The sequence below is a fragment of the Hordeum vulgare genome, chromosome 3H (assembly GCF_904849725.1).
Source record: "Hordeum vulgare subsp. vulgare chromosome 3H, MorexV3_pseudomolecules_assembly, whole genome shotgun sequence".
NCBI lineage: Eukaryota > Viridiplantae > Streptophyta > Magnoliopsida > Poales > Poaceae > Hordeum > Hordeum vulgare.
Genome location: NC_058520.1, coordinates 433,196,412 through 433,268,500, shown reverse-complemented (window position 1 = coordinate 433,268,500; position 72,089 = coordinate 433,196,412).

Sequence of the window (72,089 nt, the reverse complement as noted above, 5' to 3'; positions counted from 1 at the left end):
TTGATATGGATCCTCATCCACTAGCTAATCTCTTTAAGAGACCCACTTATGTGGAACGAATTGCTAGTGAGTTGAGTGCACTTGACTATCTTTATGGAGTTTTGCTTGAGATGCGTGAATCTGAAAATTGTGAGGAAGAAATTTATGAAGTGATTCACGAGGGCTCCTTGAATGAAAAGCATGATTGCAATGGTTTCACTATAAATCCTATTAGTGACAATCATGCTAAAAATATGAAAAACCCTAAGCTTGGGGACGCTAGTTTTGCTTTGACTAGTACTTATTGCAATAATCATGATTGGGGTGATGATCTTTCTTATGATCTTGAAATTTTGTTTAAACCTCATGATGAATATGATATTTGCAATAATATTGAAAGTGGGTTTGGAGAAGTCATGACTTTAGTTGATGATAATCCCACTATTTTTGAAGAGCGTCAACTTTGCATGCATGTGGATCATGAAAAGAATATCCTATGTCATAGTTACATTGTTGAATTTGAATATGATCCTACATGTAATTGCTATGAGAGAAGAAAATATTTTGGTAGAAACTTTCATGTTACCAAATTACCTCTCGTCATGTGGAGATTGCTATTGTCTCTTTCTTCTTCCTTGCATATGGCAACTATTGATTGTCTTGACAATCTGTTTTACTATAAAATGCCAATGCGTAGGAAGTATGTTATACTTAGATGTGGTTTTCACATGCTTTAGGATGCTCTCATTGTGCTTCAATTCTTGTCTTTTGTGAGAGCATCATTGAATGCCTAACTAAGGGCGTTAAACAATAGCGCTTGTTGGGAGGCAACCCAACGAATCTATCATTTTTCTTTCTGTTTTTTGTTTTCCACACTTTCATAATTCTGTTATGATTGTGTTTTTTGTGTTTATTTTTGTGTTTGTGCCAAGCAAAACCATTATGATTAGTCTTGGAGATGATCGTTTTGTCATGCTGGAAAAGACAGAAACTTTCTGCTCACGAAAAGAATTTTCATTTTTTTCTATAAGAGCTTTTGAGTTGATTATTTCTGCTGCTGATTTCTACGCAAATTCTTCAGACTGTCGTAATTTTTCAGAATTTTTGGAGTAACAGAAGTATACCAAATATACAGATTGCTACAGACTGGTATGTTGTTAACAAATTCTGTTTTTGTTGTGTTGGTTGCTTATTTTGATGAAACTATGGATAGTATCGGGGGGTATTAGCCATGTAAGATTGAAAATATAGTAACCCAACATCAGTACAAGTAGAATTTAAGTTTGCTACAGTACCTAAGGAAGTGGTGGTTTGCTTTCTCATACTAATGTTATCACGAGTTTCTGTTTAAGTTTCATGTTGTGAAGTTTTCAAGTTTTGGGTGATGTTCTTATGGACAAAGAGATAAAGAGTGGCAAGAGCTCAAGCTTGGGGATGCCCAAGGCACCCCAAGATATTCAAGGATGTCGTAAAAGCCTAAGCTTGGGGATGCCCCGGGAAGGCATCCCCTCTCTGGTCTTCAATCCATCGGTAACGTTACTTGGGGCTATATTTTTATTCACCACATGTTATGTGTTTTTGCTTGGAGCGTCTTGTATCGTAGGAGTCTTTGATTTTTTTTTGTCACAATCATCCTTGCTGCACACCTAGAGAGAGATACATGCACTCACCGTGATTTTGTCGAGCTTCACTTATATCTTTTGGTAGACAATTCAGCTCACATCTGCTTCACTTATATCTTTTGAGCTAGATACTTTTGCTCTGTGTGCTTCACTTATATCTTTTAGAGCACAGCGGTGCGTGGCTTGGTAGTTGATCTATGCTTTGAAAGTAGTCTCAAAAGGGGTAGTTATCCAAAGGGATACGAAAACTTCCACCTTCATGTGCATTGAATAGTTAGAGAAGTTTGATTCATCTCAATTAGTTTTGAGTTGTGGTTATGGTAATATTGAAGTTATGCTAGTAAGGTGTTGAGGATCTAGAAATACTTGTGTTGAAGTTAGTGATTCCTGTAGCATGCACGTGTGGTGAACCGCTATGTGATGAAATCTGAGCATGATTAGTCTATTGATTGTCATCCTTTGCGTGGCGGTCGGGATCGCGCGATGGTTTATACCAACCAACCCTTCCCCTAGGAGTATGCGTTGAATGCTTTGTTTCGATTACAAATAAAAATTTTGCAACAAGTATATGATTTCTTCATGACTAATGTTGAGTCCATGGTTTATGCACTTTCACCTTCCACCGTCACTATCTTCTTAGTGCCGTGCAACTTTTGCCGGTGCACAAAACCAGCCATTGGCCTCCCTCAAAACAGCCACTATACCTACCTACTATGGCTTTTTCAAAGTCATTCCGAGATATATTGACATGCAACTACCACCATGACATGTGCCATCACGTCTACATTGACATTGTATGATCGTAAGATAGCTAGCATGATGTTTCCATTAATGTCTATGCCATGCTAGATCATTGCCACGGTACACTACCGAAGGCATTCCACATAGAGTCATAGTTGCTCTAAGTTTTGAGTTGAAAGTGTGATGATCATCATTGATGGAGCATTGTCCCATGTGAGGAAATAAAAGAGGCCAAAGATTCCCACCAAAAAAGAGAGGCCAAAGAGCCCACCAAAAAAAACAGAAAAATGAGAGAAGGGACAATGCTACCACTTTTTCCACACTTGTGCATATTAAGCACCATGATCTTCATGATTGAGAGTCTCTCGTTTTGTCACCACCATATAGCTAGTGGGAAATTTTCATTATATAACTTGGCTTGTATATTCCAATGATAGGCTTCCTCAAAATTGCCTTAGGTCTTCGTGAGCAAGCAAGTTGGATGCACACCCACTAGTTTTCTTTAAGAACTTTCACATACTCGTAGCTCTTGTGCATCATTTATATGGCAATCCCTACTCATTCACATTGATATTTATTGATGAGCATCTCCACAGCTCATTGATATGCCTAGTTAATGTGATCATCTTCTCCTTGTTTTTCTTGCAACCTCCACCACACTCCACACCATCTATAGTGCTATAACCATGGCTCACGCTCATGTATTGCGTGAGAGTTGAAAAGATTTGAGAAAGTAAAGGTGTGAAATAATTACTTGGCCAATACCGGGGTTGTGCATGATTTAAATTCGTTGTGCAATGATCATAGAGCATAGCCAGACTATATGCTTTTGTAGGGATAACTTCCTTTTGGCCTTGTTATTTTGAAAGTTCAAGATTACCTTGCTAGTTTGCTTGAATTATTATTGTTTCCACGTCAATAGCAAACTATTGTTTTGAATCTAATGGATCTGAACATTCATGTCACATAAGAGGAGTTACAAAGGACATATATGCTAGGTAGCATGAAAGCATCAAAAATTCATTCTTTATCACTTCCCTACTCGAGGACGAGCAGGTGTTAAGCTTGGGGATGCTTGATACGTCTCAAATGTATCTATAATTTTTGATGGTTTTCATGTTGTTATCTTGTCATCTTTGGATGTTTTATGTACCTTTTATATCTTTTTTTGGGACTAACTTATTAATTCAGTGCCAAGTGCCAGTTCCTGTTTTTTCTGTGTTTTTGGCTCTTTTCAGATCTGATTTTGGAACGGAGTCCAAATGGAATAAAATACCCAAAATGATTTTTCCCAAAAGAAAGAAGATGAGGGGGCTTGTCGACCAAGCCAGGAGGGCTACAAGGAGCCCACAAGCTCCCACTCCGCCACCAGGGGGAGGCGGCGGTGGGCAGGCTTGTGGCCTCCCTAGCGCCCCGTGACCTAGATCTTGCGCCTATATATTCCCCAAAAATCAAAAGAAAAAAAATCAAGGGAGCCTCGAAAATACTTTTCCACCGCCGCAAGCTTCCGTTTCCGCGAGATCTCATCTGGAGACCCTTCCCGGCACCCTGCCGGAGGGGACTTTGGAGTTGGAGGGCTTCTTTATCATCATCATCGCCCCTCCAATGACTTGTGAGTAGTTCACTTCAGACCTACGGGTCCGTAGTTAGTATCTAGATGGCTTCTTCTCTCTCTTCAATCTTTAATACAAAGTTCTCCATGATCTTTATGCAGATCTATCCGATGTAATCTTCTTTGGCGGTGTGTTTGTCGAGATCCGATGAATTGTGGATTTGTGATTACATAATCTATGATATATATTTGAGTCTTTGCTGATTTCTTATATGCATGATTTGATATCCTTGTAAGTCTCTCCAAGTCTTGGATTTTGTTTGGCCAACTAGATATATGATTCTTGCAATGGGAGAAGTGCTTGGTTTTGGGTTCTTACCATGTGGTGACCTTTCCCAGTGACAATAGGGGCAGCAAGGCATGCATTGAGTAGTTGCCATCAAGGGTAACAAGGTGGGCTCTGTCGTTGATATGAGATTGTCCATTTACATCATGTCATCTTGCTTAAGGCGTTACTCTGTTCTTTTGGACTTAATACACTAGATGCATGCTGGATAGCGGTCGACATGTGGAGTAATAGTAGTAGCTGCAGAAAGTATCGGTCTACTTGTTTTGGACGTGATGCCTATAGATTTAATCATTGCCATAGATGACGTCACGACTTTGCGCGGTTCTATCAATTGCTCAACAGTAATTTGTTCACCCACCGTCTACTTGCTTTCATGAGAGAAGCCACTAGTAAACACTACGGCCCCCGGGTCTATTCACATCTATCATTTACACTTTCGCTTTTACTTTGCTTTGTTACTTTGTTGCTTTCAGTTCTCACTTGGTGAACAATCTATAAGGGATTGACAACCCCTTCATAGCGTTGGGAGCAAGCTTTTTGTGTTTGTGCAGGCTCTTGTCATACTCCTCCACTGGATCGATACCTTGGTTCTCAAACTGAGGAAAATACTTACCACCGCTACGCTACAACACCCTTTCCGCTTCGAGGGATACCAACACAAGGCTCCAAGGCCACGGAGGAAATCCTTTGCATATTTGCCTAGGAAGTCCTTTAAGGCGTAGCCGTAGCAGAAGGATTCCTGGTGCCGTCGACACACCTCTTTCTGGCGCCATTGGAAGGTCTTTTGTTGCATTAGCAAACTCCCACTTAAATCGACATCCCTCCAGTCATCTAAGTGATACATGATCCATGTTGACTAACCGGTGTCCGATCATCACGTGAGATGGACTAGTCATCATGGTGAGCAACTTCATGCTGATCGTATTCAACCATACGACTCATGTTCGACCTTTCGGTCTCTTGTATTCGAGGTCATGTTTGTACATGCTAAGCTCATCGAGTCAACCTAGGTGTTTCGCGTGTGTAAACTGGCTTACACCCGTCATATGTGAACGTTAGAATCTATCACACCCGATCATCACGTGGTGCTTTGAGCCAACGATCCTTCACAACGGTGCACACTTAGGGGAATACGTTCTCGAAATTTTAAGCGGGATCATCTTATTATGCTACCGTCGTTCTAAGCAATAAGATGAAAGACATGATAAACATCACAATGCAATCATATAGTGACATGATATGGCCATTATCATCTTTGCTCTTTCGATATCCATCTTCAGGCATCGCATGATCATCATTGTCACCGGCGTGACACCATGATCTCCATCATCATGATCTACATCATCGTGTCTCCGTGAATTCGTCACGCCAACTACTACTATCTCTACTACTATAGCTAACCGTTAGCAATGAAGTAAAAGTAGTAAGCACATGGCGTTGCATCTCATACAATAAATTAAGACAACTCCTATGGCTCCTGTCGGTTGTCATACTCATCGACATGCAAGTCGTGAAACCTATTACAATAACATGATCATCTCATACATCATACATGCAACATCACAACTTTGGCCATATCACATCACATGTCAAACCCTGCAAAAACAAGTTAGACGTCCTCTAATTGTTGTTGCAAGTTTTACGTGGCTGATTTGGGTTTCTAGCAAGAACGCCTTCTTACCTACATGAAAGCCACAACAATGATATGCCAAAGCTATTTACCCTTCATAAGGACCCTTTTCATCAAATCCGATCCTAGTAGAGTAGGAGAGACAGACACCCGCTAGCCAACTTTATGCACGGTGTGCATGTCTGTCGGTGGAACCAGTCTCACGTAAGCGTACGTGTATGGTCGGTCGGGGCCGCTTCATCCCACAATACCGCCAGAAAATAATAAGACTAGTAGTGGCAAGCAATTGACAAATCATCGCCCACAACCTTTTGTGTTCTACTCATGCATAGAATCTACGCATAGAAAACCTGGCTCGGATGCCACTGATGGGTAACGTAGCATAAATTCAAAAAACTTCCTACGCATATTCAGATCTTCCGATGGAGAGGCCAGCAACGAGAGAGGAGCGAGTGAATCTTCATACCTTTGAAGATCGCTAAGCGGAAGCGTTTCTAGAACGTGGTTGATGGCGTCGTACTCGCGGCGATTCAGATCGCGGTGTGATTCCGATCTAGTGTCGAACCACGGCACCTCTGCGTTCAACACACGTGCAGCCCGGTGACGTCTCCCGCACCTTGATCCAGCAAGGAGGAGGGAGAGGTTGGGGAAGCTCTCCGGCAGCATGACGGCGTGGTGTCGATGGAGAGACGAGGTCTCCCGGCAGGGCTTCGCCAAGCACCATAGGAGGAGGAGGAAGGAGGGGAGCAGGGCTGCGCCGAGGGGAGAAGAAACCGTGTGCAAAACAGCCCCAAACCCCTCTCTCTTTGTAGGAGGAGGGGAGGGGGGTGCCACCCCTAGGTTGTCCCCCCTAGGTGGTGTGGCAGCCCCCCAGATGGGAGGTGTGGCGGCTAGGGCACGGGGAGGAGGTGGCGCACCCCTTAGGTGGGCCTTAGGCCCACTAGCGCGAGGGTTCCCCCCCCCCTTCTCTCCCTCCTGCGCCTTGGGCCTCTTGTGGGAGGAGAACCAGCCCACTTTGGGTTGGTTGCCCTCCCCCTTATGGCCCATGCTACCTCTGGGGCCTGGTGGCCCCTCCCGGTGGACCCCCGGGACCATTTCCGGTGGTCCCGGTACGCTACCGGTGACGCCCGAAACATTTCCGGTGTCCAAAACCATCCATCCTATATATCAATCTTTACCTCCGGACCATTCTGGAGCTCCTCATACCGTCCAGGATCTCATACGGGACTTCGAACAACTTTCGGTAAGCTCGTATAACATTTCCCTATAACCCTAGCGTCATCGAACCTTAAGTGTGTAGACCCTACGGGTTCGGGAAGCATGCAGACATGACCGAGATGCTCTCCGGCCAATAACCATCAGCGGGATCTGGATACCCATGGTGGCTCCCACACGTTCCACGATGATCTCATCGGATGAACCACGATGTCAAGGATTCAATCAATCCCGTATACAATTCCCATTGTGTGTCGGTATAGAACTTGCCCGAGATTCGATCGTCGGTATACCTATACCTTGTTCAATCTCGTTACCGTTAAGTCTCTTTACTCGTTCTGTAGCAAGTCATCCTGTGACTAACTCCTTAGTCACATTGAGCTCATGATGATGTTCTACCAAGTGGGCCTAGAGATACCTCTCCATCACACGGAGTGACAAATCCCGATCTCGATTCGTGCCAACCCAACATACACTTTCAGAGGTACCCGTAGTGCACCTTTATAGTCACCCAGTTACGTTGTGACGTTTGATACACCCAAAGAACTCCTACGGTATCCGGGAGTTGCACAATCTCACGGTCGAAGGAAAAGACACTTGACATTAGAAAAGCTTTAGCATACGAACAATATGATCTAGTGCTATGCTTAGGATTGGGTCTTGTCCATCAAATCATTCTCGCAATGATGTGATCCCATTATCAATGACATCTAATGTCCATGATCGGGAAACCATGATCATCTATTGATCAACGAGCCAGCCAACTAGAGGCTTGCTAGGGACACATTGTGATCTATTTATTCACAAATGTATTACTGTTTCCTGTTAATACAATTATAGCATGAACAATAGACGATTATCATGAACAAGGAAATATGATAATAACCATTTTATTATTGCCTCTAGGGCATATTTCCAACAGATATATGACAAGAAACAATATGGCTATCACAAAGTAAAGTGCATAAGTAAAGGGTTCGGGTAAGAGATAACCGAGGCACGTGGAATCTCTGATGTATCCCAAAGTTCACACCCTTGCGGATGCTAATCTCTGTTGGAGCGGTGTGGTGGCACAATGCTCCCCAAGATGCCGCTAAGGCCACCGTAATCTCCTCACGCCCTCGCACAACGCAAGATGTCGTGATTCCACTAAGAGACCCTTGAGGGTGGTCACCGAACCCGTACAAATGGTAACCCTTGGGGGCGGTCACTGGTACCCGTACAAATTGCTCGGGGCAATCTCCACAACCTTTGGAGAACCCGACGATTGCCCGGAGCTTTACACCATAATGATTGAGCTCCGAGACACCACCAAGCTTCTAGGACGCCAAAGCATCCACAAAGAGCAATCTCTAGGGTACTAAGTACCAAAGGGTAATAAGCTTCTCAACTTCTCACTTCCACGTATCACTGTGGAGAACTCAAACCGATGCAACTAATGCAATGGCAAGAACACACGAAGTGGTCAAGTCCCTCACACTCAAATCCCTCCACAACAACAAAAGCTATGGAGAAATATGAGAGGAAGAACAAGGGGCTCACAAAGAACTCCAAGATCTAGATCCAAGGGGTTCCCCTCACACAGAGGAGAAAGAGATTGCTGGAGATGTGGATCTAGATCTCCTCTCTCTTTTCCCTCAAGAACTAGCAAGAATCATTGGAGGGATTGAGAGTTAGCAAGCTCTAAGAAGTTCAACAATGGGGGAAGAACACAAGCTCAACGGATAGATAAGACCAAGGGGGAAGAAGACCGTTACCCCCACTTACAGCTCGCGCACAACGGTACTACCACTGGCAAGGCGCGGTACTACCGCTGCCTCTAGAAGTACTACAGTTGGCTAGGAGCGGTACTACCGCTAGCGAGGATCGGTACTACCGCTTGGCCACGGTAGTAAGGATATTACCGTCGGGCCTACCACTGCTTCGAAAAGTATTCGCAAAAGGTTCGACGAAGTACAGTCACTCGGAGAGAGGTACTACTGTCACGAAGCGGTACTACCGCCCACCCGGAGCGGTACTACCGCTTGGCACAAGCGGTACTACCGCTCGCCACTGAAACAGCCATAACTTTCATATACGAGCTCCGAATCGAGCAAACCCAAGCTTGTTGTTTTCAGGACGACAAGAGCTATCAAAACAGCAAAGAGATGAGAGACCATGCAGATAATAAAATGCCAATGATATAGAGATGTGAGACCTCTATGAATGAGGAACCGGCAAAAACTCCAACATCGAAAACATCATAGAAGATGCATATGGACTCCATTTTCAATGAACTCGAGCTTGTCATGAAGATGACCATAAGCTCTAAAACTCACAAAAAGAAACACCAAACAAGAACCAAGAAGTATGATGCAAGGATGCAAATGGTTTGAGCTCTCAACGAACGATACGATCGAGCTACTCACTTGAGGGCCCCCCTTGACGGTACGACAATCTATCCTAAAACAGAAAACCTATAGAGGGCAAACCTATACCTTGCACCTCGTCCTCTTGAGCTAGATGACGATGATCTTGGCTTCCTCAAGATGGACCACCTTCTTGATTGCGTTGGGTTGATGAAGACTAGTTGATTACTCCCCCATGCACAACATGGGTGAGCCACTCTTCAGCATATCTTCACAAGCCCATTGCCACCACAATGGACGGCAAGCTTCAAGCATGATATCTTCGTGCTGATCCACTTGAACTTGCACACCGCAATCTTGATGACGATCACCACTTGACGTCATCCTTCATGGGTTGTATGAGATCTTCCTCTAGACGCAAGCCCATGGAAACACACCTAACCCCACATAGAACTCTCACAAAGACCATGGGTTAGTATAATGGACAATGCTTACCATACCATGGGATCACTTGATCCCTCTCGGTACATCTTGTACGCTTTGTGTGTTGATCATCTTGATTTACTCTTTGTCTGACGATCTTGATCAACCTTGTGTCTCTATGACCATTCTTTGGATAATACCTTGAATACCACCTTGGTCATCATATAAACTCCTTGAACCCAACAGATGGACTTCAAGAAGTGCCTATGGACAAATCCTATAAATATAACTTAAGGCAACCATTAGTCCATAGGGATTGTCATCAATTACCAAAAGCACATATGGAGAAATATGCTCTAACACATGGTCTCTTGGAACGATCTGCTAACCTCATCCTCAGAAGGCGAATCAATCAAACAATATGGTAAGTCCTCTAACTAAGGCAAAAGCTCGCCGCCGCCGTCAAGCTTCGTCGCTCGCCATGCTCCAGCTAGGGTTAGTGTTCATATATAGAAATTTGTAGTGAACTGCCACCATTCCTCGTAGGCACCTACCACCATTCGCTATTCTGAATGGAGCGGGCTTGCTACAGAACCGTGTGCTAGATGTGCCCACCTAGAAGTGTGTGACAAGCTTGTGGCTTTCGAATATGTCGATAGTGGCAGGAGGTTCCTAGGTTGTGCTAAGAAGGTTAGTAGCATTTCTGCCTAAATGTTGACACTGAAGTCTGAATTTTAATAGGTAACTCTGCATTTTGACACCTAACTTTGCATTTTGACAGCTAACTTATTTACTCTGCATTTATATCTTTAAGTTTGTAGGAAGGATCAAAATGCAACTATGTGTAGTGGGTTGATGATGAGTGGCTTCCTCAACTCAAGATGGCTTTATGTGCCATTTGGGACATGTATGAAGATGAGAAGAGGCTGAGGCTCAGGCAAAATACTGCTAGTGCAGAAGAAAACTTGAAGATGTTGAAAGAGAAGGAAAAAAATGGGAAATATTTGAGTTTTTTCAAGGTTGATTTTGTTAAGATGGTTGCTGACAAGGAGCAGGCATTGGAACACATAGGCAGCACACAGATTGCACTCTATGACCTAAAGGAAGAGTTTGAGAAGAAGAAGATTTGTGACAAGTATACCAAAAACATTCATTAGGTGGATAGGGCCAAGGCAGAGAAAGAGAGGGACTTGATGAAGCATGAGAAGGACCTGATGAAGCAAGAGAAGGATAATTTTGTGTTAGAGCGGGATAAGTTAAAGAAAGAGAAGAAGGAGTTGGAGTACACTGTTGGTGATCTCTTCAAACATAAAGAGAGCACCAAGTGCAATAAAAGGAAGATGAAGAAGATCCTTGATGCATTTGAGTGATGCATTGATGTTGTATTGCTCACATAATTTGTATTAGCTTTAATTACATTAACCTGAGGTGATTTATGTGTGAACTTCAAGGTCTTTGATCTTATTTATGTAATGGATTATGGATTATGGCTTATGTGTGAACTTCAAGGTTTCATGAACTGAAGTATGTGTTAAGTTTAATTCGGTATAGTTTAATTTGTGATGGAACTAAAGGTTATTGTTATAGTTTAACTGAATTCTGGAATTGACACTGTTTTGGTTTACTGAGTGCACATATGGTCCAAAACAAAGAACTTTAGAGATAATTGGAGCACATAGGATTAAACTATAGGAATTCATAGCTTAGTTGATAACTTCAGCTAACAGGTAAACCAAAATACTTTAGTTCTTCTGTGTTGATAACTTGTAGATAACTTATATGCTGAATTCTATAACTAATCATCATACCTAACTGCCGCCTTCTTCAATTCTTCAGCCCAGCATCTTCAGATGTGCTGCATATTCAGTTCTTCAGTTGCTTCAAACTCTTTAAGCGGCACACCTCCCCTGCAATAGGCTTCTGCACGGATTTCCTCCTCTTCTTCTTAACATCCACCACACCTTGGTCCTCGTCAACCTCCATCTTGACGATGTTGGGCACGCCTGGCAGTGCCTCCACATCAATTGGGAGCTCTTTGTCTCCCTCTTTGGCTTCGGCGTTGTGCGCAAACATGAGCACCTCCTGCTCCTCTCTGTGCATTTCCTGCACCTCCTCCTCTCTAGATTGGTGCGAGTAGTAGTAGGAGGAGTCGTCTTCAAAGGAGGGGGAGTACAGGTCATCAGACCAGTCCTTGGGGTCGAGCGTCTCCGGCTGGAAACGATCCTAGTAGGCAGTGTTGACGGACGTAGGAACGGCGAGAACGACTTGCTGGGCACGCTCCGCCGTGGATTCAACATGGTGCTGGTACGGCTGCGGCGTGGTGGCGGAACGATACATCCACCAACTAGCCCGCTGGTTGTGATCATCCAACTGCATCTCCCGCGTTGCGAACCGCCGGATCACAGCCTACTGAATTGCTCTTCCTCATCGCCATGGATCTCATTCAATGCTTGTTTTCTAGCCCTAGCAAGCTTCCATCTGTTAGGTCTAACATTCAACTCCTTGGTGATCGTCCTTGAAAAGGTACGAAGTGACATATTCTAGTCATCTCTCAACTCATCTATGAAATACTTGCACAGGAATTTAGCTGTCACTGACCTTAACTTCCATTTCTTTTGACACGTATGATTTCCATTATAACTCTTGATCAAAAATCCCCCTGTCATGTTGCCATCGCCAGCTTTCAGAAACCATGGGCAACCTCTTTCTCAAACTTCCTCAATTCTTATCTTGTCATTCTTGATCTTCTTGATCTGCACTCTATTCCTAACTGAATATGCAGCAATAGCATGTCTCAGCTCCACAACATCAGCAAATATCATCCTTACTTTGAAGACAGGGGAAACCATGTCAACCTTTGCATTGAAAGATTTAAATTTGTACTTTAGTTGCTCTTATTCCTCAATGGATAGGTTAAGATCTTCATCCTGAGGTAAATAGTGAGGCTCCCCATCTTGTTCCTCTTCCACTGCTTCTTCGTGAACATCAAAGTCAATGTTTTCGTCATACAGGTCATCACCCATGTAAGTGCATCTAGTGCCCCTTAGTGATTTTTGTGGTTTGAAGACTTATAGGTTAAGTACCTAATGTGTTCTTGAGTGTACACAGGATCTATAAGTCGCCGATGAGTTTGAAATATTCGATGAATATCAACCCCTAAAAATGTATATCTTCGGTTGAAGAAATTGGTTTGAAGCTGAAGAATTTACGATGAAATTGATATTCCTCATGAAGATATTGAAATTGAGGAAGTCGGTGTGTCCTGAAGAAAATCAATCTGAAGACTTTGAAGCATGAAGATTTATTCTTTCTGTTTTGTTTTCTTCACACTTGAGTAATAGGAACACCGTACTGTTAAAGGGGATCAAGGTAACACATTGGAATGAATTTCCTCATGATGCTCAACCCAAGCCTAATCCTACCAAAAGCCTCAAGTGAGGAATATGAGAGACATGAGGACTCTCACAGTTGAGGGTCCCGACCGTTATCGATAGCCACGCAACATCATTGGTCTTATCCACACCAACGGTCATATTATTTAAGGGCATTAATGTCAAATCATGTCGGGATGCTCCCAGGCTATAAATAGCCGCCCCCCACAACCATTAGCTGGTTGGCTGCTCCGTTAGAAACTGACACTTGTCATAAGAGCAACCCAAATTACTCACAGTCTTCGAGAGTAATTCATCAGTGAGGAAATACCCCAAACACCAAACCACAAACCGAAAACCAAGTGATTGAGCATCACTAAAGAAGTTGTTCCTGTGTGGGACTGAAGCCATTTACCTTTGAGGACTGTGCATCCTCGAGACGGTTAGGCGTCATGGTTTAGAGCAATCCAGCAGTCAATTGTGGATCGCCAGGTGACCAAGTTTGTGAGGGTTTGGAAGTCTGTCCTGAAGACTTACCACGAGTGTTGGGCGAGGACTGTGTGTTCTTAGCCCAAGCAGAATATGGTAGGGATTGTGTGTCCCGGGACTGTGTGTCCTTTGGTTTCAATACCAAGCCCTCCAAACCAGATGTACAACTGTCACAGCAGTTGGAACTGGGTCATCAACCACTGTCTTCACTGTGAAACGGGTTCTATTTCCTCAACTATTTATATTCCTCAGATTGTGTGTTGATGATTTTCACTGTCACTGTTTGAAGAATTTGCTGAAGACTTTCTCTGAAACTCCTCAACCCCAAATTCTTCACGTGAGTTAATCCTCATATGTTTTCTGCGTGCCTGCGTACTGTGCAAACTGTTTTTATATTCTTCATCGTGAAAAACTGTTGTAGTGATACTTTGCACTCCTAATCCTTTGTTGTTTCCGCTGTAAGTTAGTCATCAGTGAGGAATTTCCTCAAAAGGAATTTCCTCAGTGATGAAATTGTAAAAATCTCCTATTCACCCCCCCCCCTCTAGTCGATATAACACACTTTCAATTGGTATCAGAGCAAGGTACTCCCTTGTTCTGTGTGATTTTGGTTTAACCACCTGGAGTTTTAGTTATGTCGACTGCAGGCATGATTAAGGTTACTCCAGCTTGTCCTACTTTCGAAGGAAAGGACTTTCCCTTCTAGAATACCAAGATGCAGATGCATCTACAAGCTATTGACAACGATCTCTGGTATATTGTGGAACATGGCGTCCCTATCATCTTTGCTACTATCTCTGCCGCTGATGTGAAGAAATTCAAGCAACTTGATTCTCAAGCGAAGACTATGATCCGTGGCCATATGAGCAAGGGCCAGTATGGCAGAGTGAGTGCTTTGGGCTCAGCGAAACTTATCTGGGAAAGGCTGTCCAAAGTTAATGAAGGAGTATCAACCCAGCGTGATTCTCGTGTTGATGTTCTTCTCAATCTCTTCAATCGCTTCAAGAGGTTTGACAATGAAAGCTGCCAAGATACCTTTGATCGCCTCACTGACATATCAAATGAACTGCAAGCACTGGGAGCTCGAGACATTACTGATCACGAAGTTGTGAAGAAACTGTTAAGATCTTTGGATTCTTCATTTGATACTTTAGTTCTTATGATTCAAGAAAGACCAGACTACAAGATGCTTGATCCAGCTGATATACTCGAAAGACTCAATACTCATGAATTCCAACAAGAAGAAAAGAGAGATCTATATGGACCAAGCTATTCTAGACCACGTGCTCTGAAGGCCAAAGCAATTTGCTCATCTGAAGAAGAAGACTCGGATGGTAGCATTGGTGATCCTGAAGAATTAGGACAGGAGCTTGCAATGCTCGTGAGGAAATTCCATAGGTTTACACGACGTGGCCAGTTCTATAAATCTTCAAGAAGAGATCTGAGGAAATCAGAATCTTCATCTGAGGACTACAAGAAAAGAACCTGCAAACAAATGCAAGAAATCAGGTCACTACATTGTTGATTGTCCTCGTTGGGGAAAGGAATCAAAGAATAAGAAATACAAGGATAAAAGTGCTGATGACTCGAAGAAAAATAAGAAACCTTCAAAATCCTCATCTTCAAAGTCCTCATCGCACAAGAAGACTAGTTTCAGAAAGGCTCGGGCACTTATTGGCAAGGAAATGGATTCCAAGGCAGAATCTGAGGAATGTGATGAGGAGGAGGGTTCTGATGAAGAATCGGAATATTCAACCTTGAAGAATATGTGACAGGCTAGTCTTGCACTTGCAACCACATTCGTCAGCAAGTCAATCTTCAACCTTGAAGAAAATGATAACACCATCCACACTGATGACTATGCTGATGACATCGCTCCAACCTATTTCTTCATGGCAAAAAGTTCAAAGGTAACGAGTGATGCCTCCTCCTCTAATTCAAGTAAGTGTGAACCTGATGATTATAAAAAACCCAGTTAGAGTAAACTTGCTATCATTGCCACTAAACAACAAACTGCCCTGGAAAAGCTTCAGAAACTGCTAGATAGAAGTGATGATTTGTTGAATGATGAAATGAATCTTACCCAAATCCTCACTGAAGATATGAAAAGTCTTCAGTCCAGATTTGATAATCTTCAAGATCGTCATGTAACACTCCTCACTGATCATGAGAAACTTTCCTATGAATTTCTTCAAAGGAAGCTTGATCTTGAGAAGCTGAGGATTTCTCATGATGATCTTCGTATGGAAAATGATTCATTACTAGCTCAACAGATCAGTGTTGCTCAAGCTGAATTCATTCCTCCATGTCTTCAATGCATCGAACGTGAAACTCCTAATTCTTCACCAGAATCATCAAATGCTTCATTTGCTACAAATTCTTCAACTCCTCCTATAGTGTCAAATTCCTCACTTGAGGAAAACACAAATGTCACTGATGAAAATGTAGGGCTGAAGGAATTGTATGTGAGAGGCATTGATACGTCTCAAACGTATCTATAATTTTTGATGGTTTCACGCTGTTATCTTGTCTTCTTTGTATGTTTTATGTATCTTTTTATGTCTCTTTTGGGGACTAACTTATAGATTCAGTGCCAAGTGTCAGTTCCTGTTTTTCTGTGTTTTTGACTCTTTTCAGATCTAATTTTGGAATGGAGTCCAAACGGAATAAAATCCCCGAAATGATTTTTTCCCGAACGAAAGAAGACCACGGAGCCTTTGGGCCAAGCCAGGTGGGCCCCAAGGAGCCCGCAATTTTGCACCATGCCACCAGGGGGGAGGCGGCGGTGGGCAAGCTTGTGGCTTCCCTGGCCGCCCCCTGACCTAGATCTTGCGCCTATATATTCCCAAATATTCCGCAAAAAAACAAGAGATCCTCGAAAATACTTTTCCGCTGCCGCAAGCTTCCGTTTCCGCGAGATCTCATCTGGAGACCCTTCCCGACGCCCTGCCGGAGGGGACTTTGGAGTTGCAGGGCTTCTTCATCATCATCATCGCCCCTCCAATGACTCGTGAGTGGTTCACTTCAGACCTACGGGTCCGTAGTTAGTAGCTAGATGGCTTCTTCTCTCTCTTGGATCTTCAACACAAAGTTCTCCATGATCTTCATGGAGATCTATCCGATGTAATCTTCTTTTGCGGTGTGTTTGTCGAGATCCGATGAATTGTGGACTTGTGATCAGATTATCTATGATATATATTTGAGTCTTTGCTGATTTCTTATATGCATGATTTTATATCCTTGTAAGTATCTCTGAGTCTTGGGTTTTGTTTGGCCAACTAGATCTATGATTCTTGCAATGGGAGAAGTGCTTGGTTTGGGGTTCTGCCATGTGGTGACCTTTCCCAGTGACAATAGGGCAACAAGGCACACATCAAGCAGTTGCCATCAAGGGTAAAAATATGGGGGTTTTATCATTGGTTTGAGATTATCCCTCTACATCATGTCATCTTGCTTAAGACGTTATTTTCTTATGGACTTAATACACTAGGTGCATGCTGGATAGCGGTCGACGTGTGGAGTAATAGTATTAGATGGAGACAGTATCGGTCTACTTGTTTCGGACGTGATGCCTATAGAAATAATCATTGCATAGATATCGTCACGACTCTGCACAGTTCTATCAATTGCTCGACAATAATTTGTTCACCCACCGTCTACTTGCTTTCATGAGAGAAGCCACTAGTAAACACTATGGCCCCCGGGTTTATTCACATCCATCGTTTACAACTCCGATTTTACTTTGCTTTGTTACTTTGTTGCTTTCAGTTCTCACTTGGCGAACAATCTATAAGGGATTGACAACCCCTTCATAGCGTTGGGTGCAAGCTTTTGTGTTTGTGCAGGATCTTCAGATACTCTTCCGCCGCATTGATACCTTGGTTCTCAAACTGAGGGAAATACTTATCGTCGTACATCACCCTTTCCGCTTCGAGGGATACCAACGCAAAGCTCCAAGGCCACGAGGGAAATCCTTCGCATACTTTCCTAGGAAGTCCCTGCTGCTACAGAAAGATCAAGCCAAGTATTCTCCCGTCGACGCGCCTATCTCTGGCGCCGTTGGAAGGTCTTTGGTGCAGTAGCAGAAGTATTTCTGGCACCATTGCCAGGGATACACAGCAATCATCAGAAGTATTTCTGGCGTCGTTGCCGGGGAGGAGAAATCAAGTTCTATCCAAGTAGGTCTCACAAACTCTTCTCTGGCATTTACTTTTGTTGCCAGTTGCCTCTCGTTTTCCTCTCCCCCACTTCACATTTGTCGTTTCCATTCGCCTTTCTCCTTCGCCGTTTTCTTATGCCCTTGTCGTTTTCCTTTGCTGGTTTCTTGCTTGATTGTGTGCTTGTTTGTTTGTTGAAGACATCATGTCTGAAAACACCAAACTTTGCGACTTCTCGAGCACTAATAATAATAATTTTATTAGTACTCCGATTGCTCCCGCCACTAGTGCGGAATCGTATGAAATCACCGCAGCTTTGCTGAATCTTGTTATGAAAGAGCAATTCTCTAGCCTTCCTACTGAAGATGCCGCATCCCATCTCAATACCTTCATTGAGCTTTGTGATATGCAAAAGAAAAGAGATGTGGATAATGACGTGATTAAGTTGAAACTTTTTCCTTTCTCGTTGCGAGATCGTGCAAAAACTTGGTTTTCTTCTTTGCCTAAAAATAGTATCGATTTTTGGGATAGGTGCAAAGATGCTTACATATCCAAGTATTTTCCGCTGGCTAAGATCATCTCCTTACGTAATGATATCATGAATTTCAAGCAACTTGATCATGAACACGTTGCACAATCTTGGGAGAGGATGAAGCTTATGATTAGAAATTGTCCCGCTCATGGCTTGAGTTTGTGCATGATTATACAAATCTTTTACACTGGCTTGAATTTTGCTTCTCGCAATATCTTGGACTCCGCCTCAGGTGGAACGTTCATGGAAATCACATTAGGAGACGCTACAAAACTCCTAGAAAATATCATGACCAACTACTCTCAATGGCACAATGAATGGTCGCCTGCTAGCAAAAAGGTGCACGCTGTAGAAGAGATTAACTCGCTTAGTGCTAAGATGGACGAGTTGATGAATTTGGTTGCTAGTAGAAACGCTACCGTACATCCTAATGACATGCCACTATCTTCTTTGATTGAGAGTAGCAACACTAGTTTGGACGTGAATTTTGTTGGTAGGAACAATTTTGGCAACAACAATGCTTTTAGAGGAAACTATGCTCCTAGGCCTTTTCCTAGTAACTCCTCTAACAATTATGGCAATTCCTACGGCAACACTTATGGAAATCATAACAAATTACCCTCTGATCTAGAGAGTAATATCAAAGAGTTCATCAACTCTCAAAAGATTTTCAATGCATCCATAGAGGAAAAACTACTCAAAATAGATGATTTGGCTAAGAGCGTTGATAGGATGTCTTGTGATATTGATGCTTTGAAAGTTAGATGCGCTCCTCCCAAGATCAACTTGGATGAATCTTAGAAAGCTATGCGTATCTCCATGAATGAGAGCAAAGAAAGAACCGCCCAATTCGCGCTAGACATGAATGGTTTGAAAGGGTGCGTTCTAGTGATGCAAACCATGAAGATCTTAAAGTGCTTGGTGTGTCTCCTCTTGAATCTTAGTTTTCGCGTGTCAAACCTACTTATGGAGGGTCTGGATATGAATCCACTTTGGTTGAAAAACGCCCCTATGATTCGGAGTCCACCTATCTTGATGATAAAGGTGTGGAGAGTGGAGTAGAAGAAGTCAAAGGGAAGCTCGAACTAGAAGTCTCGATACCTAGAAAACTTCATGATGAGTGGGAACCTACTAACAAAATCAAGATCAAAAACTATGAGTGCAATGCTTTGCGTGATTTGGGTGCTAGTGTTTCCGCGATTCCAAAGTCTTTATGTTATATTCTTGGTTTTCATGAGATTGAAGTGTGTTCTCTTAATTTGCATCTTGCGGATTCTACTGTCAAGAAGTCCATGGGGAGGATCGTTGATGTTCTTATTGTTGCAAATAAGAACTATGTACCCGTGGATTTCATTGTACTTGACATAGATTGCAATCCTTCATATCCCATTATTCTTGGTAGACCTTTCCTAAGGACTATTGGTGTTATCATCGATATGAAGGAAGGGAATATTAGATTTCAATTTCCCTTAAAAAAGGGCATGGAGCACTTTCCTAGAAAGAAAATAAGATTGCCTTATGAATCAATGATCACGCTACCTATGGTTTGAGCACCAAAGATGACTATACGTGATTCCATCACTTTCGCCTAGCTAAGAGCGTTTAACAAAAGCGCTTGTTGGGAGGCAACCCAACGAATCTATCCTTTTTATTTCTGTTTTGTGTTTTTCACACTTTCATCATTCTGTTATGATTGTGTTTTTTGTGTTTCTTTTTGCGTTTGTGCCAAGCAAAACCGTTATGATTAGTCTTGAGGATGATCGTTTGGTCATGCTGGGAAAGACAGAAATGTTCTGCTCATGAAAAGAATTTTCATTTTGTTTCTGTAAGATATTTTGAGTTGATTCTTTTTTCTACTGATTGCTACTCAAATTCTTAAGACGTTCGTAATTGTTCAGAATTTTGTTAAGTACCAGAGGTATACGAAACATACAGATTGCTACAGACTGGTCTGCTGTTAACAGATTCTGTTTTTTGTTGTGTTGGTTGCTTATTTTGATGAAACTATGGATAGTATCGGGGGGTATTAGCCATGGAAGATTGAAAGTACAGTAACGCAACATCAGCACAAGTAGAATTTAAGTTTGCTACACTACCTAAGTGTCACGCCCAAGATGCGGCCCTATCCTCAATTAGGCATGAAGGCCTCGTCAGGGATAGAAGCGCATCTCGTCGTGTCGCAAGAATGGATATCGTCACAAGTACATGTACTGAAAAGAAGAGATATATAATAGAATTGGCTTACACTTGCCACAAGCTACATCAGAGTCACATCAGTACATTACATAAACATCATGAAGAAGAGCAGGGTCCGACTACGGACAAAAACAAACGACAAAAGAAGAACGACGTCCATCCTTGCTATCCCAGGCTGCCGGCCTGGAACCCATCCTAGATCGATGAAGAAGAAGAAGAAGCAACTCCAAATGAACAATCAACTCGCTCGCGTCAAGTAACCTTTACCTGTACCTGCAACTGGTGTCGTAGTAATCTGTGAGCCACAGGGGACTCAACAATCTCATTTCCAAAGGTATCAAGACTAGCAAAGCTTAATGGGTGAGATATGGTTAAGTGGTGAGGTTGCAGCAGCGGCTAAGCATACATTTGGTGGCTAAACTTACGAGTACAAGAAATAAGAGGGGGAATATCTACGCATAACGGACGTGAACTACTGATGATCTAATGAATGATCCTGAACACCTACCTACGTCAGACATAACCCCACCGTGTCCTCGATCGGAGAAAGAACTCACGAAAGAGACAGTCACGGTTACGCACACAGTTGGCATATTTTAATTAAATTACTTCAAGTTATCTAGAACCAGTGTTAAACAAAGTTTCCACGTTGCCACATAACCACGGGCACGGCTTTCCGAAAGATTTAACCCTGCAGGGGTGCTCCAACTAGTCCATCACAAATTACCACAAGCCGCATAGAAATCCTCAATCACGAAGCTCGCGATCTCGTCGGATTCCCCAGTGGAAAACCTCAGCTCTGAGATTACCCAAAGCATCACCGGAATCCCGATGCACGAGATATATCGTCAAAGGTAAAACTAATCTAGCAAGGCCACCCGGTGTGTCGACGAACCCGATAGGAGCCGCGTATCTCGTTCTCAGGACACACCGTCTATGCAAAGTGGATGGGAACCAAACCTCGAGTTGCCCCGTGATGGCACCGCCAACTGCTAGGTGGGTGGACCAACACTCATGAGGAGCACTGGCCCGGGGGTTGATTAAATATCCTCGGGTTAATTACTCCCTATGCAGTTCATTAGTTATTAGGCAAATGTAGTACCAAAGTTGGGCCTTGCCAGACCAGCTTTAATCTAAAACGAATTATCAAGGGGGTCCCCATAACAACCCCGATCGTGTTAGCAGCGCTCATTTATGGAACATAACACCGGTAGCCGAAAACTAAGGGGGCAAAGGTGGAACAAACACCAGGCTAGAAAAGGCCCAGCCTTCCACCTTTTACCAAGTATATAGGTGCATTAAATTAAACATCATTTAAATATGGTGATATGACAAGGAACCCATGTTATCACATGGAAGCATCTGCACCTGCAACTAGCAACGCTAACAACATGGTTAAGCAAGCAGTAACATAGCCAATCAGTGGTTTGCTAGGTCGAACGGGTTGAAGGTAATCATGGCATTGTTGAGAGGCTGATATTTAACAAGTGGTAGGCAACGAGACATAAACGATAGAAGCGGTAAAACTAGCATGGCTATGATAGTAATGGTATATGGGGAAATGGTCATCTTGCCTGAGATCCCGCTTGGAAGAAGAATGACTCTGTGAAGTAGATGAACCAACGTAGTTGAACGGGTCCTCACATTCCGACACGATTGAGGAACTCTATCGAGACGGAACAAAACGGAAACAAACATCAACACAAATATTCACCACACGATGCACAACATGATGCACAACCTAATATGATGCATGAACAGATCAAAATGCAAGGGATGGCATGGCAATTCACCTCACACAAACTCTACACATTAATTGAAGCTCGATATGCAATGGGTTGCATATTGTCGAAACTCCACGATTAAATTATTTAATTCACTCCCGATTATTTTACACGGCAATATTAAGTGTGGTTAACATGGCAAGGGGTGAAGCGATGATCCTACATGGCATCCTAGTCGGTTAACACGAGGGGCTTAGAACGGACGCTACGGCACAAGAGACATGCAACACAAGATTATATGCCATGAATGCGTCATGCATGCGAGTTCAAACAACACGGGCAAGAAGAGAAGACGCATATGTCGCCACGGCGAGCGAAAGGGGAACTATGGTGGCAAGACGGTAACGAAGCCACGACAACGTTCCCATCCCAATACTCGACGAGATATCGTGCCAACGTACTCGAAGCGCGTGCGTGACATGCCAAGTATGATGGGGTGATCCACGGTTACCGGGTTCCCATGTGTCGGGGCACGACAAAAGAGAAATAACGTGCAGCTAACATGGCCTATACAAAACGGACGACAGCACACTCATACAACAATGCGTGCCTCGAAAAATAATAAAATAGCGGCAGGGAAATATATGCATGGCCGAATTACAACATAATGTATGGGGCCAGAATTGTATCAAGCCCGAGGGCTGAGTGTGTGTGTGTTCAAAAAGAAAAAGCAACATGGCATAAATTTGAGTGTTAGGCATTGCACCCAAGACCACCTGGATGGAATACACAACACAAACCAGCTAGCCTAGCTTCAAGTGTGGGAACAAATAGGCCATGGTTAAACCTGAAACAGAAACTAACCTGCTACTCTAAAGGCACTCACAAAAAATGCATTGATGGGGATTTGATCCCGCGAACTCCACAAGCAAGACTGTGATATCTGGGACTCGAACCTGCAACCACGTGGTTAAACAAGGGTGGAGCTAACCACCCTGCTACAATATCTGTTCATGATGAAACATAACGGCGATACTAAATAACCTGAACTGCAACTGATTTAGGAATACAAAAGCTACACAGGTCTCACAGCGGGGAACAGAGAAGCGGCCATGGCGCGGGGGTGCTTGCTCCAGCCGGTCCCGGCGCGGCTCCTCGCGGCAGGGATGGGCCGATCCGGCCTTGGGGAACCACATTCGGCCAGAGGGGGAGCTCTATGGCAGCGATGGCCCCTGCCCGTGGCCCTGGGGTTCCCTGGACCCGCGAATCCGCGGGGATGCTGGGATGGCGCGAGGTGCGATGCCTTGGCCGGCCACGGGGGTTCGTGTGAGAGGAGAGAAGGCTGCAGGCGGGGCGTAGCACGGTCGGAGCTCACTTCCATGGCAACACCTGCACAAAGAACATGGGGAGGGAGAGAGCTTAGACGAGAGGAGTGGAGAGACAGGAGGAGGAAGAGAAGCGAGGGCCCTGGCCTGGTGGTGTCCGTCGGCGGCGTCGTCGACTTGGCACAGCAGGTCGCCGACAGAAGACGGGATCAGAGGCTCCATGGGGTTGGCGACGAGGCGCTGCAGCTGCGGGAGGAGCGTGAGGTCAAGGCATCGGGAGCGGGGCTCTTGCTCGCCTCTGGTGCGTGTACGTGCGTGCAAACGGCGGCGCTGTCGGGACGAGGGGGAGGGAATCGGGACAGGGGGAGGATGCGGCACTGAGGAGACGAGGAGGGGATTGGGCGAGCCTGCTCCTTTCGCTAGGGCTAGAGGGGGCAGGCTGGGTCTTGGACCGGCTCGGGCGAGGCTAGGCTTCTCACTCTCCCGAAGAAAAAATAAATAACAAAAGCCGATTTTAATAAGAATAAAAATACCACAACCAAAAGAAAAGTTTTTTTTAACCAAAACAAAAATACTTTTGGGGCTCCTTAAAACATGCTCCAACTATAAAAATTAGTTGGGCATTTTTTAAACAAATAAAAATGCAACCTTTTTTTAAGAATTAATATAAAACCCTTTTCCTTTAAAGAATAAAATAAGAGCTCTTTAAAGAAGAAAAGAAAATGAGATGTTTTAGAAAAAAATAAACAAAAGGGAAAAATAAAGGAAACCCAAGGGGTGGCCCTCACATTTAATAAAAGGGTTTTAAAAGAAGACGCTCTTTTTAGAAGGGTTAAAACGGAAACTTTAGCAAACCGCAAAAACGAAATAAGAGGGGAGAGGGGAGTAAAGGTTTTAGGTCCTCGGTGCAAAATCGTTTAGCGGTGGCTCTCACGCACGCATTCTAATCACGCCAACAAACGACGTCACACTCACAAAGCACTAACACCCAACAACACGGAGCAACAAGCAACACCGACAAAACACAGTTGACATGATGCCATGCATGATGCGACGATGCAAACTAAATGACGATGCAACAAATAAAACTTATCACACGACAGAAACGGAAATAAAGGGGGAATCTTCTGGGGCGCCGGTCTCGGGCTGTCACAACTCTCCTACACTACAAGAGGATCTCGCCCCGAGATCCAAGAATGAAAGGGGGAGAGGGTGAGAAAGAAGAACAGGTAAAAACTTAGTCGCTTCTTTGACAAACGAGTGAAACCAACGATCCTTGAAGGTTGCAAAGAGATGAGGAACGATATGAGAAAGGGGAAAGAATTCACGGAAAATTTCGACAGCACTTCGGTAGGAAAATGGGGCAAAAAAATTCGATAAGAAGAGAGAATTAGACAATATACATAACAAACAACTAAATATAACAAGGGAACACCATGAGCTTGACAGAACAACATAATAGACCGAAAAGAGCAACATCACAAAGCCTCCGGAACAAGAGAATATGAACTAGCTCAAGCGGAAGAAGATAATGAAGAAAAGAATGACAACTACCATCACAATAGAATTGAGGAGCCTCCGGGCAGAAGAATAGACATAGTAGTTGGAAAACCAACAACGAAAATAACAAGATAGTAGTGGGCTTAAGAAAATCATCTCAACATCTATGAGGTGACAACCAACCACTAAAAGAAACAAGGATAGATTGGGAGCAACAATATATGAACACTTCTTTCACCAAGAGGATAAATTGAGAACTAGGATCAATGATAAACACCATAATAGCCACAACCCTAAGTAAAAAGCTTTAGGTAAAGTATAAACCAAGATAGCTCAATGAAGAAACCATGAGTTAAGAATAATCTCATGATCAAAGGATTGATGGATTTAATTATCTCATTCTTGAAAGAAAATCTCTTCGAGACTCCTACACTAACAAGACTGCTATAATACCACCTCAAAGGATAAAGGAGAACAAACGCACATATAAATGCAAGAGAAATGATACTTGAGGTTCTCCAACAAGAATCTTGAAGAACACTTCAGAATGAATGAAATCTTGACGAACCACCAAGAAGGACCTCTGTATACAAATTAATGATGCAACGATATGAAGGTAGAAAAGAATAAGATTATGACCTTGCCAAAATTTAAATGAAGCCTGACAAAGAGATACTTAAAAGAACTTGGAACTCCGGAAAAGAAAGATAGGCACTTGAGAAAAGAATTGATGTCATGAACCACTCCGGAAGAAGAATTGAAATCATTATGAAACAGGAGTAAGAATTATGTCATGCTTATCCTTCATCAAATTAAATTGATGACAAGCAACGGATCTAGCATACAACTTATTCCTCTTGAAAGAAACTTGAAGAGAGAGATAGGTAAGCACCACTTGAAGTATAATTGAAAGAAGCACCGGTAAGAATTCACATTGAATGGGAAAACCAAGAATTAATGGAGATACATGAGAATGAAGAGATCATGATCCACCTGAAAGAAAACTTGAACAAGGCGCCGGAATAAACAAGAGACGAACGAAGAGACAACAATGGAGAAGAATTGAGGATGAAAGCTGAAAGCTGAGAACGAAGAATCTTCTAAAATGATGGCCTTCGGAGGATCGAGAACTGAAAACAACTCAGAAAAACACCGGATAGCAAGAAAGGGATACCCACGATTGACAACAATTAAGATTATAACACAAAGCTGAAATGAAGAATATGCAAGAGAATGGACCAAGATTCGAGAGAAACACTCCTTCGGTCTTGAAAGAAGAGAATGATGAGAAGAACACCACCAAGAATTAATGAGACACTCCGAAATAAAGAAGAATGAAATGTTGAGCCAATATGAGAATTAATTCAAATAGATCTTGAAGAAGTAATATGACTGATGAAATCCATACTTACGTCATAGCTGGAAAGAATTAATGATCTCCGGGAAAAGATTAAAAGAGCGAGGAATGATCATGGGAAAGAACCTGTGGGTTATGGGGCCACTTAAAGAAATCACCGTTAGAAAAGATTGCTGAGAAGAGAGATATTGCACCGATAAAAAGAAAACTAGATGAGGTAGAGAACCTCGAAATAATTAAAAGAATTGAAAACACGAAACTCAGAGATATCTTCAACACTCTGGATAGAAAAGAGAGGAATAAATAACAAGACAGGCTCATAAAAATTCCCAACATAGGAAAGAATAACAAGGATGAATAGGATATAATGAACACGGATAGCTGAATTAAATTCACCGGAAAAGATAACACGATTGAATAAAGATGAACACGAAGCTCCTGAGAATCTTCACAATAAATCACCGGCTACGAAAGGAAGAAGAGATAGCGGAACCACAATGAAATGAATGCGCTTGGATGAAATCCAATCACCAAAGAAAAAGGGCGGGAGGGCGGGGTAAAACAAAGTCGACTTGGGACAGATGAGATGAACTCCGGATGAAAGGAATTGATAAGACAATTGATAGAGCAAAAGAATTAATACTCTCATAAAAATATGAGAACACCTCTTAGAAAAGATCTGAAATCACCACTTGACATCGAAGCAAGTTGAATTACCCTATTCAACGAAACAAAGGTGCGGCTTGCAATTAGCCAGAACAAACTCATGATAAAGATTTCGTCCGATATTTTCGTGGACAGGATCGCACGGGCTCGATTTTACAGTAGCCATCAAATGCAAGGCAGTGCACCCGACATACGAAGCGTCCCCGAGTCGTAGCAAACTACAAGGACTCTTTAAGACACAACGTGTACCGCTGTAAGTCGATCGTGAACAAACGAATCCACTAGATGTCGAACCCCAACCTAACATCATGCATTTGTTGGAAGATTCTCCTATAAGCAACTACTTGAATTCCCACCTATGAATTCCTGAAATATCTGGTCATGCAATCTGGTACACGGATACAAGGAGTAATATCACACAACTCCTATACTAACCCGTCACTTGTATCACATCCGTCAACACACGACCAGAATCTCGGACCTTCATCTACAACAGACCCTCATGATCACAACGATACAAAGTATGGCAGTACTCCCAAACAATCTGCACCAGTACTGGGGACATCGGGGTTATCTCGCCACTACTCATATTGAAGCAATAACGAACATCCTTCATTCTGAGATACTAAGAAATCTGAATGATAACGATGTGCTCAAGAATACCCTGGAGCTCAACTCCCCTGAAACTCAAAGCAGATAGGAGGCACCAAGACAGAACTCCGTTACATCGGCATCATATAGATTCGAAAAATATCCGCGTGATCCTAAAAAAAGTTTGAGTGAGAAGAGGAGTAGAATAAATTATTACGTCACGATTCCTCACCAGAGCATAGAAGAGGAGAAAAAAGAATCCTACTCTCCGATATATAACTAGACTCAAAGCAGTTTTTCACTAGACTCGACTCGGCCAAGTTCGATCAATCAAGGGGCTCCTAGGTCGGTACTGCTCTGCTACCAACTTGTCACGCCCAAGATGCGACCCTATCCTCAATTAGGCACGAAGGCCTCGTCAGGGATAGAAGCGCATCTCGTCGTCTCGCAAGAATGGATATCGCCACAAGTACATGTACTGAAAAGAAGAGATATATAATAGAATTGGCTTACACTCGCCACAAGCTACATCAGAGTCACATCAGTACATTACATAAACATCATGAAGAAGAGCAGGGTCCGACTACGGACGAAAACAAACGACAAAAGAAGAACAACGTCCATCCTTGCTATCCCAGGCTGCCGGCCTAGAACCCATCCTAGATCGATGAAGAAGAAGAAGAAGAAGAAGCAACTCCAAATGAACAATCAACTCACTCGCGTCAAGTAACCTTTACCTGTACCTGCAACTGGTGTTGTAGTAATCTGTGAGCCATAGGAGACTCAGCAATCTCATTTCCAAAGGTATCAAGACTAACAAAGCTTAATGGGTGAGATATGGTTAAGTGGTGAGGTTGCAGCAGCGGCTAAGCATACATTTGGTGGCTAAACTTACAAGTACAAGAAATAAGAGGGGGAAGATCTACGCATAACGGACGTGAACTACTGATGATCAAATGAATGATCCTGAACACCTACCTACGTCAGACACAACCCCACCATGTCGTCGATCGAAGAAAGAACTCACGAAAGAGACAGTCACGGTTACGCAGACAGTTGCCATAATTTAATTAAATTACTTCAAGTTATCTAGAACCAGTGTTACACAAAGTTTCCACGTTGCCACATAACCGCGGGTACGGCTTTCCGAAAGATTTAACCCTGCAGGGGTGCTCCAACTAGTACATCACAAATTACCACAAGCCGCATAGAAATCCTCAATCACGAAGCTCGCGATCTCGTCGGATTCCCCAGTGAAAAACCTCAACTCTGAGATTACCCAAAGCATCACCGGAATCCCGATGCACAAGATATCTCATCAAAGGTAAAACTAATCCAGCAAGGCCACCCGGTGTGTCGACGAACCCGATAGGAGTCGCGTATCTCGTTCTCAGGACACACTGTCTATGCAAAGTGGACGGGAACCAAACCTCGAGTTGCCTCGTGGTGGCACCGCTGACTGCTAGGTGGGTGGACCAACACTCATGAGGAGCACTGGCCCGGGGGTTGATTAAATATCCTCGGGTTAATTACTCCCTATGAAGTTCATTAGTTATTAGGCAAATGTAGTACCAAAGTTGGGCCTTGCCAGACCAGCTTTAATCTAAAACGAATTATCAAGGGGGTCCCCATAACAACCCCGATCGTGTTAGGAGCGCTCATTTATGGAACATAACACCGGTAGCCGAAAACTAAGGGGGCAAAGGTGGAACAAAACACAAGGCTAGAACAGGCCGAGCCTTCCACCTTTTACCAAGTATATAGGTGCATTAAATTAAATAGCATTTAAATATGGTGATATGACAAGGAACCCATGTTATCACATGGAAGCATCTGCACCTGCAACTAGCAACGCTAACAACATTGTAAAGCAAGCAGTAACATAGCCAATCAGTGGTTTGCTAGGTCGAATTGGTTGAAGGTAATCATGGCATTGTTGAGAGGATGATATTTAACAACTGGAAGGCAACGGGACATAAACGATAGAAGCGGTAAAACTAGCATGGCAACGATCGTAATGTTATCTGGGGAAATGGTCATCTTGCCTCAGATCCTGCTTGGAAGAAGAATGACTCTGTGAAGCAGACGAACAAACGTAGTTGAACGGGTCCTCACATTCCGACACGCTTGCGGAACTCTATCGATACGGAACAAACCGGAAACAAACATCAACACAAATATTCACCACACGATGCACAACATGATGCACAACCTAATATGATGCATGAACAGATCAAAATGCAAGGGATGGCATGGCAATTCACCTCACACAAACTCTACACATTAAGTGAAGCTCGATATGCAATGGGTTGCATATCAACGAAACTCCACGATTAAATTATTTAATTCACTCCGGATTATTTTACACGGCAATATTAAGTGTGGTTAACATGGCAAGGGGTGAAGCGATGATCCTACATGGCATCCTTGTCGGTTAACACGAGGGGCTTAGAACGGACGCTACGGCACAAGAGACATGCAACACAAGATTATATGCCATGAATTCGTCATCCATGCGAGTTCAAACAACACGGGCAAGAAGAGAAGACGCATATGTCGCCACGGCGAGCAAAAGGGGAACTATGGTGGCAAGACGGTAACGAAGCCACGACAACGTTCCTATCCCGATACTCAACGAGATATCGTGCCAACGTACTCGAAGCGCGTGCGTGACATGCCAAGAATGATGGGGTGATCCACGGTTACCGGGTTCCCATGTGTCGGGGCACGACAAAAGAGAAATAACGTGCAACTAACATGGCCTATACGAAACGGACGACAGCACACTCATACAACAATGCGTGCCTCGAAAAATAATAAAATCGCGGCAGGGAAATATATGCATGGCCGAATTACGACATAATGTATAGGGCCAGAATTGTATCAAGCCCGAGGGATGAGTGTGTGTGTGTGTGCAAAAAGAAAAAGCAACATGGCATAAATTTGAGTGTTGGGCATTGCACCCAAGACCTCCTGGATGGAATACACAACACAAACCAGCTACTCTAGCTTCAAGTGTGGGAACAAATAGGCCACGGTTAAACCTGAAACAGAGACTAACCTGCTACTCTAAAGGCACTGACAATAAAAAATGTTGTGATGGGGATTTGATCCCGCAAACTCCACAAGCAAGACTGTGATATCTGGGACTCGAACCCGCAACCTCGTGGTTAAACAAGGGTGGAGCTAACCACCCTGCTACAATATCTGTTCATGACGAAACATAACGGTGATACTAAATAACCTGAACTGCAACTGATTTAGGAATACAAAAGCTACACAGGTCTCACAGCAGGGAACAGAGAAGCGGCCATGGCGTGGGGGTGCTTGCTCCAGCCGGTCCCGGCGCAGCTCCTCGCGGCGGGGATGGGTCGACCCAGCCTTGGGGAACCACATCCGGCCAAAGGGGGAGCTCTATGGCAGCGATGGCCCCTGCCCATGGCCCTGGGGTTCCCTGGACCCGCGAATTCTCAGGGATGCTGGGATGGCGCGAGGTGCGACGCCTTGGCCGGCCACGGGGGTTCGTGTGAGAGGAGAGAAGGCTGCAGGCGGGGCGCAGCACGGTCGGAGCTCACTTCCATGGCAACACCTGCCCAAAGAACATGGGGAGGGAGAGAGCTTAGACGAGAGGAGTGGAGAGATAGGAGGAGGAAGAGAAGCGAGGGCCCTGGCCTGGTGGTGTTCGTCGGTGGCGGCGTCGACTTGGCGCAGCAGGTCACCGACAGAAGACGGGATCAGAGGCTCCATGGGGTTGGCGACGAGGCGCTGCAGCTGCGGGAGGAGCGTGAGGTCAAGGCCTCGGGAGAGGGGCTCTCGCTCGCCTCTGGTGCGTGTACGTGCGTGCAAACGGCAGGGCTGTCGGGGCGAGGGGGAGGGAATCGAGACAGGGGGAGGATGCGGCGCTGAGGAGACGAGGAGGAGATCGGGCAAGCGTGCTCCTGTCGCTAGGGCTAGCGGGGGCAGGCTGGGCCTTGGGCCAGCTCGGGCGAGGCTAGGCTTCTCACTCTCCCAAAGAATAAATAAATAACAAAAGCCGGTTTTAATAAGAATAAAAATACCACAACCAAAAGAAAAGTTTTTTTTAGCCAAAACAAAAATACTTTTGGGGCTCCTTAAAACATGCTCCAACTATAAAAACTTAGTTGGGCATTTTTTAAACAAATAAAAATGAAACCTTTTTTTAAGAATTAATATAAAACCCTTTTCCTTTAAAGAATAAAATAAGAGCTCTTTAAAGAAGAAAAGAAAATGAGACGTTTTAGAAAAAAATAAACAAAAGGGAAAAATAAAGGAAACCCAAGGGGTGGCCCTCACATTTAATAAAAGGGTTTTAAAAGAAGACGCTCTTTTCTTAGAAGGGTTAAAACGGGAACTTTAGCAAACCGCAAAAACGAAATGAGAGGGGAGAGGGGAGTAAAGGTTTTAGGTCCTTGGTGCAAAAGGGTTTAGCGGTGGCTCTCACGCACGTATTCTCATCACGCCAACAAACGACGTCACACTCACAAAGCACTAACACCCAACAACACGGAGCAACAAGCAACACCGACAAAACACAGTTGACATGATGCCATGCATGATGCGATGATGCAAACTAAATGACGATTCAACAAATAAAACTAATCAAACGACGGAAACGGAAATAAAGGGGGAATCTTCTGGGGAGTCGGTCTCGGGCTGTGACACTAAGGAAGTGGTGGTTTGCTTTCTTGTACTAATGTTATCACGAGTTTCTGTTTAAGTTTCCCATTGTGAAGTTTTCAAGTTTTGGGTGAAGTTCTTATGGACGAAAAGATAAAGAGTGGCAAGAGCTCAAGCTTGGGGATGCCCAAGGCACCCCAAGAGATTCAAGGATGCCGTAAAAGCCTAACCTTGGGGATGCCCCGGGAAGGCATCCCCTCTCCCGTCTTCAATCCATCGGTAACGTTACTTGGGGCTATATTTTTATTCACCACATGTTATGTGTTTCTGCTTGGAGCGTCTTGTATCGTAGGAGTCTTTTATTTTTGTTGTGTCACAATCATCCTTGCTGCACGCCTAGAGAGAGAGACATGCACACACCGTGATCTTGTCGAGCTTACCTTATATCTTTTGGTAGACAATTCAGCTCACCTGTGCTTCACTTATATCTTTTGAGCTAGATACGTTTGCTCTATGTGGTTCACTTATATCTTTTAGAGCACAGCGGTGCGTGGCTTGGTAGTTGATCTATGCTTTAAAACTAGTCTCAAAAGGGGTAGTTATCCAAAGGGATACGAAAACTTCCTCCTTCATGTGCATTGAATAGTTAGAGAAGTTTGATTCATCTCAATTAGTTTTGAGTTGTGGTTATGGTAATATTGAAGTCATGCTAGTAAGGTGTTGTGGATCTAGAAATACTTGTGTTGAAGTTAGTGATTCCCGTAGCATGCACGTATGGTGAACCGCTATGTGATGAAATCTGAGCATGATTAGTCTATTGATTGTCATCCTTTGCGTGGCAGTCGGGATCGTGCGATGGTTTATACCTACCAACCCTTCCCCTAGGAGTATGCGTTGAATGCTTTGTTTCGATTACTAATAAAACTTTTGCAACAAGTATATGAGTTCTTCATGACTAATGTTGAGTCCATGGTTTAGATGCACTTTCACCTTCCACCATCACTATCTTCTTAGTGTCGTGCAACTTTCACCGGTGCACAAACCCCACCATTAGCCTTCCTCAAAACAGCCACCATACCTACCTACTATGGCTTTTTCAAAGTCATTCCGAGATATATTGCCATGAAACTACCACCATGATATGTGCCACCATGTCTACATTGCCTTTGCATGATCGTAAGATAGCTAGCATGATGTTTCCATTGATGTATATGCCATGCTAGATCATTGCCACGGTACACTACCGAAGGCATTCCATATAGAGTCATAGTTGCTCTAAGTTTTGAGCTGAAAGTGTGATGATCATAATTATTGGAGCATTGTCCCAAGTGAGTAAATAAAAGAGGCCAAAGAAGCCCATAAAAAAAGAGGGCAAAGAACCCACCAAAAAAAATGAATATGAGAGAAAAAGAGAGAAGGGACAATGCTACCACTTTTTCCACACTTGTGCATTTTGAGCACCATGATATTCATGATTGAGAGTCTCTCGTTTTGTCACCACCATATAGCTAGTGGGAAATTTTCATTATATAACTTGGCTTGTATATTCCAATGATAGGCTTCCTCAAAATTGCCTTAGGTCTTCGTGAGCAAGCAAGTTGGATGCACACCCACTACTTCTCTTTAAGATCTTTCACATACTTGTAGCTCTAGTGCATCATTTGTATGGCAATCCCTACTCATTCACATTGATATCTATTGATGAGCATCTCCACAGCTCATTGATATGCCTAGTTAATGTGACTATCTTCTCCTTTTTTGTCTTGCAACCTCCACCACATTCCACACCATCTATAGTGCTATAACTATGGCTCACGCTCATGTATTGCGTGAGAGTTGAAAATGTTTGAGAAAGTAAAGCTGTGAAACAATTACTTGGCCAATAACGAGGTTGTGCATGATTAAAATTCGTCGTGCAGTGATGATAGAGCATAGCCAGACTATATGCTTTTGTAGGGATAACTTTCTTTTGCCCTTGTTATTTTGAAAGTTCATGATTACTTTGCTAGTTTGCTTGAATTATTATTGTTTCCACGTCAATCGTAAACTATTGTTTTGAATCTACTGGATCTGAACATTCACGTCACATAAGAGGAATTACAAAGGACACCTATGCTAGGTAGCATGAAAGCATCAAAAATTCAGTCTTATCACTTCCCTACTCGAGGACGAGCAGGAGTTAAGCTTGGGGATGCTTGATACGTCTCAAACGTATCTATAATTTTTGATGGTTCCACGTTGTTATCTTGTCTTCTTTGTATGTTTTATGTATCTTTTTGTATATTTTTTGGGGACTAACTTATTGATTCAGTGCCAGTTCCTGTTTTTCCGTGTTTTTGACTCTTTTCAGATCTGATTTTGGAACGGAGTCCAATTGGAATAAACTCCCCGAAATGTTTTTTTCCCGAACGAAAGAAGACCAGGGAGCCTTTGGGCCAAGCCAGGTGGGCCCCAGGGAGCCCACAAGCTTGCACCACGCCACCAGGGGGAGGCGGCGGTGCGCAAGCTTGTGGCTTCCCTGGCCGCCCCCTGACCTAGATCTTGTGCCTATATATTCCCAAATATTCCGCAAAAAATCAGGGGTGCCTCGAAAATACTTTTCCGCCGCCGCAAGCTTCCGTTTACGTGAGATCTCATCTAGAGAGCCTTCCCGGAGCCCGGTCGGAGGGGACTTTGGAGGTGGAGGGCTTCTTCATCATCATCATCGCCCCTCCAATGACTCGTGAGTAGTTCACTTCAGACCTACGGGTCCGTAGTTAGTAGCTAGATGGATTCTTCTCTCTCTTGGATCTTCAATACAAAGTTCTCCATGATTTTCATGGAGATCTATCCGATGTAATCTTCTTTGGCGGTGTGTTTGTCGAGATCCGATGAATTGTGGACTTGTGATCAGATTATCTATGATATATATTTGAGTCTTTGCTGATTTCTTATATGCATGATTTGATATCCTTGTAAGTCTCTCCGAGTCTTGGGTTTTTTTTGGCCAACTAGATCTATGATTCTTGCAATGGGAGAAGTGCTTGGTTTTGGGTTCTGCCATGTGGTGATCTTTCCCAGTGACAGTGGGGGCAGCAAGGCACACATCAAGCAGTTGCCATCAAGGGTAAAAAGATGGGGGTTTTATCATTGGTTTCAGATTATCCCTCTACATCATGTCATCTTGCTTAAGGCGTTACCCTGTTCTTATGGACTTAATACACTAGATGCATGCTGGATAGCGGTCGACGTGTGGAGTAATAGTAGTAGATGCAGACAGTATCGGTCTACTTGTTTCGGACGTGATGCCTATAGAAATAATCATTGCATAGATATCGTCACGACTCTGCACAGTTCTATCAATTGCTCGACAGTAATTTTTTCACCCACCGTGTACTAGCTTTCATGAGAGAAGCCACTAGTAAACACCACGGCCCCCGGTTCTATTCACATCCATCGTTTACAACTTCGATTTTACTTTGCTTTGTTACTTTGTTGCTTTGAGTTCTCACTTGGCGAACAATCTATAAGGGATTGACAACCCCTTCATAGCGTTGGGTGCAAGCTTTTGTGTTTGTGTAGGATCTTGAGATACTCTTCCGCCGGATTGATACCTTGGTTCTCAAACTAAGGGAAATACTTACCGTCGCTGTGCTACATCACCCTTTCCGCTTCAAGGGAACACCAACGCAAAGCTCCAAGGCCACGGGGGAAGTCCCTGCCGCTACAGAAGGATCAAGCCAAGTATTCTCTCGTCGACGCGCCTATCTCTGGCGCCGTTGGAAGGTCTTTGGTGTAGTAGTAGAAGAATTTCTGGCACAATTGCCAGGGATACACAGCAATCATCATGTAGCGACCCGACTCAAGACGAGTCAAGCCTGTGTGTTTCTGTGCCATCTCTGGATCAGTATGCTGGCACACACAGTACATCAATGTATATATCAAAGTGCAATCACATGTAAATAGCGTAAAACTGATATATACCTTAATTATTTCAGCGGAAGCAGTCAAGGGAGTGGAGTCCCAATAAACACCAACAGCAAGTTGAGTGTAGACCGTAACCCTGAATCGTACTCTTACTCGTCGAAGAAAAATATCTGCAACATAAGACGTTGCAGCCGTGTAGGTTAGCATATTTAATATGCCGACAAGTCGCATAAGAGAGGGGTGAAAAGTAATCATCTATACTATATGCATATATGGCAGGTGGGGTTGTAAGTTTTAGCGTAAAGCAATTTTTTCTCCTACAACAAGAGAGGGCTAAAAGCAAAATGTTACTACTTTGCTGGTTGTTAATGAGATGGTTTCGCCAACCAGTTCTCGTACCCGAGTTGTCAATAATTACCCTCATCAAATATATCTATAATGGTGTTGAGAAATCCAGATAACTTCAGTTCCTTTGGCTCAAGTTGTCCATGACCGTGGACACGGCTAATCGATTAGGTTTGAGTACTCTGCAGAGTTTTGCACACGTTCCCCACAAGATTTGATCGCCTCCGTGTATGTCCTCGCACTTCAGGGTGTTTGAAGACCGGATGATCAAAACATGGTCTTTCAACGGGTCCCTCTGAATCCCTGTCGGTGCCCATCCAATCCTACCGTTCTTCTACATCTGCTAGCACCGCCTGTCGAAAGTCGCCGCGTTGTCCAACCAAGCCAGAGCCCATAATGACTTGTGGATGTGCTGGTAAGCCTTGGGTCTTGAATATATTCGTCCGTCTCTTTGAGCCTGGGTGAAGCTTTCCGCAGGATGTCATGGCCATCCCCAGCATCCCGGGTCATCCACTGGGTTCTCTAGGGAGCCGATCAACCGTCCTTCACCCATAGTTGCATTGCGTCCTGAGGTCTTGAAAATCTTGTCTTAACCGGTCTTGATTATTTAATCAACCTCGCATCACTCGTGTTATGCACTCAACCGAAATCTCGTCTACTCAAGCATAGCAATATGAAATTTGTCGTCCCGGGGCCAAGTATCGGGGTTGTTCTGTGCATGCCACATGATACTACAACCTTTACTAAAATTTCCAAGTACCTAAGCAACATGAAATTGGGCATAGAAAGGTAGAACTACGATGCATAAAACATAGGTGATAGTATGATCAAAATGACTTGCCTGGTGATGTTGACGAAGAAGAATTTCTCGACAAATAACTTGATAGACTACTCATCACTCTCCGATGAAATCTATATAACAAACATATCATTCACATAAGCACTCATACTAGCAATCATTCTAGTAATCAAAACAAAGGAGAGAGCGAATAGGAATCCGAAGGAAACTTCAAATAAGACTAGGGAGTCTTCTACTACGTCAAACACAAAATAGTTTTTGTCTAACCGAAAATAATAACAAGGAACTAAGATATAAATTTAACTAAGATAAAATAAAGTATTTTTCACAAAACTATTTGAAAGTATTTCCAAACGGGATTTGAAACAGTGGGGAAACCAATTGCAAGTTATTACGGAACTAGAATTGATTTCATGATAACAAATAAATATAAAATCAAAACTTGTTGCAAACCTACTGTTTAACTAACAGAAAATAAACATAACCTTTCTGAAATATAAAAGAAAATAATTTAAAACAATTTACAGAAAATGAAATAGCCATAGTCCTAAAAAGAGGTGAAACAGAAATTGTTTCACAAGAAACCATAAGCTAAAATACTCAAACAAATCTGACATTTCTACCACTGATAAATAAGATCACTAGTGATCAGTAGCAAAAAGAATCAAATTAAAAGCTATTTTTAAACTCCTGGAATAAGCAAAACAAGGTTTAAACTAAATCTGATCTAATTCAAATTTTAAAATTTCAAACATAGACAAATTATATGTTTTTAAAAACTACAGAAATATTTTGATCTACCAGAAAAAGAGTCAACTCCATTAGAGTTGTGGATCAAAAGTTATGGGCTAAACAATATTGGAACTTTTCTGTTTTTGGAATTAAACTGAAAAAAGAATAAAAGCTAACTAATGAACGGGCCACGTGGCGATCTCTGGTTGGCTTAGACCTGTGCGCTGCGGTTGTAAACTAACAAACGTCCGCACATTAGAAGAAAACTGTTTGGCTAACTAATTAAATAAAAACAGCCGCCGGTTCTTTTTAGAAAACCGAAGGGGTAAGTACCTTCTAATCTACACCGTGGGATCTAGATCTAACGGTAATACAAAAAAACAAGTAAAAGAAAAAAAAAGGAAGGAGGAGAGGGAGCCTTACCGTGACTGGCACGAGATGGGGCGGCGAGGTGGGAGGTGCTCCGGCGAGGTGGGGTCGCCGGCGGGGGTGGGGAAAGGGTGGGGCAGCGAGGCTCCAGGGGGGCGGGGGAGGTGGAGAGGGGTGCAGGGGGGCGACGGGAGGAGCTCCTGGCGATGGGGAGGAGCAGCAGCTTCGGTGATGGTGGGGAAGAGCGAGGGGGTGGGGTGGAGCGGCGAAGGAGGAGGGGCCGAAGGGGTGGGGTGGTGCGGCAGGGGTGCCACGGGGCGAGGTGGGGCTCGGGCGAGGCAGGAGGAGTCCGGCGAGTTCTCTGGTGGCCGACTCCGGCGAGGTCCACACGGGGAGGAGGAGGTGGGGAGAGGCGGCGATTCCAGCGGGAATGGAATGAGGAGAACGTGGGGCTTCTTATAGGGGCGACGGGAGAGGATAGGAGGGAAAGAGCTTCGCGAATCCCGGAGGTGGGGATCTCTCTGTCCATGGCTAAGGAAAGCTCTGTGACGTGAGGAAGAGACAGAGGAGGAAGAAGATCTTCTTGGGCCAGAGAAAAGGAAAGGTCTTAATGGGCCACCGGTTATTTCCGTTTAAACACGATTTCTTTCCTTTTTTCAAAACTAGGAAACTAAAACTACAAAAGGGAAATCAAATCAACTCGGAATATAGAGTTTCTATATACTAAAATTATCCGAAAAATAAAATCTAAATGATGGGCATTTTGCCACGGCAAAAATAAAAACTAAAAAAAATGTTTTCCCAAAAATCCCTAAAAGCATTATTTCTTTTTGCAATTATTTTCTCAAATTAAATTTTGTTTCCTTGGCTCAAAATACTTCAACAAATGCCCCTAGCTTTGGAGGGTCATGTTCCTCCTCTCTTTTCTGTTTGACAGAATATTATTCCCCGACATTTCTCGAGTGGAGGGAAAATAGAAATGCAAAAGCAAAAGTCGAAGGAATTCAAATGCAAATCTCCGTTCAAATTCTTTATAGTTGAAGAAGTCACGTCATCTTCTCTCTTTGTTTTTAACTCGCTGAATTTGAATTTACCGGAGAAGGGGAAAGTCATTTTATTCACTCTCATTCAAATTTTTTTGAAAAGTTTCAAATTTTCACTCAGGTTTCAATCACTCAAGCAAGCCAACAAACAAACTAATAATTATTTTAACATTCCAAAATTTGGGATGTTACAAATCTACCACACTTAAAATGAATCTCGTCCTCGAGATTCGGAGAGGCTAGAAAGAAAGGTTAGGGTTTGGGGGTCTTCTAACTAATCCAACCTCCGGCAAAGTGGGATGCTACCACACTTAAAATGGGAGATACTGGTCCCTTAAGATTTTAACAATCCTCTGGGGTTTTGGCATCTGACTCCTCACAGTCTTCATATCTTCCGTTATATTCATAACGTCTCCATCAAAAAACGAGGGCTCTTCTGTTGATATAAGCTTCTTCCGTTACCGGGTCTTCTTAACTGATAGTCTCGTGTTCAATTCTAAATAACATATCGATGGTTCTCATGGTGGTCTACCATTTGTGGTTATCCTGCAGAGAGAGGGGTCTTGGTTTCATTCTCACCATAAAATTTCCTACGCGTGACAACAAATGCCATGTACATGGGGAGTTCCTAGTACCATTCTAAGGCTTAAACAAAAGCTTCAAAGAACGTCGTCTCTCACTATGGGTAAGTCTCTCAGATTTACCATTCCGAATAGCAAGATAAATGATAAGAGTAAGTCGTCATGGTGATCAATCCATTCCGCACCCAAATCATTTCTCTGTATAAGGTTTAGCGAATCTCGCATTCTAACGCTTGGGCATCCTCACAAGCGTTGCAGAAATTTCTCTTGTCCACGAACGAAGTTCGGATAATCCATTGGTTCTGCAAGCTGAACAAAACATCTATCGTTTCTTCACCACTCTCAGGTTGTCGTATGCTCCTAAGGAAACGTTTGCTGATCCATCATAGCTTCTTCCATAAATCATATTCATTTCATAATCAATCCTTTATTACATCCTTGCTTTCTTCAAAAGTCCAACTCAAAAGTAATTTATTACAAATGCTGCCATCCACATTGTTCGGTATGGTCAAGCATTTCTGCCAACTTTATTCATCTGTCTCTCTTGGAGGTACTTTAGTTCCACTGGAACTTTCCGAGGTGCTCCTTGAAATCATGGTACATTCGTACTAAGTGGATCCTGTGGGGTTTACCGATTACTACCACACTTAAAATGAATTATACTCATGCCTGCATTGACCATATTTTCTCATATCCTCATAAATGTTCAAAGATCTTTGTTCGTAGAGAAACAACGCATACATTTTCGACGTAAGAAATCATGAGACAATAAATTCCATTTATTCATGATGTTATTACAATCTCAAGGACTTCTGTTACAAAAAAATTCACTCCATGATCTCATGAAAAACAAGAGTTCTTCATATTACACTGATTGCCGCGGTCAAAACTTAACTGCTCCTTCTTATCTTTCTTCCTTTGTGGACAATCGCTAGCAAAATGTCCTGCTTCCTTGCAACGAAAGCAAATGAGTTCTGACAAGTCTCGAGGCGTCTTAGTGTTTGCTTTTGCTCCTTGGGTTTCCGACTTCCTTCCTGAGCACGTGTATTTGTGGTGGCCAAATTCCATACACTTGTAACATCTGACATGACGCAGGTCTATGTCTGCAGAGATTTGGCTCTTCCGAGTGTACTTTTTCTTCTTTCGGGACTCCTTTATTTTGGCCAGTTCTTCTATTTCAAGTGGATCAAACTCCACTTCTTCCGTCGGGAAGTTTCCCAGATACTCTTGGCTTCCCTTCGTGCAATCTTGTGAATAATGTCCTTCTTCTCCACATGAGTAGCATGCATTGGAGAAAAATCTGGTCAGACCTTGTCCATCAGGGTCTTCAATATATTCGTTCATCATCGGTTCTTCTTGAATCTTCTTCTTGAGGGTTTCCTTCACTGCATCTTTCTGCTGCTTGACAACTTGTTGCACCTTGGGGTAAATGTGACATTGAGCTCGGTAGTGGGTGGTTCCTTCACACAAGAAACAAGTCACCTGACTAGTTGGGCATTCCTCAGCTGGGTGATTTTCTTCACAATGAGTGCATCATCCTTGTGTTCTTCCTGGGTGTGTCCTATTGCTCCACAGATCTTGCATGCACAAGTCTTCTTCTTCAGGTTATCATAGCACTTCTGAATAAGTCGGGATCTTAACAGAGTCTTCTTGAATTCGTCCCAGGTTTCTGCTCCACTAAATCCTTGTATGGCATGATGCATTTTCCACCAGATTACAGCACTTTGTGTAAAGTACTGAAGAGCGTGTTCCACTTCATACTTCCTTGAGATCAAGTTACTCCTGAAGTGGTTCTCCATGTTCTGAATCCATATTTCAGCTTCCAGTTGGGTCATTGGTCCACAGACTACAAGTCCAGCTTCATACTCCATCTGGTAGGGTTGAGGTTTTGGGGATGAGACGGGTAAGAGAGGGAGGGAGATACACACAATACAAACAATATTTTTTTGATATAGGTTTTATTTGTGGCCGTCGGAAAACACACACCAATGACGGCTCACAAATCATCGTAACTAACGTGGGTATATAACAGGGGTTTGGACTTCTAATGGTCATATAAATATTCGAACACTTTAGGGTCTTCGAGTTCTTCGGGTCTTGAGAGTTTGGTGTAGCTTCAATTCTTCAAACGCGTGGTGAAATCCTCTTTACTTTGAAGTGGGAGTCGGTTGATCCTTCACGTAGTCAAAGGGGAAAGGGCATTGTCTAACTATTGGAGGTGAGAGAGAACGTTTGATTAAATCAGAAGGGATGAGAAGTAAAGGATGTTCTTGAAAATAAGTTTTTTGAGAGATTCTTCCCTAAGGGATTTCCAGTTTCTAGGGTCACGTCCTACAGTCAACATGTGCTCTAATACCATTTCTGTAGCGACCCGACTCAAGACGATTCAAGCCTCTGTGTTTCTGTGCCATCCCTGGATCAGTATGCTAGCACACACAGTACATCAATGTATATATCAAAGTGCAATCACATGTAAATAGCGTAAAACTGATATATACCTTAATTATTTCAGCGGAAGCAGTCAAGGGAGTGGAGTCCCAGTAAACACCAACGGCAAGTTGAGTGTAGACCGTAACCTTGAATCGTACTCTTACTCGTCGAAGAAAAATATCTGCAACATAAGACGTTGCAGCCGTGTAGGTCAGCATATTGAATATGCCGGCAAGTCACATAAGAGAGGGGTGAAAAGTAATCATCTATACTATATGCATATATGGCAGGTGGGGTTGTAAGTTTTAGCATAAAGCAAATTTTTCTCCTACAACAAGAGAGGGCTAAAAGCAAAATGTTACTACTTTGTTGGTTGTTAACGAGATGGTTCCGCCAACCAGTTCTCGTACCCGAGTTGTCAATAATTACCCTCATCAAATATATCTATAATGGTGTTGAGAAATCCAGATAACTTCAGTTCCTGTGGCTAAAGTTGTCCATGACCGTGGACACGGCTAATCGATTAGGTTTGAGTACTCTGCAAAGTTTTGCACACGTTCCCCACAAGATTTGATCGCCTCCGTGTATGTCCTCGCACTTCAGGGTGTTTGAAGACCGGATGATCAAAACATGGTCTTTCAATGGGTCCCTCTGAATCCCTGTCGGTGCCCATCCAATCCTACCGTTCTTCTACATCTGCTAGCACCACCTGTCCAGAGTCGCCGCGTTGTCCAACCAAGCCAGAGCCCATAATGACTTGTGGCTGTGCAGGTAAGCCTTGGGTCTGGAATATATCCATCCGTCTCTTTGAACCTGGGTGAAGCTTTCCGCAGGATGTCATGGCCGTCCCCAGCATCCCGGGTCATCCACTGGGTTCTCCAGGGAGCCGATCAACCGTCCTTCACCCAGCGTTGCATTGCGTCTTGAGGTCTTGAAAATCTTGTCTTAACCGGTCTTCATTATTTAATCAACCTCGCATCACTCGTGTTATGCACTCAACTGAAATCCCGTCTACTCAAGCATAGCAATATGAAATTTGTCGTCCCGGGGCCAAGTATCGGGGTTGTTGTGTGCCTACACATGATACTACAACATTTACTAAAATTTCCAAGTACCTAAGCAGCATGCAATTGGGCATAGGATGGTAGAACTACGATGCAAAAAACATAGGTGATAGTATGATCAAAATGACTTGCCTAGTGATGTTGACGAAGAAGAATTTCTCGAGAAATAACTTGATAGACTGATAGACTACTCGTCACTCTCCGATGAAATCTATATAACAAACATATCATTCACATAAGCACTCATACTAGCAATCATTCTAGCAATCAAAACAAAGGAGAGAGCGAATAGGAATCCGAAGGAAATTTCAAATAAGACTAGGGAGTCTTCTACTACGTCAAACACTAAATAGTTTTTGTCTAACAGAAAATAATAACAAGGAACTAAGATATAAATTTAACTAATATAAAATAAAGTATTTTTCACAAAACTATTTGAAAGTATTTCCAAACGGGATTTGAAACAGTGGAGAAACCAATTGCAAGTTATTAGGGAACTAGAATTGATTTCATGATAACAAATAAAAATAAAATCAAAACTTGTTGCAAACCTACTGTTTAACTAACAGAAACTCAACATAATCTTTCTGAAATATAAAAGAAAATAATTTAAAACAATTTACATAAAAAGAAATAGCCATAGTCCTAAAAAGAGGTGAAACAGAAATTGTTTCACAAGAAACCATAAGCTAAAATACTCAACCAAATCTGACATTTCTACCACTGATAAATAAGATCACTAGTGATTAGTAGCAAAAAGAATCAAATTAAAAGCTATTTTTAAACTCCTGGAACAAGCAAAACAAGGTTTAAACTAAATCTGATCTAATTCATATTTGAAAATTTCAAACATAGACAAATTATATGTTTTTAAAAACTACAGAAAAATTGTGATCTACTGGAAAACTAATCAACGCCATTGGAGTTGTGGATCAAACGTTATGGGCTAAACAAGATTGGAACTTTTCTGTTTTTGGAATTAAACAGAAAAAAGAATAAAAGCTAACTAATGAACGGGCCACGTGGCGATCTCTGGTTGGCTTAGACCTGTGCGCTCCGGTGCTAAACTAACAAACGTCCGCACATTAGAAGAAAACTGTTTGGCTGCCTAATTAAATAAAAACAACTGCCGGTTCTTTTTAGAAAACCGAAGGGGTAAGTACCTTCTAATCTACACCGTGGGATCTAGATCTAACGGTAATCCAAAAAAACAAAACAAGTAAAAGAAAAAAAAAAGGAAGGAGGAGAGGGAGCCTTACCGTGACTAGCAGGAGATGGGGCGGCGAGGTGGGAGGTGCTCCGGTGAGGTGGGGTCTCCGGCGGGGGTGGGGAAGGGGTGGGGCGGCGAGGCTCCAGGGGGGGCGGCGAGGCTCCAGGGGGGGCGGCGAGGCTCCAGGGGGGGCGGGGGGAGGTGGAGAGGGGTGCAGGGGGGCGACGGGAGGAGCTCCTGGCGATGGGGAGGAGCAGCAGCTCCGGTGATGGTGGGGAAGGGCGAGGGGTGGGGTGGAGCGGCGGAGGAGGAGGGGCCGAAGGGGTGGGGCGGTGCGGCAGTGGTGCCTAGGGGCGAGGTGGGGCTGGGGCGAGGCAGGAGGAGTCCGCCGAGTTCTCTGGTGGCCGACTCCGGCGAGGTCCACAGGGGGAGGAGGAGGTGGGGAGAGGCGGCGATTCCAGCGGGAATGGAACGAGGAGAACGTGGGGCTTCTTATAGGGGCGACGGGAGAGGCTAGGAGGGAAAGAGCTTCGCGAATCCCGGAGGTGGGGATCTCTCTGTCCATGGCTAAGGAAAGTTGTGTGCGTGAGGAAGAGACAGAGGAGGAAGAAGATCTTGTTGGGCCAGAGAAAAGGAAAGGTCTTAATGGGCCACCGGTTATTTCCGTTTAAACACGATTTCTTTCCTTTTTTCAAAACTAGGAAACTAAAACTACAAAAGGGAAATCAAATCAACTCGGAATATAGAGTTTCTATATACTAAAATTATCAGAAAAATAAAATCTAAATGATGGGCATTTTGCCACGGCAAAAATAAAAACTAGAAAAAATGTTTTTCCAAAAATCCCTAAAAGCATTATATCTTTTTGCAATTATTTTCTCAAATTAAATTTTGTTTCCTTGGCTCAAAATACTTCAACAAATGCCCCTGGCTTTGGAGGGTCATGTTCCTCCTCTCTTTTCTGTTTGACAGAATATTATTCCCCGGCATTTCTCGAGTCGAGGGAAAATAGAAATGCAAAAGCAAAAGTCGAAGGAATTCAAATGCAAATATCCGTTCAAATTCTTTATAGTTGAAGAAGTCACGTCATCTTCTCTCTTTGTTTTTAACTCGCTGAATTTGAATTTACCGGAGAAGGGGAAAGTCATTTTATTCCCTCTCATTCAAATTTTTTTGAGAAGTTTCAAATTTTCACTCAGGTTTCAATCACTCAAGCAAGCCAACAAACAAACTAATAATTATTTTAACATTCCAAAATTTGGGATGTTACACATCACGCATATACAAAAGTCTCAAAGGACATCAAACCCTTTGTGATGTGCTCAAAAAGTAGATCTTGAACAGGAACCCGAGGAAAGAAGTAATTGCCTTTGAGAGGAAATTGAATGTTGATGCATCTTATTGGAAACCTGAGCAGTACCCCAAAACCTCATGGTTGCTGTCACTGGGCCTCCTTTTGATCCATCCAATCTAACAGGCTTTTCATGTGAATTATCCTATTCCTCAGATGAGTCATTTGACTCCAACTATAAACTATTCAAAAATCAATCTGGTGAAGTATTTGCTCGTTATGTTGGAACTAAATGCAGGAATGGCCCTCCCTTGAGGAAAATCTGGGTTCCCAAAAGTTGCCTTGAAAATCATCAGGTGAATGTCCTCATGACACCACCTATGAAGAATTTGAACCCAGATCAAATTCCTTAGGAGGACCAAAGTCTTCAAGAGGATCAAAATCCTCAACTACTCAAAACTATACTCGTACCCGTGTTAATGCTTCTAACATGCAGGGAAACTACAAGGAATATGAATATGAGCGTTATTCTTCAAATCTTTATGTTCATAAATCCTCAAACAAGTTCTCTGCATATTCATATGAGTACTTTAACCCCCCTACTGTTAAGAGAAGTGTATTAGCTTCAATGCCCCCTTTCTCATATGGTGCTCGCAGGATGATGAATGCTTTACCACCCCTTCAGATGTGGGTGGTGAAGAAATTGAACTAATCACTTCTGCAGGTCAGGTCTCCAGATGAAAATCATCATCTGAAGCATTTGCTGGAGACCTGAGGAAATGCTTGATGGGACGCAAGCTAATAATTGATGAAATAGAAATATTTGACACGTCCTTATAATTCTGTTATGATGAAATTCCTATCTGATGAAATTGATATCATATTCTTCAAGTCTGAAGCATATGAGATGGTAAGCTGTACTAATTCATCTACAGGATGACAAACCCAAGAGTACTGAGTGGGTTCTTGATAGTGGCTGCACACATCACATGACTGGTGATAAAAGCTTGCTGATGATATTGCCACTAACTCCAGCACCCCTCAAGCAAATCACATATGCTGACAAAGGTAAAAGCAAGGTATTGGGACTTGGCAAAGTGTCTATTTCCAAGGATAGGCACATGGACAAAGTGATGCTTGTTGAATCCCTTGGATTTAACCTCATGTCAGTCTCGATGCTTTGTGATCTTGATATTATTGTTATCTTTGGTAGATATAGATGTGTTGTCATCATTGAATCTGACAGATCCAAAGTCTTCGAAGGTGTCATAAGAGGGGATTTGTACATTGTTGATTTCTCTACACGTCCTCAACCAGCCACTTGCTTACTAGAAAAAACCTTAGAAGGGTGGTTGTGGCATCGAAGACTCGGTCATGCAGGCATGAATAATTTGCACACGCTCGCGAAGAAGAAGCATGTTATCGGCATCGAATTAGTCAAATTCCTCAAGGATCACCTCTGCGGTGCCTGTGAATCTGGGAAAATGACCAGATCCAAGCATCCCTCGAAGACCATCATGACCACTACTCGTCCATTTGAATTGCTTCACATGGATCTATTTGGACCTACTCATTATGCCAAACTAACAAATGCAGCATCTTTATATGGCTTCGTCATAGTTGATGATTATTCCAGATATACATGGGTGCATATCATTCTATATAAAACTGAAGTGCAGGAAGTCTTCAAACGATTTTCTTCAAGGGCCTCGACGAACTTCGGCATCAAGATCAAACACATCAGGAGTGATAATGGAACAGAGTTCAAAAACACTGGACTTGATAATTATCTTGATGAACTTGGTATTACTCACGAATTGTCTGCTCCTTATACTCCTCAACAGAATGGTGTCGTTGAAAGGAAGAACAGGACTCTGGTTGAGATGGCAAGAACTATGCTTGAACAATATCAGACTCCTCGTCGCTTTTGGCCTGAAGCAATCAACACTGCGTGCCATATCATCAACAGGGTATATCTTCACAAATTCCTCAAGAAAACCTCATATGAACTCCTCACAGACAAGAAACCCAATGTAAGTTATTTCAAAGTCTTCGGTGCAAAATGTTGGATTAGAGATCCTCACCATAGCCCAAAATTTGCACCTAAGGCACATGAGGGTTTTATGCTCGGTTATGGAAAGGACTCGTACACCTACAGAGTCTTCAACAACTTTCACAACAAGGTTGTTGAGACTGTAGATGTGCGGTTCGATGAAACTAATGGCTCGCAAAGAGAGCAATTGCCTTCTGATCCAGATAAGTTGTCTCCTTAGGAAGCAATAAAGCTCAAAGCTACTGAAGACATTGTTCCCACTGAGGAAATTGATGAAGAAATCATTCCCATCACTGATGAAAATCAAGATTATGCTCCTGAGGAAATTGCTCTAGAACCAATTCCTTAGTCCAGACGAAATCCTCAACCAGCTCATCCGTGGATTGCAAATGAAGTAGAACTTGACAAAATCCTCAATGACATCAACGCGCCAGGTCCTCTCACTCGCTGAAAAGCTTCACACTTACTTAACTTCTGTGGGCATTTCTCCTTTGTGTCTATCACAAAACCTTCAAAAGTTCTTGAGGCTTTCCTGGAACCGGAGTGGATCCAAGCTATGCAAGACGAACTTCTTCAATTCAAGCTGAATGACGTATGGGAGCTCGTCAAAGGACCAGATCCTCGCAAGCAAAATATCATCGGAACCAAGTGGATTTTCCGAAACAAGCAGGATGATGATGGTCAAGTAGTGAGGAATAAGGCACGACTTGTAGTCCAAGGCTACACACAGGTTGAAGGAATAGATTTCGATGAAACTTTTGCACCTGCTGCTAGACTTGAAGCTATTCGAATACTACTTGCTTATGCTAATCATCATAACATCATCTTATATCAAATGGATGTGAAAAGTGCATTCCTCAATGGTAAGCTTGAGGAAGAAGTATATGTTGCTCAGCCCCCAGGTTTTGAGGATCCAAAGAATCCAGACAAAGTCTTCACACTCAAAAAGGCGCTCTATGGTCTCAAGCAAGCCCCTCGGGCATGGTATGATACATTGAAGGAATTCCTCATGAAGAAAGGCTTCAAACCTGGTTCACTCGATCCAACTCTTTTCGATAAATCCTATGATAATGAGCTATTTGTGTGCCAGATATATGTCGATGACATTATATTTGACTGTACTGACAAACGATACAATGATGAATTTGCTTACATGATGAGTGAAGAATATCAGATGTCTATGATGGGGGAGCTGAAATTCTTCTTAGGTCTTCAAATTCGTCAACAACGCAATGGAATCTTCATATCACAGGAGAAATACCTCAAGGATGTTCTGAGGAAATTCGACATGCATGAATGCAAAGGTGCCAAGACTCCAATGTTGGGTAACGTACCATAAATTCAAAAAAAATCCTACGCATATTCAGATCTTCCTATGGAGAGACCAGCAACGAGAGAGGGGTGAGTGCATCTTCATACCTTTGAAGATCGCTAATCGGAAGCATTGCTAGAACGCGGTTGATGGAGTCGTACTCGCGGCGATTCAGACCACGGTGTGATTCCGATCTAGTGCTGAACAACGGCACCTCCGCGTTCAACAGACGTGCAGCCCGGTGACGTCTCCCACACCTTGATCCAGCAAGGAGGAGGGAGAGGTTGGGGAGGATCTCCGGCAGCACGACGGCGTGGTGTCGATGGAGAGACGAGGTCTCCCGGAGGGCTTCGCCAAACACCGGCACAGAGGAGGAGGAGGAAGAGCAGGGCTGCGCCGAGGTAGAGGAAGATTGGTGTCTCCAACACCCCAAAGTGCCCACTATATATAGGGGGGGAGGGGCTGTGCCCCCCTTGAGGGTTTCCCTCTCCTCGGAGGGGCGGCAGCCCTAGATGGGAGGAGGTGCGGCGGCCAGGAGGGGAGGAGGGGTGGCACACCCTTCTGGTGGGCCTTAGGCCCACCTGCGCTAGGGTCCCCCCCTCTCCCCTCTTCTTGCGCCAGGGGCTGAGTGTGGGGGCGCACCAGCCAACCTAGGGGCTGGTTCCCTCCCGCACTTAGCCCATCTAGCCTCCCGGGGTCGTGGCCCCCTTCTGATGGACCCCCGGGGCCACTTCCGGTGGTCCCGGTACGTTACCGGCGACGCTTGAAACACTTCCGGTGACCAAAACCATCCGTTCTATATATCAATCTTTACCTCTGGACCATTCCGGAGCTCCTCGTGACGTCCGGGATCTCATCCGGGACTTCGAACAACTTTCGGTAACCTCGTATAACAATTCCCTATAACCCTAGCGTCATCGAACCTTAAGTGTGTAGACCCTACGGGTTCGGGAGGCAGGCAGACATGACCGAGACACCTCTCCGGCCAATAACCATCAGCGGGGTCTGGATACCCATGGTGGCTCCCACTTTATCCATGATGATCTCATCGGATGTCACGCCCAAGATGCGACCCTATCCTCAATTTGGCACGAAGGCCTCGTCAGGGATAGAAGCGCATCTCGTCGTGTCGCAAGAATGGATATCGTTACAAGTACATGTACTGAAAAGAAGAGATATATATATAGAATTGGCTTACACTCGCCACAAGCTACATCAGAGTCACATCAGTACATTACATAATCATCAAGAGTAAGAGCAGGGTCCGACTACGGACGAAAACAAACGACAAAAGAAGAACGACGTCCATCCTTGCTATCCCAGGCTGCCGGCCTGGAACCCATCCTAGATCGATGAAGAAGAAGAAGAAGAAGAAGAAGAAGAAGAAGCAACTCCAAATGAACAATCAACGCGCTCGCGTCAAGTAACCTTTACCTGTACCTGCAACTGGTGTTGTAGTAATCTGTGAGCCACAGGGGACTCAGCAATCTCATTTCCAAAGGTATCAAGACTAGCAAAACTTAATGGGTGAGGTATGGTTAAGTGGTGAGGTTGCAGCAGCGACTAAGCATATATTTGCTGGCTAAACTTACGAGTACAAGAAATAAGAGGGGGAAGATCTACGCATAGCGGACGTGACCTACTGATGATCAAATGAATGATCCTGAACACCTACCTACGTCAGACATAACCCCACCGTGTCCTCGATCGGAGAAGGAACTCACAAAAGAGATAGTCACGGTTACCCACACGGTTGGCATATTTTAATTAAGTTAACTTCAAGTTATCTAGAACCAGTGTTAAACAAAGCTTCCACGTTGCCAAATAACCGCGGGCACGGCTTTCCGAAAAGATTTAACCCTTTAGGGGTGCTCCAACTAGTCCATCACAAATTACCACAAGCCGCATAGAAATCCTCAATCACGAAGCTCGCGATCTCGTCGGATTCCCTAGTGGAAAACCTCAACTCTGAGATTACCCAAAGCATCACCAGAATCCCGATGCACAAGATATCTCGTCAAAGGTAAAATTAATCCAGCAAGGCCGCCTGACGTGTCGACGATCCCGATAGGGGCCGCGTATCTCGTTCTCAGGACACGGCGGATAAGCGAAGCGTACGGTGGCCTGATAGACATCACCCGAGTTGCCCCGAATTGGCCCCGCACGGTGCTCCGTTTTGGACCAGCACCATCAGCACTGGCCCTCCCTGTATTATGTGAAATTACTCCTCGGGTTCATGACGCCCTATGCTTTCAGTATTAACAAAATTATTATGTTGGGCAAATGTAGTACCAATGTTGGGCCTTGCCAGACCAGTTTTAATCTAAAACGAATTATCAAGGGGGTCCCCATAACAACCCCGATAGTGTTAGGAGCGCTCAATTATGGAACATAACACCGGTAGCCGAAACTAAGGGGGCAAAGGTGGAACAAAACACCAGGCTAGAAAGGCCGAGCCTTCCACCTTTTACCAAGTATATAGGTGCATTAAATTAAATAGCATTTAATAGGGTGATATAACAAAGAACCCATGTTTTCACATGGAAGCATCTGCACCTGCAACTAGCAATGCTACAACAGGGTTAAGCAAGCGGTAACATAGCCAATCAGTGGTTTGCTAGGTCGAACAGGTTGAAGGTAATCATGGCATTGATTGAGAGGCTGATATTTAACACGTGGTAGGCAACAAGACATAAACGATAGAAGCAATAAACTAGCATGGCAATGATAGTAATGGTATCTGGGGAAACGGTCATCTTGCCTGAGATCCCGCTTGGAAGAAGAACAACTCCGTGAAGTCGGAGAACCAACGTAGTCGAACGGGTCCTCACATTCCAACACGATTGCGGAACTCTATCGAGAAGGAGCAAACCGGAAACAAACATCAACACAGATATTCACCACACGATGCACAACATGATGCATAACCTACTATGATGCATGATCAATTCAATGATGCAAGGGATGGCATGGCAATTCACCTCACGCAAACACTACACGTTAAGTGAAGCTCGATATGCAACGGGTTGCATATTGACGAAACTCCACGTTTAATTATTAGTTCACTCCCGTTAATTTACCAGCAAGATTAAATGTTTTTAACATGGCAAGGGGTGAAGCGACGGTTCTATGTGGCATCCTAGTAGGGTAACACGCGAGACATAGATCGGAGCTACGTTACAAGAGACATGCAACACAAGACAATTATGCCATGAATGCGTCATGCATGCGAGTTCAAACATCACGGGCAAGAATAGAAGGAAACATGTGTCGCCACGGAGAGCGAGAGGGAACCATGGCGGCAAGTCGGAAATGATGCCACGGCAACGTTCCTACCACGATACTTGTCGAGATATCGTGCCAACGTACTGGGAACGCGTGCGGGAACGGTAAGTAAAGATGGGGTGATCCCGCTACCGGGTTCCCATGTGTCGGGGGCACGACGAAAAGGAGAGAACGTGCAACAGGCATACATACGGCGCAAACATACAATACAACTCATACATCATAATCGTTCGTTACACGACATGTCTCAACGTTATACCTTTGACGCGTGTGAATCGGGGCGGTTCGGTTCGGAGCGGATGTCGTGGTCGTAGAGGAAATCATGGAAGTCGTGGTACACGGTCTCGTCGACGGAAGTCGTTCGCTTGCATCATGGATCACGGTCTTCACATCGGTAGTCGATCACGTCTCCGTCGATGTTTGGGGTTCGTCAAGGATATCGTGGTACACGTGAACTTCTCGACTCCAAGGCGGCGGGGATGGTCTATGCAGCGACGGCAACATAAGCAAGCAACAGCTATCTACCTCGGCACAAGCAGCAGCTAAGCTCGGTAACCTAGCCTAGCAGCAGCAACTAACTACGGCAACACGCAAGCAAGCAAAGCAAAGCAACAACAACAACACTAGCTATAGCAGCAACGGCTAAGGCACAGCAAGCAACAACTAGCTACAGCATCCTATGCAGCAGCACAAGCAACAAGCAACAAGGCACGGCAACTCACAGTAGGCAAATAGCAAGCGGCATCTACAGCAACAGTAAGCAGCACTACGCAACAACAGCAACTACAGCCTCGGCTCAGCGATCGGAGCAGCGCCGCAGCAACAGGCAACGACAGCTCACAGCAGCAAGCACCATCGACAGCAGCAGGCTAGAAAAACAGCACATGGAGCAGCAACTTGGCAAACACAGGCAGGGGCGACGGCAAGGGAACAAGCGGCAAAACGGCTACGACCAGCACGCGGTGACGCAGCGAGGCCGACGGCGTTTGCTCGGCATGGGGTGAGGTCGGGCCCCGGCATTGGGCTGGCGACCGGCGAGAGCGAGCACGATGGGGCGGCGTCGCGGAGGCGCAACGCGGGGCTGCCAGAGGCGCGCGGGGGACGGCGGCTCGGGAAGGAGGCGACATAAGCGGGCGGCGCGGGGAGCAGCGAGGAGGAGAGGGGCGAGGCGGCCGGCGGCGCGCATGGCGGGGCGAGGCCGAGGCGAGGAGACCAGGGCGGGGTACTCCGGCGAGAGGAGACGCGAGGCGGCGCGGGGTGCAGGGGCGGCGAGGCGCGGGCTAGCAGTGCGGCCATGGGGCTCAGGGTTGCAGCGCACGGAGGCGGCGTCGCGCAGTAGGGGCTGAGGAGGGAGGGCGTCGGGCAGGGCACGACGGCCTGGAGCTAGCAGCGCAGCGAGGGAATCGGGCGAGGGGAAGGCGCACAGGAGGGGAGCGAGGGGGATGACGGCGCTGCGAGAGGTTGAGGGAAACGGGAGACTGGGCTCGTGCCGCTAGGGTTGGGGGCGGTTGGGCCTGCTGGGCCTGGGGTCCTCCCCCTTTGGGTTTTTTTTAAATCCTTTTAAAACAGAAATTTTAAAATAAAGAAAGGCTTTTAACAAAAAATAAAATATAATAAATGCTTTTGAATCCTTTGAAAAAAATATTCCCAACTACAAGAAATAGTTGGGCATTTTTAGAAGAAATAAAATAAAACCTTTTGAAGAATTAAAATTAAAACCCGTTTTCAGAAGAATAAAAAAAATGAAACCCCTTTTATAAATAAAAGGGTCACTAGTTTTAAAACAAATAACAAAGGGAAAAAAATAAAGCAAAACCTAGGCGTTGCCCCCACAGTTAATAAAATGATTTTCGTTAAAAGAAGACGAATCTATATTTTTAAAAAGAGGGGTTAAAATGGAACTTTAGCAAAACCACAAAAATGAAAAGAGAGGGGAGAGAGGGGGAACCACTATCTCTCTACGACTCGGTGATCACTCGAAGCACAACACTCAATACACCACACGCGACAGGCGATTCAAGATGCCATGCATGATGCGACGATGCAACCTAAATGATGATGCAACCAACAAAATAAAATAGCCACACGACGGAAACGGAATAAAGGGGGAATCTTCTGGAACGTCGGCATCGGGCGGTCACAACTCTCCTACACTACAAGAGGATCTCGCCCCGAGATCCAAGAATGAATGGGGGGAGAGGATGAGAAAGAACAAGAGGTAAAACTTAGTCGCTTCTTTGACAAACGAGTGAAACCAACGATCCTTGAAGGTTGCAATGAGATGAGGAATGATATGAGAAAGAGGCAAGAATTCACGGAAAATTTCGACAGCACTTCGGTAGGAAAATGGGACAAAAAAATTCGATAAGATGAGAGAATTAGAAAATATTCAAAACAAACAAGTAAATAGAACAAGGGAACACCATGAACTTGATAGAACAACATAATAGACCCAAAAGAGCAACATCACAATGCCTCCGGAACAAGAGAATATGAACTAGCTCAAGCGGAAGAAGAGAATGAAGAAAGAATGCCAACTATCATCACAAAGAATTGAAGAGCCTCCGGACAGAGAATTGACATCGTAGATGGAAAACCAATAACGAAAAGAACAAGATAGTAGTAGGTTTATGAAAATCATCTCAACAAATATGAGGTGACAGCCAACCACTAAAAGAAACAAGGGTAGATGAAAGCAAAGATAAGAAAACTTCATACACCAAGAGGGTACATTGAGAACTAGGATTAATGGGAAGCACCATGAAAGCACAATCCATAGGAAAAGCTTTAGGTGAAATCCAAACCAAGATAGCTCAATGAAGAAATCATGGGTTGAAATATCTCATGATCATAGAATTGGTGGTTTTAATTATCTCATTCTTGAAATGAAAACTCTTCGAGGCTCCTACACTAACAAGAATGCTATAATACCACCTCAAAGATAAAGAAGGAACAATTGCACCTATAAATGCAAGAGAAAGGATAGTTGAGGTACTCCAACAAGAATCTTGAAGAACACTTAAGAAAGGATTGAAACCTTGATGAACCACCAAGAAGGACCTCCGTATACCAATGAATGATGCAAAGATATCAGGTAGAAAAGAATAAGATTATGACCTTGCCAGGATTTAGATGAAGCCTCACAAGGAGATACTTGAGAAAACTTGGAACTCCGGAAAACAAAAGATAAGAACACTTGAGAAAAAGGAATTGATATCATGAGGCACTCCGGAAGAAGAATTGAAATCATTTGATGAAACAAGAATAAGAATTATGTTATGCTAATCCTTCATCAAGTTTAATTGATGACAAGCAACGGATTTAGCGTAGCACTTATTCTTCTTGAAAGAATCTTGGAGAGACAGAGAGAAAAGCACCACTTGAGGCAAAATTGAAGCAAGCACCGGTCAGAATTCATAATTGAACGGGAATACCAAGAATTAATGGAGATACAAGAGAATGAAGAGATCATAAGGCACGTGAGAGAAAACTAGAACATGGCACCAGATAATCGAGAGGCGAACGAAGAGACAACAATTGAGAAGAATCAAGGAGGAAAGCTGAAAGCTGAGAACGAAGAATCTTCTGAAATGATGGCCTTCGAAGGATCAAGAATGTAAACAAATCAGAAAGCACCGGATAGCACAAAAGGGATTACTCATGATTGGAACAAATAAGAAGATGGCACAAGGCTGAAATGATGAATCTTCAAAAGAACGGACCAAGATTGAGAGAAACACTCCTTCGAATCTTCAATGGAGAGAATGACGAGAAGAACATCACCAAGAATACTGAGACACTCCGAAATAATGAACTATATAAGATCCTGGGAAAAACCTGTGGATTATGGGCCCACTCAAAGAAACCACCGTTAGAAAATATTGCTTAGAAGAGAGATATTGCACCGGTATGAAGAGAAAAAGATGAGGTTACCACCTCGAAATAATTAAAAGAATTGAAAATCAGGACTTCTGAAATATCTTCAACACTCCAAACAGAAAAGAGAGGACTGAATAAACAACATAGGATGATAAGAATTTCCAACACAGGAAAGAAATACAAGGATAAATAGGATATGATGAACACGGACAACTAAATTGAATTCACCGGAAAAATAGGAAGACTGAATAAGGATGAACATGAAGCTCCTGAGAATCTTCACAATGAATCACCGGGTAAGAGAGAAAAGAACAGCCAGCGGAAGCACAATGAAAAGAAAACTCTTGGATGAAAATTGAATCACTTAGAAAAAGGGCGGGAGGGTGGGGAACAACAAAGACAACTTGGGCTAGATGATATGGACTCCGAAATAAAATGAGAGAATGATCTTGCAAAAATTAAAGAGGATTGAATTCACTGAAGAGAAGCACACCGGTTAAAAAGGAATTAACATGATGACTCCGGTTAACAAGAATTGACAAGACAACTGATAGAGCAAAAGAATTAATACTCTCATAAAAATATGAGAACACCTCTTGGAAAGGTCTGAAATCACCACTTGACATCGAAGCAACACAAATTTGTTGGAAGATCGTCCTATAAGTAACTACTTGAATTCCCACCTATGAATTCCCGAAATATCTGGTCATGCAATCTGGTACACGGATACAAGGAGTAATATCACACAACTCCCATACTAACCCGTCACCTGTATCACATCCGTCAACACACAACGAGAATCTCAGACCTTCATCTACAACAGACCCTCGTGATCACAACGATACAAAGTATGGCAGTACTTCCGAACAATCTGCACCAGTACTGGGGACATCGGGGTTATCTCGCCACTACTAGTATTGAACCAATTACGAAGATCCTTCGTTCTGAGATATTAAGAAATCTGAATGATAACGATGTGCTCAAGAATCCCCTGGAGCTCAACTCCCCTGAAACTCAAAGCAGATAGGAGGCACCAAGACAGAACTCCTTCACATCGGCATCATATAGATTCCAAAAATATCCGCGTGATCCTAAAAAAATTGAGTGAGAAGAGGAGTAGAATTAAATCATTACATCAATATTCCTCAACAGAGCATAGAAGAGGAGAAAAAAGAATCCTACTCTCCGATATATAACTAGACTCAAAGTAGTTTTTCACTAGACTCGACTCGGCCAAGTTCGATCAATCAAGGGGGCTCCTAGGTCGGTACTGGTCTGATACCAACTTGTCACGCCCAAGATGTGACCCTATCCTCAATTTGGCACGAAGACCTCGTCAGGGATAGAAGCGCATCTCGCCGTGTCACAAGAATGGATATCGTTACAAGTACATGTACTGAAAAGAAGATATATATATATAGAATTGGCTTACACTCGCCACAAGCTACATCAGAGTCACATTAGTACATTACATAATCATCAAGAGTAAGAGCAGGGTCCGACTACGGACGAAAACAAACGACAAAAGAAGAACAACGTCCATCCTTGCTATCCCACGCTGTCGGCCTGGAACCCATCCTAGATCGATGAAGAAGAAAAACAAGAAGAAGCAACTCCAAATGAACAATCAACGCGCTCGCGTCAAGTAACTTTTACCTGTACCTACAACGGGTGTTGTAGTAATCTGTGAGCCACAGGGGACTCAGCAATCTCATTTCCAAAGGTATCAAGACTCGCAAAACTTAATGGGTGAGGTATTGTTAAGTGGTGAGGTTGCAGCAACGACTAAGCATATATTTTGTGGCTAAACTTACGAGTACAAGAAATAAGAGGGGGAAGATCTACGCATAGCGCATGTGAACTACTGATGATCAAATGAATGATCCTGAACACCTACCAACATCAGACATAACCCCACCGTGTCCTCGATCGGAGAAGGAACTCACGAAAGAGACAGTCACGGTTACGCACACAGTTGGCATATTTTAATTAAGTTAACTTCAAGTTATCTAGAACCAGTGTTAAACAAAGCTTCCACGTTGCCACATAACCACGGGCACGGCTTTCCGAAAAGATTTAACCCTGCAGGGGTGCTCCAACTAGTCCATCACAAATTACCACAAGCCGCATAGAAATCCTCAATCACAAAGCTCGCAATCTCGTCAGATTCCCTAGTGGAAAACCTCAACTCTGAGATTACCCAAAGCATCACCGGAATCCCGATGCACAAGATATCTCGTCAAAGGTAAAACTAATCCAGCAAGGCCGCCCGACGTGTCGACGATCCCAATAGGAGCCGCGTATCTCGTTCTCAGGACACGGCGGATAAGCGAAGCGTACGGTGGCCTGATAGACATCACCCGAGTTGCCCCGGATTGGCCCCGCACGGTGCTCTGTTTTGGACCAGCACCATCAGCACTGGCACTCCTTGTATTATGTGAAATTACTCCTTGGGTTCATGACGCCCTATGCTTTCAGTATTAACAAAATTATTATGTTGGGAAAATGTAGTACCAATGTTGGGCCTCGCCAGACCAGCTTTAATATAAAACGAATTATCAAGGGGGTCTCCATAACAACCCCGATAGTGTTAGGAGCGCTCAATTATGGAACATAACACCGGTAGCCGAAACTAAGGGGGCAAAGGTGGAACAAAACACCAGGCTAGAAAGGCCGAGCCTTCCACCTTTTACCAAGTATATAGGTGCATTAAATTAAATAGCATTTAATAGGGTGATATAACAAAGAACCCATGTTTTCACATGGAAGCATCTGCACCTGCAACTAGCAACGCTACAACAGGGTTAAGCAAGCGGTAACATAGCCAATCAGTGGTTTGCTAGGTCGAACAGGTTGAAGGTAATCGTGGCATTGATTGAGAGGCTGGTATTTAACATGTGGTAGGCAACGAAACATAAACGATAGAAGCGATAAACTAGCATGGCAATGATAGTAATGGTATCTGGGGAAACGGTCATCTTGCCTGAGATCCCGCTTGGAAGAAGAACAACTCCGTGAAGTCGGCGAACCAACGTAGTTGAACGGGTCCTCACATTCCGACATGATTGCGGAACTCTATGGAGACGGAGCAAACCGGAAACAAACATCAACACAGATATTCACCACACGATGCACAACATGATGCATAACCTACTATGATGCATGATCAGTTCAATGATGCAAGGGCTGGCATGGCAATTCACCTCACGCAAACACTACACGTTAAGTGAAGCTCGATATGCGATGGGTTGCATATCGACGAAACTCCACGTTTAATTATTAGTTCACTCCAGTTAATTTACCGTTAAGATTAAATGTTTTTAATATGGCAAGGGGTGAAGCGACGGTTCTACATGGCATCCTGATAGGGTAACACGCGAGACATAGATCGGAGCTACGTTACAAGAGACATGCAACACAAGACAATTATGCCATGAATGTGTCATGCATGCGAGTTCAAAAATCACGGGCAAGAAGATAAGGAAACATGTGTCGCCACGGCGAGCGAGAGGGAACCATGGCGGCAAGTCAGAAACGATGCCATGGCTCAGCGGCCGGAGCAGCGCCGCAGCAACAGGCAACGACAGCTCACAGCAGCAAGCACCATCGACAGTAGCAGGCTAGAAAAATTGCACATGGAGCAGCAACTTAGCAGCCACAGGCAGGGGCGACGGCAAGGGAACAAGCGGCAAAATGGCTACAACCAGCACGCGGTGACGCAGGGAGGCCGGCGGCGTTTGCTCGGTATGGGGTGAGGTCGGGCCTCGGCATCGGGCTGGCGACCGGCGAGAGCGAGCACGATGGGGCGGCGCCACGGAGGCGCAATGCGGGGCTACCGAAGGCGCGCGGGGGACGGCGGCTCGGGCAGGAGGCGACCTGAGCGGGCGGCGTGGGGAGCAGCGAGGAGGAGAGGGGCGAGGCGGTCGGCGGCGCGCATGGCGGGGCGAGGCCGAGGCAAGGAGACCAGAGCGGGGTACTCCGGTGAGAGGAGACGCGAGGCGGCGCGGGGTGCAGGGGTGGCGAGGCGCGGGCTGGCGGCGCGGCCATGGGGCTCGGGGTTGCAGCGCAGGGAGGCGGCGTCGCGCAGTAGGTGCTGAGGAGGGAGGGCGTCTGGCAGGGCACGACGGCCTGGAGTTAGCAGCGCGGCGAGGGAATCGGGGCGAGGGGAATGCGCACAGGAGGGGAGCGAGGGGGGTGACGACGCTGCGAGAGGTTGAGGGAAACGGGAGACTCGGCTCCTACCGCTAGGGTTGGGGGGCGGCTAGGCCTGCTGGGCCTGGGGTCCTCCCCCTTTGGGTTTTTTTTATCCTTTTAAAACAGAAATTTTAAAATAAAGAAAGGCTTTTAACAAAAAATAAAATATAAGAAATGCTTTGAAAAAAATATTCCCAACTACAAGAAATAGTTGGGCATTTTTAGAAGAAATAAAATAAAACCTTTTGAAGAATTAAAATTAAAACCCGTTTTCAAAAGAATAAAAAAATCAAACCCCTTTTATAAATAAAAGGGTCACTAGTTTTAAAACATATAACAAAGGGAACCACTATCGCTCTACGACTCGGTGATCACTCGAAGCACAACACTCAATACACCACATGCGACACGCGATGCAAGATGCCATGCATGATGCGACGATGCAACCTAAATGATGATGCAACCAACAAAATAAAATAGCCACACGACGGAAATGGAATATAGGGGGGAATCTTCTGGAACGTCGGCATCGGGCTGTCACATCGGATGAACCACGATGTCAAGGATTCAATCAATCCCGTATACAATTCCATTTGTCTGTCGGTATAGAACTTGCCGGAGTTTCAATCGTCGGTATACCTATACCTTGTTCAATATCGTTACCGGTAAGTCTCTTTACTAGTTCCTTAGCACGTCATCGTGTTACTAACTCCTTAGTCACATTGAGCTCATGATGATGTTCTACCGAGTGGGCCAGAGATACCTCTCCATCACGCGGAGTACAAATCCCAATCTCGATTCGTACCAACCCAACAGACACTTTCAGAGGTACCCGTAGTGCACCTTTATAGTCACCCAGTTACGTTGTGACGTTTGATACACCCAAAGCACTCCTACGGTATCCGGGAGTTGCACAATCTCACGGTCAAAGGAATAGACACTTGACATTAGAAAAGCTTTAGCATACGAACAATACGATCTAGTGCTACGCTTCGGATTGGGTCTTGTCCATCACATCATTCTCCCAATGATGTGATCCCGTTATCAATGACATCTAATGCCCATGACCAAGAAACCATGATCATCTATTGACTAACGAGCTAGCCAACTAGAGGAAATATGATAATAACCATTTTATTATTGCCTCTAGGGCGTATTTCTAACAGTCTCCCACTTGCACTAGAGTCAATAATCTAGTTACATTGTGATGTATCGAACACCCATAGCATTATGGTGTTGATCATGTTTTGCTCGTGGAAGAGGTTTAGTCAACGGGTCTGCAACATTCAGATCCGTATGTACTTTACAAATCTCTATTACTCCACTCTAGACATGGTCCTGGATGGAGTTGTAGCAGCGTTTGATGTGCTTCGTCTTCCGGTGAAACCTGGGCTCCTTGGCTATGGCAATGGCCCCAGTGTTATCACACAAGAGAGTCATTGGACCTGACGCGCTTGGAACCACTCCAAGGTCGGTGATGAGCTCCTTCATCCAAATTCCTTCATGAGCTGCTTCTGAAGCAGCTATGTACTCCGCTTCACATGTAGATGCTGCGACGACTTCTTGCTTGCTGCTGCACCAGCTCACTGCTCCACCATTCAAAACATATACGTATCCGGTCTATGACTTAGAGTCATCCGGATCTGTGTCGAAGCTAGCGTCGACGTAACCCTTTACGACGAGCTCTTCGTCACCTCCATAAAGGAGAAACATTTCATTAGTCCTCTTCAGGTACTTCAGGATATTCTTGACCGTTGTCCAGTGTTCCATACCGGGATCACTTTGGTACCTCCCTACCAAACTTATGGCAAGGTTTATATCAAGTCTGGTACACAGCATGGCATACATTAGAGAGCCTACGGCTGAAGCATAGGGGACATTACTCATCTTCTCTCTATCTGCTCTCGTGGTCGGTGACTGAGTCTTACTCAATCTCATGCCTTGCAAAACTGGCAAGAACCCTTTCTTTGAGTTTTCCATATTGAACTTCTTCAACATCTTCTCAAGGTATGTACTTTGCGAAAGACCTATGAGGCGTCTCGATCTATCTCTATAGATCTTGATGCCTAATATGTATGCAGCTTCTCCAAGGTCCTTCATTGAAAAACTCTTGTTCAAATAGGCCTTTATGCTCTCCAACATCTCTATACTATTCCCCATCAATAATATGTCATCCACATACAGTATGAGGAAAGCTACAAAGCTCCCACTCACTTTCTTGTACACACAGGCTTCTCCATAAACCTGTATGAACCCAAACGCTTTAATCACCTCATTAAAGCGAATGTTCTAACTCCGAGATGCTTGCACCAGCCCATAGATGGAGCGCTGGAGCTTGGACACTTTGTTAGCACCCTTAGGGTCGACAAAACCTTCTGGTTGCATCATATACAACTCTTCCTTAAGGTTCCCGTTAAGGAACACTGTTTTCACGTCCATTTGCCAAATTTCATAATCATAAAAGGTGGCAATTGCTAACATGATTCAGACTGATTTCAGCTTCGCTACGGGAGAGAAAGTCTCTTCGTAGTCAATTCCTTGAATTTGTCGAAAACCCTTTGCAACAAGTCGAGCTTTATAAACGGTTACATTATCGTTTGTATCAGTCTTCTTCTTGAAGATCCATTTATTTTCTATGGCTCGCCGGTCATCGGGCAAGTCCACCAAAATCCATACTTTGTTCTCATACATGGATCCTATCTCGGATTTCATAGCTTCAAGCCATTTGTTGGAATCCGGGCCCGCCATCGCTTCTTCATAGTTCGAAGGTTCACCGTTGTCTAACAACATGATTTCCATCACAGGGTTGTCGTACCACTCTGGTGCGGAGCGTGCCCTTGTGGACCTTCGCGGTTCAGTAGTAACTTGATCCGAAGCTTCATGATCATTATCATTAACTTCCTCTTCAGTTGGTGCAGGTGCCACAGGAACAATTTCCCGCGCTGCGCCACTTTCCTGTTCGAGAGGGGGTGTAATTACCTCATCAAGTTCTACCTTTCTCCCACTTACCTCTTTCGAGAGAAACTCTTTCTCTAGAAAGGATCCGTTCTTGGCAACAAAGGTTTTACCTTCGGATCTAAGATAGAAGGTATACCCAATAGTTTCCTTAGGGTATCCTATGTATACGCATTTCTCCGCTTTGGGTTCGAGCTTTTCTGGTTGAAGTTTCTTCACATAAGCATCGCAGCCCCAAACTTTAAGAAACGACAACTTAGGTTTCTTGCCAAACCATTGTTCATACGGTGTCATCTCAACGGATTTAGACGGTGCCCTATTTAAAGTGAATGATGCAGTTTCTAATGCGTATCCCCAAAATGATAGCGGTAAGTCGGTAAGAGACATCATAGATTGTACCATATCTAATAAAGTGTGATTACGACGTTCAGACACTCTGTTGCGTTGCGGTGTGCCACGCGGCGTCAGTTGTGAAACGATTTCACACTTCCTTAGCTATGTGCCAAACTCGTGACTCAAATATTCTCCTCCACGATCAGATCGTAGACACTTAATTTTTCTATCACGTTGATTCTCGACCTCATTCTGAAATTCCTTGAACTTTTCGAACATCTCCGATTTGTGCTTCATCAAGTAGATATACCCATACCTACTCAAATCATCGGTGAGAGTGAGAACATAACGATAGCCACCGCGAGCTTCAACGTTCATTGGACCACACACATCAGTATGTATTATTTGCAATAAGTCAATTGCTCTCTCCATTTTTCCTAAGAATGGAGTCTTAGTCATCTTGCCCATGAGGCACGGTCCGCATGTGTCAAATGATTCAAAGTCAAGAGACTCTAATAGTCCATCAGTATGGAGCTTCTTCATGCGTTTAACACCGATATGACCAAGGCGCCAGTGCCACAAGTATGTGGGACTATCATTATCAACTTTACATCTTTTCGTACTCACACTATGAATATGTGTAACATCACGATCGAGATTCATCAAGAATAAACCATTCACCAGCGGAGCATGACCATAAAACATATCACTCATATAAATGCAACAACCATTATTCTCTGACTTAAATGAGTAGCCATCTCGCATTAAGCAAGACCCGGATACAATATTCATGCTCAAAGCTGGTACTAAATAACAATTATTATGGTTTAAAACTAATCCCGATGGTAGATGTAGAGGTAGCGTGCCGACGGCGATCACATCGACCTTAGAGCCATTCCCGGCGCGCATCGTCACCTCGTCCTTGGCCAGCCTCCGCTTATTCCGCAGTTCCTGCTTTGAGTTGCAAATGTGAGCAACATCACCGGTATCAAATACCCAGGAGCTACTACGAGCGCTGGTAAGGTACACATAAATAACATGTATATCACATATACCTTTAACGTTGTTGGCCTTCTTGTCTGTTAAGTATTTGGGGGCAATTCCGCTTCCAATGACCTTTTCCCTTGCAATAGAAGCACTCAGTCTCAGGCTTTGGTCCATTTTTTTTCTTCTTCCCGGCATCTGGCTTACCGGGCACGGCAACGGCTTTGCCATCTTTCTTGAAGTTCTTCTTACCGTTGCCCTTCTTGAAACTAGTGGTCTTTTTGACCATCAACACTTAATGCTCTTTCTTGATTTCTACTTCTGCAGACTTGAGCATCGAGTACAACTCGGGAATGGTCTTCTCCATCCCTTGCATGTTGTAGTTCAGCACAAAACCTTTGTAGCTTGGTGGGAGAGACTGGAGGATTCTGTCAATTATAGCATCATCTGGAAGTTCGACTCCAAGTGAAGTCAGATGACCGTGTAACATAGACATTTTGAGTATGTGCTCACTGACAGAACTGTTCTCCTCCATCTAACAGCTAAAGAACTTTTCGGAGACTTCATATCTCTCGACACGGGCATGAGCTTGAAAAACTGGTTGCAGCTCTTGGAACATCTCATATGCACTGTGTTGCTCAAAACGCCTTTGGAGCCCCGTTTCCAAACTGTACAACATGCCACACCTAACCAGAGAGTAGTCATCACTCCGCGTTTGCCAGACGTTTGGAATGTCCTGGGCTGCTGCGGGAGCGGGAGGGTCACCTAGCGGCGCATCAAGGACATAAGCCTTTTTAGCTGCTTCAAGGATGAGCTTCAAATTGCGAACCCAGTCCGCATAGTTGCTACCATCATCTTTCAGCTTGTTTTTCTCTAGGAAAGCGTTGAAATTGAGGTTGACATTGGCCATATACAATATTTATAAACACAACTTTTAGACTAAGTTCATGACAATTAAGTTCATTTAATCAAATTAAGTATGAACTCCCACTTAAATCGACATCCCTCCAGTCATCTAAGTGATACATGATCCATGTTGACTAACCCGTGTCCGATCATCACGTGAGACGGACTAGTCATCATGGTGATCAACTTCATGCTGATCGTATTCAACCATACGACTCATGTTCGACCTTTCGGTCTCTTGTATACGAGGTCATGTCTGTACATGCTAAGCTCGTCGAGTCAACCTAGGTGTTTCGCGTGTGTAAATCTGGCTTACACCCGTTGTATGCGAACGTTAGAATCTATCACACCCGATCATCACGTGGTGCTTCGAGACAACGATCCTTCACAACGGTGCACACTTAGGGGAATACGTTCTCGAAATTTTAAGAGGGATCATCTTATTATGCTACCGTCGTTCTAAGCAATAATATGAAAAACATGATAAACATCACAATGCAATCATATAGTGACATGATATGGCCATTATCATCTTTGCTCTTTCGATCTCCATCTTCAGGCATCGCATGATCATCATTGTCACCGGCGTGAAACCATGATCTCCATCATCATGATCTCCATCATCGTGTCTTCGTGAAGTCGTCATGCCAACTACTACTATAGCTAACCGTTAGCAATGAAGTAAAAGTAGTAAGCACATGGTGTTGCATCTCATACAATAAATTAAGACAACTCCTATGGCTCCTGCCGGTTGTCATACTCATCGACATGCAAGTCGTGAAACTTATTACAATAACATGATCATCTCATACATCATACATGCAACATCACAACTTTGGCCATATCACATCACATGTCAAACCCTGCAAAAACAAGTTAGACGTCCTCTAATTGTTGTTGCAAGTTTTACGTGGCTGATTTGGGTTTCTAGCAAGTACGCTTTCTTACCTACGTGACAGCCACAACGATGATATGCCAAAGCTATTTACCCTTCATAAAGACCCTTTTCATCAAATCCAATCCGAGTAGAGTAGGAGAGACATACACCCGCTAGCCACCTTTATGCACGGTGTGCATGTCTGTCGGTGGAACCAGTCTCATGTAGGCGTACGTGTAATGTCGGTCCGGGCCGCTTCATCCCACAATACCGCCGGAAAAGAATAAGACTAGTAGCGGCAAGCAATTGACAAATCATCACCCACAACCTTGTGTGTTCTACTCATGCATAGAATCTATGCATAGAAAACCTGGCTCGGATGCCACTGTGGGGTAACGTAGCATAAATTCAAAAAAAAATCCTACGCATATTCAGATCTTCCTATGGAGAGACCAGCAACGAGAGAGGGGTGAGTGCATCTTCATACCTTTGAAGATCGCTAAGCGGAAGCGTTGCTAGAACGCGGCTGATGGAGTCGTACTCGCGGCGATTCAGATCGCACTGTGATTCCGATCTAGTGCCGAACCACGGCACCTCCGTGTTCAACACATGTGCAGCCCGGTGACGTCTCCCGCACCTTGATCCAGCAAGGAGGAGGGAGAGGTTGGGGAAGATCTCCAGCAGCACGACGGCGTGGTGTTGATGGAGAGACGAGGTCTCCCGGCAGGGCTTCGCCAAGCACCGGCAGAGAGGAGGAGGAGGAAGAGCAGGGCTACGTCGAGGGAGAGGAAGATTGGTGTCTCCAACAGCCCAAAGTGCCCACTATATATAGGGGGAGGGAGGGGTTGCGTCCCCCTTGAGGGCTTCCCTCTCCTGGGAGGGGCGGCAGCCCTAGATGGGAGGAGGTGCGGCGGCCAGGAGGGGAGGAGGGGTGGCGCACCCTTTTGGTGGGCCTTAGGCCCACCTGCGCTAGGGTTCCCCCCCCCCTCTCCCCTCTTCTTGCGCCATGGGCTGAGTGTGGGGGCGCACCAGCCCACCTAGGGGCTGGTTCCCTCCCGCACTTGGCCCATCTAGCCTCCCAGGGTCGTGGCCCCCTTCCGGTGGACCCCCGGGGCCACTTCCAGTGGTCCCGGTACGTTACCGACGACGCCCGAAACACTTCCGGTGTCCAAAACCATCCGTCCTATATATCAATCTTTACCTCCGGACCATTCCGGAGCTCCTCGTGACGTCCGGGAGGTCATCCGGGACTCCGAACAACTTTCGATAACCTCGTATAACAATTCCCTATAACCCTAGCGTCATCGAACCTTAAGTATGTAGACCCTACGGGTTCGGGAGGTAGGCAGACATCACCGAGACACCTCTCCGGCCAATAACCATCCGCGGGGTCTGGATACCCATGGTGGCTCCCACTTGCTCCACGATGATCTCATCGGATGAACCACAATGTCAAGGATTCAATCAATCCCGTATACAATTCCCTTTGTCTGTCGGTATAGAACTTGCCCGAGATTCGATCGTCGGTATATACATACCTTGTTCAATCTCGTTACTGGTAAGTCTCTTTACTCGTTCTGTAGCACGTCATCATGTGACTACCTCCTTAGTCACATTGAGCTCATGATGATGTTCTACCGAGTGGGCCCAGAGATACCTCTCCGTCACGCGGAGTGACAAATCCCGATCTCGATTCGTACCAACCCAACAGACACTTTCAGAGGTACCCGTAGTGCACCTTTATAGTCACCCAGTTACGTTGTGACGTTTGATACACCCAAAGCACTCCTACGGTATCCGGGAGTTGCACAATCTCACGGTCGAAGGAAAAGACACTTGACATTAGAAAAACTTTAGCATACGAACAATACGATCTAGTGCTACGCTTAGGATTGGGTATTGTCCATCACATCATTCTCCCAATGATGTGATCCCGTTATCAATGACATCTAATGCCCATGACCAGGAAACCATGATCATCTATTGACTAACGAGCTAGCCAACTAGAGGCTTGCTAGGGACACATTGTGATCTATTTATTCACACATGTATTACTGTTTCCTGTTAATACAATTATAGCATGAACAATAGACGATTATCATGAACAAGGAAATATGATATTGACCATTTTATTATTGCCTCTAGGGCATATTTGCAACATCCAATGCGTACGAACGGCCACCTCTGCACTAACGAAAATGGTAAAGAATTCGATCAGCAGGTATATCGCTCTATGATTGGCTCTTTACTGTATTTATGTGCATCAAGGCCAGATATAATGCTTAGTGTTTGCATGTGTGCACGTTTTCAAGCAAAACCGAAGGAATCACACCATAAGGTTGTGGAGCATATTCTTTGATACTTAGCTCACACACCAACACTAGGATTATGGTACCCCAAGGGCTCAAATCTTCATCTTGTGGGATATTCTGATTATGACTATGTTGGTGACCGTGTGGATCGCAAGTCAACCTCTCGTACATGTCATTTCCTCGGAAGATCACTAGTTTGCTGGTCCTCAAAGAAGCAGAACTGCGTTTCACTCTCCACTGGCGAAGCTGAGTACATTGCTGCTGGTTCATCCTGTGCTCAATTGCTATGGATGAAGCAAACCCTCAAGGACTAGACATCAACATGAAGAATGTGCCTCTCTACTGCGACAATGAGAGTGCAATCAAGATTGCATACAACCCAGTACAGCACTCGAAGACCAAGCACATCCAGATTCGTCATCATTTTCTTTGGGACCATGTCCTCAAGGGCAATATCCTCATCGACCATGTGAAGACTGACGATCAACTGGCAGATATATTCACTAAGCCCTTGGATGAGAAAAGGTTTTGCAAGTTGCGGTGTGAGCTAAATATCTTAGAATCTTCAAATGTTTTATAAAAACATGCACACATCCTAACACTTATGCAAAATTGATGACTTAGATGTGCAACACATGATGAATCGATTTTCTTCAACTAATGAAGAATATCACTCTGAGTGTGAAGAAATCAACGAAGAAATTGATTCTCACAGCCCTACGACAATTGTACGCGGCATCTGTAATCAACATTCTTATATGGTGGGTCACGCCACCACCCAACGTGAAATTCCTCAAGTTGAATTTCTTCAAAGGCTGAATTTCTTCAAAACAGTTGTTCTTCAGAATCGTTTTTCTTCAAAACTGAAATTCATCATCATAACGCATTATCACAAAATCCTCAAGTTTATCAAAATCTTCAAAAACACTTGATGATTTTCGTTTACCTAGATAGACTGTTTTTTCAAAGTCCTCAACAGCATTCACTTATAGCTATTTCCTCAATTTGATATTTCATCTAAGCGAATGTGATCGGACCCTACTTTCCCTCTATGCTACTCTCACCCAGTCTATTCAATTCTTCATATGCGTTCTACTTGAAACTTTATTCGAAATCCTCACTGCGTCCTTGTCAGCTGATGATTTTGTAACAAAATCCTCAAAGCTTCAAAAAAAAATTGTAATTGAACCCCACTTTCCTCGTTCGGATAACCACAATCTCCACGATCTCCACCGCTTCTCTCGTGAGCTACACGTGTCCTGCGCAGACGTAGAGACAGGGGCTATTTGGTCCGATATTTTCGCGCCAACAGTTACCGCCTGGCTATAAATATGTCCCCATCTCCCTCGGTAAAATCTTCTTCGTCCCATCGCCCGCCTGCTACAGCAAAGCTCCAAGCCCTAGCACCACCGCTAGAAGTCTCGACGCCGGCGAAGAAGAGCTTGACTACCTCGACCTCTCCGTCGCCGAAACCCCGCCGGAACCGGACCATCTTCGTCCGCCGCCACCGTAGCCGTCCTCTGCTGCCGAGTTAGGGTGCATTGGACTCGCACCGAAAGAGCATCTACTGCTACCTCTTCTCTATTCTTCGTGCGCGCCATCTAGGGTAAATAAAAACCCTATTTTTACAGCCAGTTTGATCTACTATTTTACCTTAGAGATGTGAAATATGTTTTTCCTCACGAATCCATCTGTTTCTTTTCCTCAAACACTGCCTATCACCCAACAATTGATGAACTTCACTAAGCATCTAAGATTTTCACGAGATTCCTCAGTTGTGCATAATTTTGGATCTGTACAACGCTGGAACCCAAGAACAGTATGCTTAGACGAATTCCTCAACCACTGGTCAAATTCCTCAACTGTCAAAAAATTCCATTTCATCAAATCTGAGAACGCATATGACCTCTCCAAATTCCTCGCAACTATACTCTGTTCACAGGTACAAACATGTCAGCTGATGAATCTCTAGGTTCTCATCAACTTAACTCATTTGCAGCGTTTCTTGAAGAAAATCTGCAAGTTTCATCAGAATCCTCAAGAGTTCAATCTCATCAGCAAAAGCCTCAGCTGAAGAAAATGGAGGATGAAAGAAAGCAAAAGGGAGGCAAGAAACTCGAGCAGCACACTGCCATAGATATCCCTGAGGATATACACTTGGATTACTGCACTCCTGATGAACATGAATCTATGCCCAAGAGAAATATCAGGTTTCAAAAGATAGAACGCCTATGGGCTAAGGAGTGGAAAGTGTACAGATTCTTCACTCCCAAATAGGCGAAGAAATTCGCTCTGAAGCCTCCTGGCAAACGGGCTCCACTTGAGGATTATCATGAAGCACACCACTCAAGCCTCAAGACAATTGATGACTATCCTGAGGAAAAGTCAAAACACTTGTCAAAGCTTCAGAAGCAAGCCGAAGTTGCTGTGAGGAAGTTCAATGAAGAATCCGCTGCTGCTGCAACTGCCGCTACTTCCTCTGCAGCTGAGACTTTTGGTACGGCAATTCCTCAACTGATGTTTGTGCCACCAAAACCAAAGCCTTCAAAGCCTCAAGAGAAAACTGCACCAACATCAGCACTAAAACCTTTAGCACCAAAATCCTCAGCACCAAAGGCTTCAAAGCCTGAACAGAAGCCGATAGTGAAGCAACTGCCCGATGTTTCCAACTCCTCAGCCCCATCTGCAACAAGCTCAGAGACAAAGTCTTCACCGACTCCTCTGAAGACTAAGGTGACTGCTGGGAGAGGAACAAGACCAAGCCCAAGCAAAATCATCAAAGTCCCTTCTGCATTAGAAGGTAGTGATGAATTTAATGATGACA